Source organism: Phoenix dactylifera, chromosome 8 (assembly GCF_009389715.1).
Source record: "Phoenix dactylifera cultivar Barhee BC4 chromosome 8, palm_55x_up_171113_PBpolish2nd_filt_p, whole genome shotgun sequence".
NCBI classification, from domain to species: Eukaryota; Viridiplantae; Streptophyta; class Magnoliopsida; order Arecales; family Arecaceae; genus Phoenix; species Phoenix dactylifera.
In genome coordinates this window covers 5,600,507-5,670,949 of record NC_052399.1, presented here as the reverse complement: position 1 = coordinate 5,670,949, position 70,443 = coordinate 5,600,507, and the positions used below count along the sequence as shown (strand labels likewise).

The window sequence follows — 70,443 nt, the reverse complement described above, 5'->3', positions numbered from 1 at the left end:
GTATTTAAGTAAGCCTAGTGCTCCACCACCGATCTGGAGCTGATCTGGCTATTAGTTTTTGGATATATCAATTAGACATCCAAAGTTCAATATAAATATTAGTGCAATCTATTGACATAAAGTTTTTGCCTTCAATCTGGTTTCTGTCTTTATTCTATAATCCTGATCCTATGGCCTTTAACACTAGTGACCACCTTAGTGTCAAACCTGAAAAATTTGATAGCCATAACTTTAGGAGGTGACAGAACCAAATACGGTTCTAGCTCACCACATTAGGATTGATCTCAGCCATAGGTGAGAGTACTACTGAAGTTGATAACGAGTCCAACCCAACTACTTCATGACCTACTACTCATTAAAACCCAAACCCAAACCGGAGTTCATCCTCCTTCCAAACTGGACCTTCTGCTTCCCTCAACATACCCTGTAGGACACCTGATGAGATAGACTATCATTGCATCCATAGAATCCTAGGTGCCCTTTCTGAAAGGCTGTATGACATTTATTACATAGCTAAGAGTGCTAAAGAACTTTGGGACACCCTAAATAACAAATATGGTCTTGATGATGCTGGGGTAAAGAGGTTCAAGGCCTCCGAGTTCAATAACTTTAGAATGGTGGACTCAAAGCCTATGAATGACCAAATCCATGATTTTGAAATCCTGATCCACCAACTTAGGGCCAATGGAACCAAATTGGATGAGTCATTCTAGGTAGCCTGTCTGATAGATAAATTACCAATTTTTCAGTCTGATTTTGCTAAGACTCTAAGTCATACCCAAGGAGGTCTCACCCTAACCCAAGTCTTGAACTCCATTCGGATTGAAGAGTATCATAGGCTCAAGAGTAAAACCTCTACTGGACACAAGAATAATGCTTATAATGTAGAGGCTCCACCTAAAAAAACTCAAAACCGACCCTTCAAAAATAAGCATTACAAAAAGAAAGATCCACACACAATCAGTGCTCAAGTCAACATGGTGACTTCCGGTGCGGGCTCCTCTGATACTGCTTTCAGATTTGTTTTTTTCACTCCTAAAGTTAACATGATTTTACAAGCACTTAATTGGTGGATTGATACCGGAGCTGGTATTCACATTTGTTTGGATCGCTTCTGGTTTTCTTCTTACCAGATCTCGAGTGGAGGAGCTATGATCATTGCAAACACTTCGGAGGCGTGTGTGCTAGGAGTGGGACGTGTAGACTTAAAGCTTACCTCCAAAAATGTTCTGTCCCTGCACGGCGTCCAATATGTTCCGGTCTTTAGGAGAAATCTAATTAGTGCTTCTTTGCTTGTCCAGCAAGGCTTTCGTCTTGTTTTTTGATCCAATAAAATTGTAATTTCTCATAGTGTAATGTTTATTGTGAAAGAATTCCTAAGTGAAGGATTGTTTAAGTTGAATATAATAGTTCCTTCAATAAATGAAAATTCTTTGATCATGAATATAAAACCTCCTTCTATTTAGCATGGTAGATTAAGTTATGTAAATTATAATACAATTAAGCAACTAATGAATCTAAATTTAATACCAAAAAGTGATATTAAGAATCATGAAAAATGTGAAATCTGTGTAGAAGCCAAACTCCTTAGAAAGCTTTTTAAATCTATTAATAGGAATTCAGATCTATTAGAGTCGATCCATAGTGATGTTTGTGACTCTGGTAGAACTTCTAGAGAAGGTAACAGATACTTTGTGACCTTCATAGATGATCTATCCAAGTTCTGTTACATCTACCTAATTAAAACCAAGGATGAGGTGCTCAGCAAATTTAAGATTTTTAAGATCGAAGTTAAGAACCAACAGGAAAAGAAAATTAAAATCCTTAAATCAAATTGGGGAGGTAAAGTGAATATACATCTAATTATATAACACAATTTTGTGAAGATCATGGAATCATTTATGAAGTGATTGCTCCCTATTCTTTCCAATCAAATGGAGTAGCAGAAAAGAAAAATAGAACTTTAATGGATATGGTTAACTCCATGCTTTTAAGCTCAGGAGTACCATAGAATTTGTGGGAGGAAGCTCTAGTTTCAGCCTATTATATCCTTAATAGGATTTTCTCCAAAAATAATGATCTAACCCCATATGAAGTTTGGAAACATAGAAAATCTAATCTTAGCTATTTGAAAGTGTAGGGGTGCTTGGCAAAAATGAAAATACTTGATTTTAAGAGAAAGAAAATTGGGCCTAAAACAGTGGATGCCATATTCATAGGATATGCAGCTAATAATGTCAATAGATTTTTGGTGATTAATTCAAAAGAAAGTGATATTAGCAACAACACTATCATAGAAGCTAGAGATGCAATATATTTTGAAGACACCTTTCCACTTAGGACTAGAGTAGATAGTGGTATAGCTAGTAGCTCTAGTAGAATAAGAACAAGAGAAATAGAAGTAGAAGCAGTACCTAGGAAGAGTAAGAGATCCAGAGTAGAGAAAATATTTGGAGATGACTTCTATACCTTTCTTATAAAGGACTCTTCAACTACTTTTGAGGATATAATGAAATACCAGTGCTTCTATAAGAAGACTGTACCTCTTCAATCCAAGAAGAAAGGTCCACACACAATCAGTGCTCAAGTCAACATGGTGACTTCCGGTGCGGGCTCCTCTGATACTGCTTTCAGGTTTGTTTTTTTCACTCCTAAAGTTAACATGATTTTACAAGCACTTAATTGGTGAATTGATACCGGAGCTGGTATTCACATTTGTTTGGATCGCTTCTGGTTTTCTTCTTACCAGATCTCGAGTGGAGGAGCTATGATCATGGCAAACACTTCAGAGGCGTGTGTGCTAGGAGTGGGACGTGTAGACTTAAAGCTTACCTCCAAAAATGTTCTGTCCCTGCACGGCGTCCAATATGTTCCGATCTTTAGGAGAAATCTAATTAGTGCTTCTTTGCTTGTCCAGCAAGGCTTTCGTCTTATTTTTTGATCCAATAAAATTGTAATTTCTCATAGTGTAATGTTTATTGTGAAAGAATTCCTAAGTGAAGGATTGTTTAAGTTGAATATAATAGTTCCTTCAATAAATAAAAATTCTTTGATCATGAATATAAAACCTCCTTCTATTTAGCATGGTAGATTAAGTCATGTAAATTATAATACAATTAAGCAACTAATGAATCTAAATTTAATACCAAAAAGTGATCTTAAGAATCATGAAAAATGTGAAATCTGTGTAGAAGCCAAACTTCTTAGAAAGCTTTTTAAATCTATTAATAGGAATTCAGATCTATTAGAGTCGATCCATAGTGATGTTTGTGACTCTGGTAGAACTTCTAGAGAAGGTAACAGATACTTTGTGACCTTCATAGATGATCTATCCAAGTTCTGTTACATCTACCTAATTAAAACCAAGGATGAGGTGCTCAGCAAATTTAAGATTTTTAAGATCGAAGTTAAGAACCAACAGGAAAAGAAAATTAAAATCCTTAAATCAAATTGGGGAGGTAAAGTAAATATACATCTAATTATATAACACAATTTTGTGAAAATCATGGAATCATTCATGAAGTGACTGCTCCCTATTCTTTCCAATCAAATGGAGTAGCAGAAAAGAAAAATAGAACTTTAATGGATATGGTTAACTCCATGCTTATAAGCTCAGGAGTACCATAGAATTTGTGGGAGGAAGCTCTAGTTTCAGCCTATTATATCCTTAATAGGATTTTCTCCAAAAATAATGATCTAACCCCATATGAAGTTTGGAAACATAGAAAATCTAATCTTAGCTATTTGAAAGTGTAGGGGTGCTTGGCAAAAATGAAAATACTTGATTTTAAGAGAAAGAAAATTGGGCCTTAAACAGTGGATGCCATATTCATAGGATATGCAGCTAATAATGTCAATAGATTTTTGGTGATTAATTCAAAAGAAAGTGATACTAGCAACAACACTATCATAGAAGCGAGAGATGCAATATATTTTGAAGACACCTTTCCACTTAGGACTAGAGTAGATAGTGGTATAGCTAGTAGCTCTAGTAGAATAAGAACAAGAGAAATAGAAGTAGAAGCAGAACCTAGGAAGAGTAAGAGATCCAGAGTAGAGAAAATATTTGGAGATGACTTCTATACCTTTCTTATAAAGGACTCTCCAACTACTTTTGAGAATATAATGATATCCTTGGATTCACCTTTTTGGAGGAAATCTATAGACAATGAGATGCAGTCAATTATTGAAAACAATACTTGGGTATTGACTGATCTTCCTTCTAGCTGTAAAACTGTAGGATGTAAATGGATCTTTAAGAAGAAACTTAGGCCTAATGGCTCTATAGATAAATTTAAGGCTAAATTAGTTGCCAAGGATTTTACTCAAAGATCTGGGGTAGATTTCTTTGATGTCTATGCACCTGTAGCTAGGATTACGACTATTAGGATCCTTATAACATTAGCCTCCATCCATAGATTAGTAATTCATCAGATGGATGACAAAACAACTTTTCTAAATGGAGACTTAAATAAAGAAATCTATATGGACCAGCCAGAGGGATTCATAATCTCAGGCCAAGAAAATAAAGTTTGCAGACTAGTCAGATCTCTCTATGGTCTTAAACAAGCACCAAAGCAATGGCACTTGAAATTTGCTAAAACCATATTGACATCTAGTTTTGAAATCAATAGTATAGACGAATGTGTATACTATAAGAGAGTTGGAAATAAACTTATTATCTTGTGCCTCTATGTAGATGATATACCGATCTTTGGAACAGATCTTCAGATAGTTGTTGAAGTAAAGCAATTCTTAAATCATAAGTTTGATATGAAAAACTTGGAACAAGCAGACTTAATTTTAAATACAAAAATAATTAGAAGTGCAAATAGTATTAAGTTATCCCAAAATCATTATGCTGACAAGATTCTTAATAAATTTAATTATACCAATTGTCAGCCTGTTTCTACTCCCTTTGATCCCTCTATACACCTTAAGAAGAACTTAGAAACTCCTATCCTTCAAAGCCTATATGCTCAAATTATAGGCTGAGTGGCTCAGAGATCTACTAATAGACTTTTCTGCAAATGAGTTACCTTTACTATCTATTTTCTTACATTGTGACTGTAAATCTGCAATAGATAAGTGCAACCAAAAAAATGCCAATGTAAACATAAAAAGGCACTTTAAAATATGTCATAAATTAAGATACAAATTATAATAGATAAGTGCAATAGATAAATTAAGATACAATGTAAGAAGAACTTAGAAACTCCTATCCTTCAAAGCCTATATGCTCAAATTATAGGCTGAGTGGCTCAGAGATCTACTAATAGACTTTTCTGCAAATGAGTTACCTTTACTACCTATTTTCTTACATTGTGACTGTAAATCTGCAATAGATAAGTGCAACCAAAAAAAATGCCAATGTAAACATAAAAAGGCACTTTAAAATATGTCATAAATTAAGATACAAATTGAAAAATAACGTTATTGCTTTAAATTTTGTAAAATCAGAAAATAATTTGGCTGATCAGCTTACAAAAAGTTTGTCTAAAACAGTAGTTCTAGAGTCGTCAAGGGGGATGGGGCTTAGCCCATAAAGATAGATCACCACGGTGGGAACCTAACCTTAAAAGGTTCAATGGGTAGAAACAAACCGGAGTGTGACTAAGAGGAACACTATTTTATGTTTTCCTCATCCCTATGGCGCTAGTGCTCATAAAAGCAAGCGGTAGGATGAGTTTGTTTATATAACTTTTAATGAGTCCAAGACCCAAGAGGCAGGAGCTTCCTTGCTAGCTTCCTTATTATGACTCACTTATATATGTAGTCGTGAGGCAGCGATTATGAAAAATGGACGATTCCCTAAAAAGCACATGAAAGATACCTGCGCATGGCCATATTAGCGCAACCCGCTTAGAACCCAGATCAGGCTATATTATTTGTGTTGTTGATTTAATCAATTGTCACTAAATGAAGGTTCAAATTGAAAAGTGCCTATACCTATTACATAGTATAAGATATCCAGCATTTTGTTTTGATTTTAAAATTATTTAAAAATTAATTTTTTGGAGGGATTGTTGAAAAAATTAAATGCACACGCGGGCCAGCTTCCCCCACCTGGACCCCTGCAGGATACTCTAAAGGAGTCGAGTCATCTCCCAATGCCAAAGAGCATTTGGGCCCGCCTCTATCTAGCTTACTCCCAGGGGACCTCCCAGGGGACCCAAAACACTCACGTCACCAACCACTGGGGGCACGTCCACCTCCTTCCTCTCACGCAAGGAGGCGACCCCTCCAGTCGGCGGCCTGCCTGGGTCGATGGTCGCCCCCATCTCCAAGCAACCCCATTCATCCCCTACTCGCATGTAGTCCCTACCGTCACCCACGCCGTCCATCACTTGCTAACGAGGAGAGGTGTCGCCGGCAGCCCGGTGTCGGCCGCCACCGCCCCCAGCCTTGTCGACCCTAGGGCACATGGGCCCGCCGCCCACGAGCACCGTCGGGGAGAGGCTCCGACTTTGAAAGTGGCACCTCTCACTCCCCTAGGTCGCGGGATCCTCTCCCAGCACTGGCGGTGCGGGACACTAGCATGGCCCGCGCCCTGCAAGCTCGACCTTAGGAATCCTAGTCGAGCTCCTGGCTCGCTTCAGTGGGCCGGGATGACACCGCCGCCGCCCCATGCCTTGCCGACCCTGGGGGACGTGGGCTCTCCGCCCACGAGCACTGCCGGGGAGAGGCTCTAGCTTCAGAAGTGGCACCTCTCACTCCCCTAGGTCGCGGAACCCTCTCCCGGTACGGGCGGTGGAGGACCATGGCACGGCCCGTGACCCGCAGGCCCGGCCCTAGGAATCCAAGTTGATCTCCTAGCCCGCTTCAGTGGGTCGAACCCATGGTGAGGACCCACTACGCCTAGGCCGGTCCTGCCTCCTTGTGCCCTACCCATCTTTCTCATGTCAGCCTTGTTGCCCAACCTGCTCGCCCAACTCGGATGAGCTGGACTCGGAGCAGCACCAAGTAGGGGTGGCAAAATATGACCCGACCCGTGTTCGACCCGCCATAAACAGGTTTGGGTTTGGCCTAAACAGGTTCGGGTCGTAAACAGGTCGACCTGTTTAACCTGTTTATTAATTGGGTCGGATACGGATTTTAGATGCGGACCCGTTTAAACCGTTTAACCCATTTAACTGTTGGGCATGTTAAACAGGTCTAAACAGGTTAAACGGGTTAAACAGGTTAAACATGTCTAAACAGGTTAAACGGGTCTAAACGAATAGGTCGGGTTTGGGCAGGTTAAACAGGTTGGGTTGGACAGATTAAACAGGTCTAAACAGGTTAAACGGATCAGGTTGGGCAAACAGGTTAAACAGGTCGGGTCGGGTTGGGTATACAGGTTAAACGGGTCGGGTCGGGTTACCTGTTTAATAAACAGATCAGGTTCAGGTTTGTAATTTCTGACCCGTTTAATAAACAGGTCGGGTTCAGATTTATAGTTTTCTGACCCGACCTGTATTTGACCCGACCTGTTTATGCCTGATCTGACCCGATTGTCACCCCTAGCACCAAGTTGGGTCCAACTCGCCTCCTCCCTGTGCACCATCAGACCCCTGGCCGCTGGCCATTTCTCCACCAAGCCCCGCCGTGCCACCTTCTTGGGCTTCCACCAGCTCTCTAAGTCCGGCGGTGAGGTGGGCGAGGTCGGGCCATTCCGAGAAACACTTGGCCACTGTTGGGAAGGAATCGGATCCGGAGCCGACGTCCTTGGGCTGGCGGACATGACTCGTGGCCAGCCACGGCCCAAGGACCAGCCGATGGGGGCGCCCTTTCTCCGTCGATCCCGATGTCGCCGAAGGGGAATTCGGAGTTCCCTCCACCCGCGACGAGGCCGAGCTGCTGAACACACCACACTTCTCAAGCTCCGTCCTCAGCACACTCAACAGCACGGATATTGATGCAATCGGGTCAGAGTGCCTCCAGAGCCCCTTCTGTCTTCAGAGCGTCGTTGCATCCAGTTTCTGAAAGCAATAAAATTGCATGAATACTCTTCAAAATTACTATTTGTATTATACTCTTATAAATATTTCTTTTTGCATATTTATTTATTAATAATATTTTGTTATTTTAATTTTAAACCAATAAATAGCATGAATACATATAAAAAAAGAATATATATACAAAACAAGTATTTGATGAGGATATACATACAAATATTAATTTTAAAAAAAATATTTATACAAATTCTAATATTTAAAAGAATATATATAAAAAATGTTATTATATATATATATATATTCTTTCTCACTATCTGTCAGGGCATAGCATCCACGATCACCAATGCTCTGGAAAGTGCGCAGCAGCGCCACTTTTTTCAGAAACCTCTTCATCTGACGACTGGCGGGCCTGCGACGCCATGGGTTGACTAGCCTGATGGATTTACATCTTGAGTTGATTTCAAATCAAGAGGACAATCAGTAACTAGGCAGACGCAGCGATCAGCTTCTGCTTCTATTATTTTAATATTATTTTTTGTACAAGCTGCTCATGACTGCTTGTTGTCCAGTTTTTGGTAATAAGATATAAATCAGATTTTCTTATGCAAGATTCAATTAATGATCCTTAGCAGTGTAGCACCACTAAATAATTTTATAGAAACGAAAAAGAATTATGTAGCACAACCTCCTCAAAAAATTGATTTGATAGTTCAGATTTGAAATCAGGGGCTCTTTACAAATTGAATTAGAATTGGTGCTTACCCTCCTTACGACCCTCTTTGAAAGCCAACTGGAATAAAAGCCTAAAATAGAAGATGGCAACGGAAAGGACAACGCCATGGAAGAAGAATATCCAAATATCAAGAAACCGCTCGATCAAGCAATTCCAAAACTTAGGATAATAGCATTTTTCTTTTCCAAAAAAGTTCTTATGCAAACTGAGAGGAATGAAAGATTTCAAAGATAATTAAATAATCCTTTCCCATTGCTTAACTCCTCGAACTCCAAATTTTCTAAATGAATAAACAAAAGAATTTTTTTCATGAATACCTTTCTAAATATCGAATTTCGCATAAATACCCTTCCAAAATTAATATTTACAATATATACCCTCATAAAACTCGGTTATTGTACAAATATCCGTAATATAACGGTTGTTCTAACGATGTTAAGAAAAATCATATTTATATTAATTAAAAATAAAATAAAATTTTAAAATTACGTTATTGTTTCTATTTGCTTTTTCTGCTATCGGGATCACGATCTATTTGCATGTCTACCCATTAAAAATATTTTAGTCATTTTTAATTTGAAACCATTAAGTTTTTAATGTCGTTAGATAGCATGGGTACATATGCAAAAATAAAAACAAAAAAAAGATAAAATAACAAAACAAGTATTTTACGATGGTATACATGCAAATATCAATTTTAAAAAAATATTTATATAAAATCCAATATTTAGGAGAGTATTTGTAAAAAATCTAAACAAAATACCTTTACATCTAAGGAATGCATTTTGTTTGCGGTACATGATGAGAAACAGAGGAACCAGAGAAGCGTCGTCGAGGTGGTTTCAACTGATCCTCTTTCTTCGACATTTTAGCAAAACCTGAAAATTCATTATTAATTACCTTGATAATGGATTGATTAAAATCTTGTTTTTAAAAAGCAAAACAAAATCTTGGGCCTGCCATGATGCACCTTGGACTCCCCTTTGATCAAAGACAAAAAAAGAAAAGAAATCATGCTTTCATTCAAAAAGAGGGAGATAAAATATCCAAGTAAATTCGCAAAGACTCTTCTTATTTCATTGCAAAGCGGCAAACGACTACATTAGATACCCTTCAACAGACGTTCAGAGACAAGAAGGCGCGCTAACACATGCAAACACTTATACAACGACACATACTCGTTATTCCCTCGAAAGAAAGAGGCTGCAGCATCACCAACGAACGCCTCTAGAATGCACCGCTTCTTGTATGAATTCAACCAGAGATTTCGATGGCTTTCACCTCGGGCTTCTTCTTCTCCTCTTCTTTCGGCACGGTCACCGTCAGCACCCCGTTCTCCATGGACGCCTCCACTCGGTCCACCTTGGCATTCTCCGGCAGCCGAAACCGCCGGAGGAATTTGCCGCTGCTTCTCTCGACGCGGTGCCACTTGTCGTTCTTCTCCTCTTTCTCCTTGCTGCGCTCGCCGCTGATCTGGAGGACCCTGCCCTCCTCTACCTCCACCTTCACCTCCTCTTTCTTAACCCCGGGGAGGTCGGCTTTGAAGATGTGGGCCTCCGGGGTCTCCTTCCAGTCGATTCGGGTGTTGGCGAAGGCGGAGGTCTCGCTGACGAAGCTGGGGCGGGACTCCGCGAGGGCGCGGAAGGTGTCGAAAGGGAAGCTGTGGAAAGGATCCCAGACGTCGAGGGAGAAGGGGTCGAAGATGTTGCTCCGCCTGACAATCGACATTCTTCTAAATGAAACTCTACCGGTTGGCGACAATAAATTTGGCTAAGGATCTCTTCACTTGGAGACGTTTGAATGGCTTCAAGATGATGCGTTCGGGATCGGATACTGGAGTATTTATAAGTGAGGAGGAGGAGAGGTCTTGAAGTTTCCAGTTTCCGCTCTTCCTAATATTCTCCATGCGTGTAGGAGCGCGAAAGCAACGCCAGAATTCCGGAAGCCTCTAGTTGACAAGGAAATCCTGGGGCTGGCCCGGCTTTTTGGCCCATGGGCTCGTTTCAAGTGCCATCTGATGGCGTAGGATCGCTGGTTTTCGTACCCTGGACCTGGGTTTGTCATTCATGGATCGACCAGGTTTGCATCCTTGGCCCAGATGGGTATTTGCCATTTAGCAGCTCCCGCCGAGTAACTTCTAGCATCTAACGGTTCATGCTCTTTAGTCTTAGAGGTAGAATGGGGAAGAATTGGGCAAGAAAGGGACGCGTGATTCTACAATTGCAAAATGGAGAAAGGTACAAGTTAGTAAAACTATATATCAAGAAAAAATTAAGATCACTTAGAAATAAATCTGTTTTTTTCAAACGACAAAACTAGAAAAGGGGAAGTTATGGGACATAATGTAACTGACAGAGAAGGGAAAGAACATAAAAGAAGCAAAATAAATAGAGAGAGAACCCAAAGCCTATCAGCTCACTTGCAACCTTCCGTGTCTTTGTATCATGTGTACCATACTACTTTCTTTAAAATGTTAGGCAGCGCTGTTATTATTATTATTGTCCCAAGAAATTACCAATTTTTTGATTATAGGCATCAATAGCAATTATAAAAAAATTTAAATATTCTTAGAAGATATTTCTACCTGAATAAATGTTACCCAACTAATTCTGCGAGCATTAGCTTTATTGTTATTATGTTGACGTAAATATGATGTCAAAATGATAATGTATTTCTACTACTATGTAATTATATATTTTTGTCTCCATTTTGTAAGGGCAACATCTCAAGCTTCCCCTTTTTTATATTTTTAATTTTTTTTCTTTTGAGATAACTTCTAGTTGGATTAACAATATATTTGGCTCTCAAAAATCAAAAAGAATCGGAAGGGAATCGAAACAGACTTGGAATGGGAAAGCATGGAATTCAAGATTTTGTTTTCATTGTGTAGATGCGACGGAGAAATGCACAAAAAAAAAGAAATATAAGTCAATTTTAATATTTAGGTTGACTGGTTATTTTCGTTTATTATTGTGATTTATAAGTTTTTAATAATATATATTTTTTATTTTCTATTTTTAATCATTTTTGCATCATTCCTATCTAATAATTATTAAATTTTAAAATTTATTTATATATTTTTATTAAACTTTTTATTCTTATTTTATTCATACATTGTCATTTTTAGTAACTTCAAAATTTGTATTTCTAGTATTTTAATGAGATATTCTATTGCTCTTGATTTGTATTTCTAGTATTTTAAGATCACTTAGAAATAAATCTGTTTTTTTCAAACGACAAAACTAGAAAAGGGGAAGTTATGGGACATAATGTAACTGACAGAGAAGGGAAAGAACATAAAAGAAGCAAAATAAATAGAGAGAGAACCCAAAGCCTATCAGCTCACTTGCAACCTTCCGTGTCTTTGTATCATGTGTACCATACTACTTTCTTTAAAATGTTAGGCAGCGCTGTTATTATTATTATTGTCCCAAGAAATTACCAATTTTTTGATTATAGGCATCAATAGCAATTATAAAAAAATTTAAATATTCTTAGAAGATATTTCTACCTGAATAAATGTTACCCAACTAATTCTGCGAGCATTAGCTTTATTGTTATTATGTTGACGTAAATATGATGTCAAAATGATAATGTATTTCTACTACTATGTAATTATATATTTTTGTCTCCATTTTGTAAGGGCAACATCTCAAGCTTCCCCTTTTTTATATTTTTAATTTTTTTTCTTTTGAGATAACTTCTAGTTGGATTAACAATATATTTGGCTCTCAAAAATCAAAAAGAATCGGAAGGGAATCGAAACAGACTTGGAATGGGAAAGCATGGAATTCAAGATTTTGTTTTCATTGTGTAGATGCGACGGAGAAATGCACAAAAAAAAAAGAAATATAAGTCAATTTTAATATTTAGGTTGACTGGTTATTTTCGTTTATTATTGTGATTTATAAGTTTTTAATAATATATATTTTTTACTTTCTATTTTTAATCATTTTTGCATCATTCCTATCTAATAATTATTAAATTTTAAAATTTATTTATATATTTTTATTAAACTTTTTATTCTTATTTTATTCATACATTGTCATTTTTAGTAACTTCAAAATTTGTATTTCCAGTATTTTAATGAGATATTCTATTGCTCTTGATTTTCCTAAATTTCTATTATATATCTTCATCCCCATATATTTCTTGAATTATATTTCTTAGTATTTGTATAACATATTGTTAATTTTTTAATAATTTGAATATAAATATAAATTATTTCAGATAGCAATTCTCACAACACGAGGATTTAATTAATAATTAATATATTATTAAAATATATGCTATTTGATACTTTTAAGTTTTGACATCATGACCATTATTTTTATTGGTTAGATATTAGTTAAATTACTTATTTTATTTTATATCATAATTAAGAATAAATGACTTATATCATGTATATCACCTATTATTTTGTACATTAGAAAGGCTACTAATTAGATTATTTTTTTATTTAAGAATTCAATCTCCACTCTAAGAAAAATGTAACTTTTGAATTGATCTGGTCCGAAAGAAAAAAAAAATTCAGCTTAAATCTCTTATTACAAAAAATAAAATCTTGAAATCAAAACTTTCAGCTTATTACCTTCACTGAGAGAATCTTTTAATGATGGTTGTTCCGTGCGGGATGGGTGCTGCTATCGAGTTCTGAGCAAGGAGTCCACTCTCAAGATCTGTAAAACCATTCTCCTTGCCATCCGAGAAACTAGTAACTATATTTCTACTTATAGAAATTCCATAGAAATTTGAATCCTTTGATGCAAATAAGCATTCATGTAAAGCTTTCTCTTTCTTTTGAGTGAGTGAGTGAGTGAGTGAGTGAGTGCTTTGAGATTCGGGTATTGGGGGTGTATCTCAGGGGAATTTCGTCGAACGCCTGCCAGAGTGTGGCATGGCCGACTCTGGTGGGGGTTCGTCGGCAGCGCCGGCGGCGGGTCAGCCTGGAGAAATGAGTAAAACAAACCTGGGGAATGAGGCGCAGCGGTCGTCGTGGGCGGAGGTTGCTAAAGGGGGCCCGAGGCCTCCGGCTTGGACCCGTCACCGGATCTCTCCCCGCGATCTGGAAGCGGTGCAGAGCCGTTTCACTGATGCGGTGGTGGTGCCAGAGGAGGATCTGGAAGGTGTCCGGGCAGAGTGGAGGAACACGACAATCCTGGTGAGGAGCTTGGGGCGGAACATCCCGGTGGATTGGGTGGTTAAGGAGGTGAGGCGAGTGGGGAAAATGTCGTATGATGCTGAAGGTTTCATGTTGGCGGACGGCTGCAGTGCCATCCGTTTTGCCAATGAAGAGGATCGGGAGGCGGTGTTGAAGAATGGTCCTTGGACGGTGGCTGGACAGCTGCTCGCCGTTGACCGGTGGCGGCCCAACTTCATTCCGGGGTCCAGTGGCATTGGGAGGGTCGTTGTATGGCTCCGACTGCCCGGCTTGCCGTTGGACTACTGGAAGAAGGAGACGATTTTCCGGATAGCGGCGAGAGCTGGTAACCCACTGGAGCTAGATGGTTTTACGGCGCAGGGGAAGCGGTATGGGTTTGCCAGGGTGAAGATCGAGCTAGACATCTCAGATCCGCTCACACCCGGGACTTTTGTGCAGGGTAGATCGGAGGGGAGGGATGAGAAGTTCTGGCAGGGATTCATGTATGAAAGCTTACCTGCTCCGTGTCCCAGATGCGGTCGGATTGGACACTCGTCGGTGGTTTGCGAGTTCCCACTCCCGACGCCGATGGGGAAGAACACTGGGGTGGAGGAGCCAGACCGAGGGGGAAATGCTAAAGGGAAGGGCGCAGCAGAGGCTCCCCCGCAGGCGGAGAGGAAGGTCGATGGATCCGGTGAGGAAGGCTTCTTTGGTCCGTGGTTAGTCACCAACCGACTAGGCTTCCGAAAGGCAACCTCGGCGGCTCCCCGGAGGACGGAGAAGAAGGATAGTGCGGCGAGGAAAATCTCCTCGCCTATCCCAAGCGGCGAGCTGGGGCGAACGGGTGACAGCTCGGTCCCTTCGGGCTCCCCGATAGATCTCGAAGGCTGGCAGAAACCCACGAAGGTAGCTCGCCGGAGGACGCCGGAGAAGGACGTCTCCGTAGCTGGAGCAGGTGCCGTGCCGGGTGTCCTGAGTCAACCCGGTTTGGATTCGGGGTCGGGCGCCGAGTCCGGATCCCGGCCGGAATCAAGCCGGGCCGAATTCGACTTGGACCGGGCCGAGGCGAGGCCTAAGTCAAGCCATGGCCCGAGCCCAGGTGGGTCGGGCCCCAGTCCGATGAAGAGGGCCAGGAGCCCGCCTGGGGATCGAAAGCTTTTGGGCCCGATGGTGGGTGCTCCCTCTCAAGCGGCCGGCCGGGCGACGCCCTCGACTACGAAGGCCGGACGGCCGATGCTGACCGCCCGTCGGAGGAGCAAGAGCTCCCCCCCACCGTCTGCGGCAGCCCGTGGCCGGCCTCCTCGGGTGGTTGATTCCAGGGGAGTTGCCGGCGCTTCACTGCGGGGGGGTGTGGCCACCGGACTGCGGCTGGCCCCGGCTCTCTCGGTGGCGGTAGGTGTGCCCGGATCTGGGGAGTCGGTGGTGGCTGGGGAAGTGCCGGGGGTGACGGAACTGAGGCTCGGCGGTGCGGAGGACAGGTGCGGCGGTGGTTCGTTGAAGCCGGTCGCTTCTGTTGATGGCTCCTCATCCGACCCGTGCCAAATGGCACGAACAGTGGACGGTTCCTCTCTTAAGGCGAAGGGGAAGACTTTGAGTGGGGATTCGGGGGTGGCTGTGGAGAAGTTGGTCTCAGGGGGGAAGCAAGGTGAGCCAGCAGGATTGGGCTCCGAGAAGATGGCTTCAGCGTGCCATATGGCACAGGGGGAATAGGGGGAGCAGCACCGCCGTATGCTTGTCCAATTAATGGCTTCAACTAAGGGGCAGTCCAGTGTCGATCTAGGTGGTGCAGGGAGTACGGAGGGGGGAGCAGGTTCCAGCAACAGTTCCAGGGAGGTGGGCTGTGCGAACTCCTTGGGTGTTTTATGAAGATTATATTATGGAACTGTCGGGGGGCGGGGAAACCTTCTTTTGCCCCTGCTTTTCGGAGGTTGGTGCATGTGCACAATCCCGACATCTGTGTGTTATTTAAGACTCGGCTGTCCGGAAGGAGCTTACAGAAAGCTAGAAGGGTGTTACCGAGATCGTGGGGGTTTTATGCAGTGGAGTCCCATGGTTTGTCGGGAGGTATTATTGTCACCTGGGGATTGGGACGATGCAAGCTGGACTGTTTCAATGTCTGCAATCAGGAGGTACTGATGGTGATTTCGGAGGGAGATAGGAGGCCCTGGATCCTTTCAGGGGTGTATGCTAGTACTGAGTACAGGGACAGGAGGGTCTTGTGGGATGAAGCTTCTCAGGCTATCAGTTTGGGCTACCCAATGTTGATGGCAGGGGACCTTAATTGTATTGTTGGTTCACAGGAGAAGATGGGGGGGAAACCTTTTTCCCAACTGAGGAAGTTCAAGGAGTTCCAAGATTTTCTCACTTCTAATGGATTGGTTGATCTGGGCTATTCGGGTCCTCGTTTCACTTGGTGCAATAATCAGCAGGGGCGGGCCCGTGTCTGGGAGAGATTAGACAGGGCATGTGCTACAGCTGGGTGGGTCCAGTGCTATCCAGACTATCATGTTAGACACTTGCCCAGGATTGCTTCTGACCACAGCCCTTTGTTGGTGAGTACCGAGGCACATTTTCAGGTACGCCCCCCATTTAGATTTGAGAAGTTTTGGCTATGTTATCCTCGGTCCTGGGAGATGGTGAGGGAGGCTTGGAGTTCCCCGGTCAGGAGAGATGATATGTATCGGGTGTCCCGCAAGTTGGAGCTGACTAGGAGGCGTTTGCGGAGGTGGAACCGTGAGGAAGTGGGGAACATCTTTCAGAGGACGGAGGAGGAAGAGGGGGCCATTGCCAGGTTACAGCTTCAGGAGGCACAGAGGGGAGGGTTGGCGGAGGAGGAGTTGAGGGAGCTCAGATCGCACTTGGCAGCACATAATTCTCTTCTCAGACAGCAGGAGACCTTTTGGAGACAGAAATCCAGGGTGCAGTGGATTTTGGAAGGGGACCAGAACCCCAGGTTCTTTCATCAGGCGACAGTGATCAGGAGGCACCAGAACAGGATCAGGGGCATCCAGGGAGAGGATGGGCAGAGGTCAGAGGATCCTGATACGATTCGGAGGGTGGTGGAGGGATTCTTCAGGGCCCGGTGGATGGAGACGGCCGGGGATGGGAGCCGAGGTTTGATGCCGACTCCGGGAGTTAGGGTGTTGGAGGAGGAGACTGATGCGCTGATTAGACCGGTATCGGAGAGGGAGATCAGAGAGGCCATGTGGTCCCTCGAGGGGGACAAGGCGCCTGGACCGGATGGTTTTCCTCCTATGTTCTTTCGGAGGTACTGGATGATAGTGGGACGGGATGTGACGGCGGCCATTTTGCAGTTCTTTAGTACAGCAGTGATGGCGCCAGATTGGCAGCGGACTTTCATCACTTTGATACCGAAGCGGCAGGATGCTTATGAGCCGGGTCATTTTCGTCCGATTAGCCTGTGCACCACCTTGTACAAGGCTACGGCGAAGATACTTGCCGCTAGGTTGAGGGAGATCCTTCCGAGATTGATTAGTCCAGAGCAGGGGGCTTTTATTGGTGGGCGCAGTATTTCCGATAATGTTCTCATTGCACAGGAGTTTATGTTTGATCTTGGTAGGGCCCCGATGAGGAGGAGCTTGATGGGAGTCAAGCTTGATATGGAGAGGGCCTACGATAGGATGCGTTGGGATTTTGTGCATCAGTCTTTGCTGGGGTTCGGGTTTCATGAGATATGGATTCAGTGGATTATGGGCTGTGTTAGGGCTCCGTCATTTGCCATCCTGGTAAATGGCACGCCATCTAATTTCTTCGAGCCATCGGGAGGGCTGCGACAGGGATGTCCCCTATCCCCCCTGCAATTTATTATCTGTGCGGATGCTCTGTCTAGAGCATTGCGTCAGGCGGTGATCGCCCAGGAGTTGGAGGTGTACAGGCCAGCGGTTGGTGCCCCCCCGATTTTCCATTTACTGTTTGCCGATGATTGTTTGCTGCTAGTCCGGTCGTCGCGGCAGGACGCCCGGGTTATTGCCAGGATTCTCCGAGATTATTGTGATGCATCTGGTCAGCGGGTTAATTTTTTGAAGTCAGCAGTTTGTTTCAGTCCGAAGACCAAACGGACGGTGAGGCTTTCCATTATGGAGATATTAGGGGTGGGTGAGCAGGAGGGCACTATGAGATACCTGGGAGTCCCGATCTCAGGCCGACGGCTGCGAGGGAGGGACTGCTGTTCACTTGAGCTCAGCATCAGGCAGAGGTTGGAGGGCTGGCAGATGCACTCTCTGTCTATGATGGGCAAGATCACTTTGGTAAGGTCAGTTCTCTCTTCGATCCCTATATATTTACTTTCCAATTGTTTCATTCCAGTGTCGGTTTTGAGGCCCATTGAGCAGCTTCTTAGAAACTTCATATGGGGGAGGTATGGTGGCAGAGGTGGCATCCATTTGTTAGCATGAGAGGTGGTGTGTCAGCCCACCAGGTTTGGGGGCCTGGGTGTGCAGTCCTTGTTGGATAGGCGAGAGGTGTTGGCAGCCCGACATGCCGCGAGATTTGTTCTGAAGCCTAGCAGTATGTGGTCCTCGTTGATGAGGGTGAAGTATGGGGTGTTGGTGCCTGGAGTGAGAGCCACTCGCTATCATTCTCCGGTTTGGAGGGAGATGTGCGCCAGGGCTATGTTAGTCCTTCAGGAGATCAGATGGGCTATTGGTGACGGTCGCTCTATTGATGTGTTGGAGGATTGCTGGGTGACTGCACAGCCGCTCAGTCGTCTGCCGACCTTGGTGGACTCGGGGCGATTGGCGGGCCACACAGTTAGTGACCTGATGATCTCAGAGGAGGGCCGATGGAGGGAGGAGATGATTAGGGAGGTCTTTGGGGCACACTTGGCGGAGATGGTTCTAGCCCTCCCGGTGCCGATGCGAGGGGAGACTGACAGGTTGGTGTGGGCGCCGATGGGGCGAATGCAGGTGCGCGCTAGGGATCTACAGGCCTTGTTCAGGAGGGAGCCAGCTCGGCAGATAGAGGGAGGGTGGATTTGGAGGATGCGGACCCATCCACGGGTGGCGCTCTTTTTTTGGAAGGTGGCCTGGGGCTGCCTTCCAACTAGGAGCGTGCTAGTCCGGCGGGGCATGCGGATCTTGCAGTGCTGTGAGGTGTGCACGGTCAGTGAGGAGACTATTGGGCACGTTCTTCTGCAGTGTCCCAGGGCTAGGGAGATTTGGAGGAGGTCACCAGTTCCTCTTCCCCTGTCGGTTGTGTCGGTACAGGATCTGCTGCAGTTGGTGAGAGACTCTTTCCGGCAGCCTAGTTCTGTTGAGGTAGGGGTTCTCAGAGCATATCTGGCCTACCACATTTGGTTGGATAGGAATGCGGTTTTGTTTGAGGGCAGGAGATCCTCGCCGAGGTTGGTGGTGGTTAGAGCAGTGCTTCAGGCTAGAGAGGTGATCTCATGCGCTGCTACGGGTTCTCTTGGGACGGCCGGGGACATCTGGGGCACTCGCTTCGCTATTACAGCGCCCAGGTTTGCTTTTGTTTCTTGGGTGCCCCCACCCCCTGGTTTTCTCAAGATGAACTTTGATGGCAGCGTGGCGGCAGATGGGAGGTCTGGAGGGGTTGGTTTTGTGATCAGAGACCATCGTGGCAGCTTGGTTGCAGCAGGGGGCCGTCATGTACCAGGTCTTACTGTTGTTGGGGCAGAGCTTCGAGCTGCCTGGGAGGAGATTACCTATACGAGACGGGTGCTCGGTGCTGAGCGGGTGCACATTGAGGGAGATTCATCGACGGTGATCGAGTGGATTCAGAGTGCTGACCGGTATGGGGATGGCCACCCACTCATTTGCGATATTCGCAAGCTGGTTGCTGAGCTAGGCGAGCATCAGGTTGCACATGCTTTTCGGGAGGCGAACAGGGCTGCAGACTGGGTCGCCTCCTATGTTGCACGACATTCCGGGGAGTTCTTGTGGACATCCATAGCAGAGCTCCCGCCCCCTTTGTACTCTTTACTTTCTTTTGACTTGGCAGGATGTATTCAGGTTAGAGCTATATGAATTGCCGTTTTCACCAAAAAAAAAAAAAGAGAAAGTAAAATGCCCATCGGCAAGTAGGGGTGGCAATCGGGTCGGGTCAGGCATAAACAGGTCGGGTCAAATACAGGTCGGGTCAGAAAACTATAAATCTGAACCCGACCTGTTTATTAAACGGGTCAGGAATTGCAAACCTGAACCTGACCTGTTTATTAAACAGGTAACCCGACCCGACCCGTTTAACCTGTTTAATAAACAAGTAACCTGTTTACCCAACCCGACCCGACCTGTTTAACCTGTTTGCCCAACCTGACCCGTTTAACCTGTTTAGACCTGTTTAATCTGTCCAACCCAACCTGTTTAACCTGCCCAACCCGACCTGTTTAGACCTGTTTAGACCCGTTTAACCTGTTTAGACCTGTTTAGACCCGTTTAACCTGTTTAGACCTGTTTAACCTGTTTAACCCGTTTAATCTGTTTAACCCGTTTAACCTGTTTAACCTGCCCAACAGTTAAACGGGTTAAACGGTTTAAACGGGTCAGACATTTAAAACCCGTATCCGACCCAATTAATAAACAGGTTAAACGGGTCGACCTGTTTACGACCCGAATCTGTTTAGGCCAAATCCAAACCTGTTTATGGCGGGTCGAACACGGATCGGGTTGGCGGGTCGGGTCATATTTTGCCACCCCTATCGGCAAGCCACCTTATCCGTTGTGGGTCAAGCTTTTCTTTATCGTGCCGGGAAAATATGATAGCGACACACAACGCCTTTCGGTCCACCCGTGTATCTTTTCCTGTTTTGGGGACACATGTCGCACCTTCAACTACTTTACAGATTTAAAATAAATATGCAAGGAAAGAACCGCTTAAATAATCCGCTATACTTGCCGCTGGTACACGAGTCTGAAAAAAGCTGTTACAGATCACATTTGGACTCATTGTAACCATCCAGATCAAAATTAATGCCTATGATTATTTTGAAAAAAATATGATAAAGAATCTTTATAGAATCATAACAAAATTCAAGAGACAGTCAACCATTTCATGCATATGGTACTAATTAATTTCTGCAAGTCACACTAATTCACTTATAATCCTGGCAAGAGAAAACCCCTTCGTTGTCTCCTGACATTATCCAATAAGTTATTTGCTTTCGGTCCAATTTATAATTTATTTTATAACCGGAATTTTTCAATGATTTTTTACAGATTTTAACTAGATTTTTAATATGTTTTTGCAATTTTTGCTGAATCTTCGAAAAGATGAAGCTTTCTCTCTCCTGTCATTTAATAGATATGGCGGTTTGGGAGTACTTTTTTCAGAATTTTTGTACTATTCGTACTTTCACGTAAAAAGTAAATTACCTACAGTCTTCTTATTGTGGGCCGATCCCGGATGAGCATACGATAGATGGAGCTCATAGAAAAAAAATAAGAGGATTCAAAAAAAGGAGGATGGAGTACAGTTACAACGGTCCCCTTCTTTTACGCTTGCCAAAAAAATCTCTAAAGTTTAAATTAGAAGAAAACAGTGCACTGCCCAGTGGATTACCAATTGAAACCCCCTTTGGTTCTTCACTCTCTTGCGGAAACTAAAAAAGAAAGAAGAAAAAACAAAGAAAAAGGACAAATCTACGTCCTACCTATATCTTCTTAAATCCCATCAAGAGAATTCCAATATCAAAGATAATTTAAGCCCTGAGTCCCTACCTTAACCCTCTCGCAAGACTAGTTAAACATAAAGAAAAAGTTATAAGAGTAAACTATGAAACGAATCCGAATAGAGTACCAGCTCGTCTTCTCAGGCAAAAACAAAAAAAAAGGGAAAACAAAGCAAAACAAAGAAAAAGCTTATTTATTCCTCTAATTAGTAATTGCCAGTTCTCAGACGCATCCCACACTAACTACTGGTCTCGCAAGCTATAAAGACGTCTCAAATGAGGTAAGAAATTTGATAGACTAATTAAGCCCTCATCTCCATGCAAAGAACGTCTAAGAATGAACAATATTTCACATCACTTAGAGGATGACGACGGCAACGGAGATCCACTGCCGTCAGATGCCTTCCTTCCCCCGCCGTTGCCCATCATCTTCTTGAACTCCTCAAAGTTCACGCTACCATCGCCGTCCGAATCGACGGACCGGATCATCCGGGAGCAGTCCTGAACGGAGAACTTCTTGCCCAATCTCCTCAGCACCAGATGAAGCTCCTTCGCGGAGATCAGCCCGTTCTTGTCCAGATCGTACATCGTGAAGGCGTCCCTCAGCTCCCCTTCCACTCCGCCGCCTCCGGCGGCGCCGCCCAGCCCGCTGTGGAACGCGGCAAACTCATTCAGATCCACGAAGCCGTCTCCGTCGGAGTCGAGCTCCGCCATCATGGCTTTGAGTTCTTCGTCGGATACCTCAGATCCGAGGGCGCGCATCACGTTGGCTAGCTCCGACGCCGAGATCTTGCCGTCGCCGTTGGCATCGTAGCGCGTGAAGACCCGCTCGACGTCGTTCATGGAGGCCGGCTCCGGAGGCTTCTCCGATTCCTGGGGTTTCGCCATCGCGAGCTTCGTGTTCTATTTGTAGTGGAGTGGACTAGCGGCCAAGAAGTGCTTTTTGCTCGACATGTTCGCGTACGGGCCTTATATCAAAATCCTTACGGCGCTTTCCTTTCTGAAAATTAACGGCCGGTACATTTTTGGACGTGCCTTAATATCTTTATAACATCCGGTCCATATACATTTAACTCAAGAATCCTTGGAGGACGAAAATACCCTCCATGTCCGATCTAATTATAAAAGCCAAGTCCGTTCTCCGATTACGATATAGTTTTAAAACTTTTTTTTCTTTTTTCCTCCATGTCCGATCTAATTATAAAAGCCAAGTCCGTTCTCCGATTACGATATAGTTTTAAAACTTTTTTTTCTTTTTTTCTTTTTTTCGCTTAAGAAAAGAAAATTGGGGGGGGGGGGGGGGGGGGGGGGGCCTTATTTTTCTGCTAACTTTGCTATTCCATATTTTACTTTTTATCAATATCTCTTAGTTTTTCTCTCTTGATGGAGCTTGCTATAGTCATCTAAAGAAATCAGCCATGATGCACATGGCGATTATGTGGAATTGTCTACCATCGGTTACTGAGTAACTTTTTTTTTTTTTGGTTTTTTGCATTGAGTGAAAAAAATGAATTATTTGGATAGGATGCTCAGCAAGAAAAAAAAATGAATTGCTTGGATCCATATATTACTTTGGATTTTTTTGCATGAATACCTTCTAAATATTAGATTTTGCATGAATATCCTTCTAAAATTAATATTTGCATGTATACTCTCGTAAAACACTTGTTTTGCTATTCTACCTTTTTTTTATTTTTTTTTGCATATGCACCCATACTATCTAATGACGTTAAAAAATTATCGGTTTCAAATTAAAATATATCACGATCCCGATAGCAGAAAAAAAGATTGGGACAATAGTGTAATTTCATTTTATTTTATTTTTAATTAATATAAATTTGATTTTTCTTAATACTGTTAGAATAATCGTTATATTAAGGATATGTGTACAACAACAGAGTTTTACGAGAATATACATGTAAATATCAATTTTAGAAGGGTATTCATGTAAAATCCAATATTTAGAAAAATATCCATGCAAAAAATTTTATTACTTTTAATCAACATTTGATGTATCCTCTTAATTCTACTTTTATTTTCTACTCTTTTGATGGAGTTTGCTATACAATTGTCTAAAGAAATCAACCATAATGCACGCACGTGTTGATTACATGGAATTATCCACCACCATGTACCAAATAATTTTTTTTTGCTTTTGTGCATTGAGTGAAAAAAATAAACTATTTGGATGAGACGGTTGACGGAAAATAAAAATATCCCCTACGCCGCTACGCGGTCTTAGGACCCTAAGTTATAAATAAAATATTCTATAGACATCGAAAGATACCTTTCGGTCAACAGGCAGTTTTCGTTACGCGGCAGTCAACGGGGGACCGCGACGTAAATAACCTTAATTTATTTCACGCGGTCTCGACGCGTGGGGATGGGGATTGGGCGGCCCGCCGCTTGGATGTCGGCAGCAATAATTACGGGCAGGCATCGGTTATGAGGACATGTGGCACATTCCGGATGGTATTAGTCTTTTACACGGAGATCTTGGTGTATCGCGGCAGAAATGGGAATTAGGGGGAAAAAGCATCTAGATATTGACGGGATCTCATCCGGTAAATAAAACAAATTAATTAACATATAGAGGTACAATAGTAATTTATCAATTAAAAATTATTGGTTAATGCTTTAATATGATAACAGTTATAAGGGTAAAAAATAAATATAAATTTGAAGAAAATATTTATATAAATTTTAATTTTTAGAAAAATCTAAATATTTATTATATTCAATACACGGTGCCAAACCGATATTTCAGCCAAGATATTTGATTGAGATGAAAACTTATTGCTACAAGAGATTACAATAGGCTATTTCTCGGGCACATGCGTTGCACATTAAATAGGGCATTATCAGTTGTGGTCCCGCGCTGGTAGATGAGCTTCTGGATTTAGCTAGTGGATGCTTATCTCTTTTTGAAGGAGATAACTACCTGCGGTTTTGTTTTCTGACAATTTTGTATGTAAAATACTTTAGAATAGGAAATCCAGCATATTTGTCCTTTTCAAACCCAATCCAGGTAAGTTCTTTTTTCTTGTGAAAAGACATTTAGAACCTAATTGTTTAAAAATGGGACAAACTAGTGCACCTTATCCACTTAATGACTAATTTCGTTGATCTGTTTAAGTTAAAAATGATGATTACAATCCTAATACTTTTTTTTTTCATAGTCTTGTATAAGGAGATTGAAGTTGTCAATCATTGAAGGAATTTGTGTTGTAATAATATAAAATCAAGATTATATCTTTCATTGATTGTATAATATAGACTATTTAATCCCATATTCAAAAGACTTGAGGTCCTAGCTTTTTTCTATAAAAAGGGAGCTGTTTTGGAATTGCTGTAAAAAAAGGGACAAATCTTTCAGAATCCCTTAGAATAAATAGGTGAATTAACAGATTTTCAATAGGTTGCAAATATAATTCAAAATAGATCGAAATCAATAGGAGAATCTAACATCTTTTCCTTTATCCTTATTTTATATATGAAAAAATAGCAATTAAATATAAAATAGCCATCAAAAATCAAAGACTATGTATGAACTTTCAATCAACAAGAAATAGATTTTAAAATGTCAGTGAATGTCTCAACTACCCTGAACCAATAGTTTGATCCAATTTGTCAATTTCACATGATCCAAATTAGCCGTAACCAGCATAATGGGTTAGTCATAGGAGATCTGGACTATTTACTAATAACTATAGAATTTGAAAAATATGATGAAATTGTCACATATTAATAGTGTTACATAGATAGACCAAGGGCATAAAGTGTCAGACATATTGGCCTCCAAATATGTAGGTATAGAGATATAGTATATACCTACATACACATACACATATATGTACGTGCATACATACAAGTTTATACATATTAGGCTCGTTTGGTTCGCTAAAAAAAGGGGGGGAAAGTGTGGTCAACGGGAAAGTAATGAGATGTCTCTTGTTTCGTTGGAGTTTTCAAAGAAAAGAGATGGGAAAGTTGTATTTCTATAAGAATATGTTTCTAATGAGAAACATTGAAAAGTTACTTTTCCATTAGGCGGAAATCATTCCATCTTTATTTTTTTTTTAAAAAGGCCCTTCAGCATTAAAGACCTAATTTTTATTAAGGATATAATAAGAATTACACATAACTTTCTCAGAAAAGTGGATGGTCAACCAAACATAAGCACTCTGAAAATCTATCACTTTTCCATGTTTAACCAAACATGCCAAAAATACATTTCCAGACATTTTCTTCCTAAAAATCTTCTTCCCAGAAATCATATTCCTAGGAGGAAAAAGGTTTCCCGCGAACCAAATGGGCCCATTATTTCTATACGTGCAGTGTGCTTGTTTAATTTAGTATTTATTCAAAGGAAAGATAAACTTAAATGCAGAATCTAAACTCCACTCAACATATTAATATGCTAATGCTTATTATAGAAATCATCACTTAATTGAAGGGAGGAAGCTGGTAGAGTTATTTGATTGATACTGGTTGTAGTGCAAATGTGAATCCAAAAAATAATAATCAATAAAATAAATATATAACCCACACAATTGTAGTAAAATTAAATTCAAAAATTTAATGAAAAATATTTTTTTATGAAGTGTCCGAGATATTATAGGGATATTTTCAGAATAAAAAAGTTTCATATTACATATTAGTATTATAACAATATTTTCGAAAGGTTTTTTTTTTCAAAACAGAAAAGTTTTAAAGCAGTATATTGGGACACTTATATAATTCTAAGATTTAAATTTATATTAAAAAGAGGAGAAATAGAAATGAAAATGGGAAAGGGACACACCACCAAAGATCTATATCTGATTGCTAAGCTTATCATGGGGTTCGCATGACCATGCAAGGGTATTTATTATGCTGATTGATATAAAACTAGATAATAAGGAAAGTTATTTTTGTTAACCACTGCTCCGACGGTACGATGAATGCGGTATCCATCATCGCTCAATTTCAATTGAAAATTGGTACTGTTGCAGAAAATTGGACCCGGGGGCAATCTTCGGTCGAGGAGAGGGAGCAGCGGGAGGTCACCACGGCGGGGCGGCGACCAGTCGGCGGGCGGCGTCCTCCGTCTGGGGTGGTCGGAGAGAGGGAGCAGCAGGTCCTCACGGCGGGGCGGCGATCCGTCGGCGGGCGGCGTCCTCCGTCTGGGGTGCCTGCAGACAAGCCGGTGGCCGGGTTTTCCGGCGCCGGCCCTCCGACGCTCAAGTCAGGGAGGGGGCAAATAGTGTAGAGAGGAGAACAATAGTGTTTGTAGGGTGCGTAATTTTTCCCCCACCCCCCCACCTGAGGGGCCAAGGTTCCCTTTTATGGGCGGGGGTCGGTTTACCTGTGATGTAACGGGGCGAGGCCGTAGTACGGCTCGGCATGTTGTTCAGGTCGGCGCACGATCAGGTGAATCATTGCGTTGATGTCGGCGGTGAGGTCGTCGTACGACCTGGGCTTGCACGCTACCAGACGAATTATTGCATTGGTGTCGGAGGTATGGCCGAGATCAGAGACTTATCATAGTCGACTAGACTCTGCAGGGCTGGCTTGCCGTGGAGAGCTGAGGATCCGTAGATGACAGGAGCCATGCGCATTAATTGTGGAGTAAGCCGGAGATCCGCATTAATTGTGGAGTAAGCCGGAGATCCGCATTAATTGTGGAGTAAGCCGGAGATCCGCATTAATTGTTGAGTGAACCGGAGGTTTACAGTGGTCATGCGCAATAAATGCCGGAAGGGCGTCAGGGTATGGTCCTCGGCCGGACCTCAGAGGGGTATGGCCGTAGTAGGTGGCTGATAAGGGTAGACTTTGAACATCAGGGTTTTCCTAGGTCGGAGGTCTCGAGGTCGGATGTCTTGAGGTCGGGCGTTCCGAGGTCGGACGCCGACTTCGGCTGTCCAGGGTCGGCGATTGTGCGGCTTCTCGGGGGCATTCGTGTCATTGGGGGGGGGGGGGGAAATCTTATTCCCCCAACACTACCCCCCGACTTCCGAGTTCGAGCGGCTTGCGGGCTCGGACGTGGGAAGTAAAGTCTATCATTAAAGTTGGAGGGCGAATCTCGTCCGCACCCTTGTGTTTCTCGGAGTTTTTATGGCGAAACCTGCGCCTTTTGGTGCCTCGAGGTTGCTTTATTCAGCGAACTTATGATGAGGCTTGTATCCTTATGTTTTTCGAGACGGCTGTAATGGGGGTGGCGTCTCTTGGATCACCGAGGTCGCTTCGTGCGGCGGACCCATGATGAGGGTCCTCGAGCTCGACGAGACGACGCCTTGATCCTGTGGTCGAGGCTCCCCGTTCATCAATGAGTGTGCCGTTTTGCATTTCAAAATGGACACGCGGCATGATCTGAGGTCGGACGTTCCCGGTCTCGTGTTACCGGATCATGGATCTGGCGAGTTGGAGGCTACATCGGGGCTCCACGTGCCCCAGGGCCTTATTAAATGAGGGGAGCGGGGGTGCCGTCCGCTCGTTCTTCAAGGAGATTCGATTCTGCGGGCCCATGATGAGGCCCCGAGATCCGATGGGACAACATTTCGATTTCGTACCCGATTTATTGATCCGGAGTGAATACGGTGCCTCGGCCTCCGAGGTCGACACGTGGCGCAATCCGGCCGGGGGATGGGAACCAACCCTGCCAATCTGGGCCGTCAAGGGGGTCTATATAAACCCCTCGAGTCTGCCCTAAGAGTTCCATTTGGTTGCTTTGCATTTTCTATTTTCGCCGTCTCCCTCCTTGTTCTATCCCCTGTCCAACTCCCGTCGTCGGTGCCCGGAGCGATTTCCGGCGATGTCCAGTAGGTCCCTACCCTGTGATTGCTAGGGTTCCTCTTCTTTTTTCCTCCTCTGCTTTCAATCTCGTTTTGTTTCTCTGTGAAAATGGGTCTCGGTCCTGAGGAGGTAGGGTCAAGTTTGTCGGGGGAGGAGCTGGAGTTAATACGCTCCCGGTTTTTCTTCCAGCCCGGGTTTCGCCTTGAAACTGCGGGGCCGGAAGATAGGGTGACGCGGCCGCCCCCAGGTCAGATCGCGGTTCACCGCGAGACCCTCTGGGCTGGCCTGCGGTTCCCCGTCCACAGGTTCGTGAACGACTTGCTGGTCGAGTACCAACTCGTCCCAGCACAGCTCGCTCCGAACTCGTGGAGAACCATCATCGGGTTCCTCTCCCTGTGTCTCGGGCATGGGATCCCGATTACCGTGAGCGTCTTCCGTCGGTGTTTCTTATTAAAGAAGAACCCGGCAGACGCGGAGTGGCTATACTTCGCCTTCCGAGGCGGTATGTCGCTTTTTCATGGGGCCCCTTCCTCTATTCATGAGTGGAAGGGGAAGTTTTTCTTTTTGGCGTCCGAGGCGCCGTGGGGGTTCAATCCGAGGTGGGGACACCCTCGGTTGAAGACCCTCAACAAGCTCTCCGAGCCCTCGGGGAGAGAGCTGAGGGTTTTGGACTCTCTGCGGGCCCTCGGAAAGGGGTACGACCTGACCGAGCTCCTACGGGAGGACGCCCTGGCGAGCGTGGGTCTGAGCTCGGCGCGCCCCGAGGGTACGAGCAGTTGCATTACCTTCTTGTTTGCCTTTCCTTTTCGCTTTTATTGGTCTAACACTTGGAAAATTTTTGGTTTCAGATATCCCCCACATGCCTACCAGCAACGTGTCCCTCTTCTCCCGCCTGAAGAGGCGTGAGGCCGAGGCCGGGGGAGCTATGCCCCAGCCTCGGAAGAAGGCGAGGTCGGCCGGCGCTTCCACGTCGGCCGGGACGAGTGGCCCCGAGGCAGGGGCCTCCACAGCCGACCCGAGGCAGGCGCGGGCCGTCGGCGACGCGGGCCCAGCGGCCCCTCCTTGTCCTGCCCCCATTGCCCAGCGGGAGGGGCCATCCACGATCCGGCCGCCGCGCCCGGGGCCCGAGCCTACCCGAGGCCCCGAAGCGAGCGGCTCCGGGACCTCGGGCTCGGGTGTGCCGGGCTTTTCCTGGGCTTTCCGGGAAGAATCGGTCGAGCCGGGCTCCCCTATTCTTGAGGGGAGCTCGGCCATCCACGACGCCGAGGTCGCACGCGCTGTATTTCGGCGTGCGATGCTTCCAGCGGACCGGGCCGAGTTCCGGAACATTCCGTTGGAGGAGGTCGTTGACGGTACTTACCGCAACACCGCCCGGGTAAGTTCTCTTCTTAGTTTCCTTAGAGTTATTAGCGAAATTGTGCGCTTTTCAACTTACGATATCTTTGTTTCCTTCTTTGCAGCATATTCACGAACTCGACACCCTGGTGTTCATCGCCCAGGGGTGTCAGGAGGAGGCCCGACGGCTCGGCCGGCAGTTGGAGCCGGCCAAGAAGAGAATCGCCGAGCTAGAGGCGGCGTTGGCTGAGTCCGAGGCTCGGAAGGAGGCCACCGAGGCCGGGCGCCTCGCTATGGCGGAGGCGCTGGAGGAGGAGAGAGCCGCCCATGCCTTGACCAGGTCGGCTCTGCGCGCCTCAGAGGCGCGCTTGGGGGAGGTCCAATCAGAAGTCGCGGGCCTCAAATATGAGGGCGGGGTTTCCCGCCTCCGAATCGAGCAGCTTGAGGCCCGAGAGAGGAGGGCGCTCGAGCGAGCTGAACATGCCGTGGAACTCTTCAAGGAATCGGAAGAGTTCCGCGACATGTTAGAGGAGGAGACGGTCGACGGGTTTCTCCGGGGTTTTGACAACTTCCGGAAGCAGATGGCTCGGATCTGCCCCCAATTCGATCTTTCCACAGTTCGTCCGAGGATGAACCTGGGCTACGGGTCGGATACGGACGACATCCCCGCCATTTTGACGTCCGAGGCGGGGTTGTATGAACTTGATCCCGCCGAGCCTTCGACGAGGGTGGCTGAGACGGACGGCGTCCCGGAGGCGGCACCCGAGGCCCCTGCCACCGACCCCGAGCCTGTGCCGGCTGAAGGTCCCGAGGTCATCCCAGAGTTGTACTCCATGTGGCGGAGTGGGTTGTTTCCCTTCCTCGTCAGCTTTCGGAGTCGTTTTTGACTTGTTAGGGGACTCGGGCTTCTCACGGACCCGACGACACCCGCCGAAGTTGAGAGAATCTGGGAAGGCTTTATTGATTCGTAGCTCTTTCCGAGGTCGAGGGAGCTTGAGACCCTACGGTCGGACCTCGGGGCGCCCCAACCTTGGTCGAGGAGTCTTGTGTCAGGTCGGCGGGTTTGAGGACGCTTTGCTGACCTGCGGTGCATCCCGAGGTCGAGGGAGTTTGGGACTCTACGGTCGACCCTCGGGGCATTCCGACCTTAGTCGAGGGATCGTTCGTTAGGTCGATGGGTCCGGGCACGCCCTATCGACCTGCGACGCTTACCGAGGTCGAGGGAGTTTGGGACTCTATGGTCGACCCTCGGGGCATCCCGACCTTAGTCGAGGGCGTTCGTCAGGTCGATGGGTCTGGGCACGCGCTATCGACCTGCGACGCTTCCCGAGGTCGAGGGAGTTTGGGACTCTACGGTCGACCCTCGGAGCATCCCGACCTTAGTCGAGGGATCGTTCGTCAGGTCGATGGGTCTGGGCACGCGCTATCGACCTGCGACGCTTCCCGAGGTTGAGGAAGTTTGGAACTCTACGGTCGACCCTCGGGGCATCCCGACCTTAGTCGAGGGATCGTTCGTCAGGTCGATGGGTCTGGGCACGCGCTATCGACCTGCGACGCTTCCCGAGGTCGAGGGAGTTTGGGACTCTACGGTCGTCCCTCGGGGCATCCCGACCTTAGTCGAGGGATCGTTCGTCAGGTCGATGGGTCTGGGCACGCGCTATCGACCTGCGACGCTTCCCGAGGTCGAGGGAGTTTGGGACTCTACGGTCGACCCTCGGGGCATCCCGACCTTAGTCGAGGGATCGTTCGTCAGGTCGATGGGTCTGGGCACGCGCTATCGACCTGCGACGCTTCCCGAGGTCGAGGGAGTTTGGGGCTCTACGGTCGACCCTCGGGGCATCCCGACCTTAGTCGAGGGAATCTTGCGCCAAGTCGATGTTTCATCGTCCTGCGATACTTCCCGAGGTCGAGGGAGTTTGGGACTCTACGGTCGAACCTCGAGGCATCCCGATTTCGGTCGGGGGATCTGGGGATCACAGACGACCCAACATTAGAAGAGAATTATGATTATCAAGATGGGAGAATTATTTGCAGAAAAGAGGCTGAGTCTATTGCCCTGATTGTCTTGAACCCCTCGGGGTTTTACTGGTAGTACATTCGTAGATTCTCGGAGTTCCAGCTTCGCGGGATCAGGGTCCCCTCTAGGGACTTCAATTTGTATGCTCCGGATCGTTGTACTCGGGCGATTTGATATGGCCCTTCCCAATTCGGGGCGAGCTTTCCTTGCTCGGTCGGCTGAGAAGCCTCGGCTCTCCTGAGGACGAGGTCCCCTACTTTGAAGAGCTTGGGCTTAACTTTGGAGTTGTAGTATTGGGCCGTTCTCTGTTGGTATCTTGCCATACGGACCCGGGCAACCTCTCGTGTCTCTTCGACGAGGTCCAAATTGCTCCTGAGCTGGGAGGAATTAGTGTCGGGGTCATAATGCTCCACCCTTGGAGAAGGCAGGCCGATCTCTAACGGGATGACGGCCTCAGTGCCGTATGCTAGGTTGAAGGGGGTCTCTCCCGTGGGCAGTCGGAACGTAGTCCGATACGCCCAAAGGACATTGTACAAGTCCTCGACCCACTGTCCTTTGGACCGATCAAGCCTAGCCTTGAGTCCCTGCAAAATAGTACGGTTAGTTACCTCAGTCTCCCCGTTTGTCTGGGGATGGGCAACCGAGGTGAAGCGGTGGTCAATGCCGAGCTCAGAGCAAAATTCTCTGAAATGGACATTGTCAAACTGCCGACCATTGTCGGATATAAGGATACGAGGTAGCCCGAATCTGCAAATTATGGACTTCCACACGAAGTCCCGCATCTTTTGTTCGGTGATCCGGGCTACAGGTTCGGCTTCAACCCATTTGGTGAAGTAGTCGATGGAGACGCCCAGGAACTTTCTCTGTCCGATGGCCAGGGGAAAGAGCCCCAGGATGTCGATCCCCCATTGGGCAAACGGCCAGGGGGCGATGATGGAGGTCAGCAGGGCCGAAGGTCGGCGCTGGATATTAACGTTCCGTTGACATCGGTCGCACTTGCGGACGAAATCTGTTGCATCCCTCTGGAGTGTGGGCCAGTAATATCCTTGCCGCAGGATCTATGGGCTAATGCCCGACCCCCCAGGTGATTTCTGCAGATTCCTTCATGGACCTCTCGGAGGGCGTAGTCCGCCTCGGAGGGGCGGAGGCATCTGAGCAGGGGAGAAGTAAATGATCGACGATAAAGTCTATTCTCGTACAAGACATACCGGGGGGCTTGGCGCTTGATTCGGCGAGCTTCCGTCTCGTCATGAGGTAGGTTCCCGTCTTTGAGGTAGCAGACGAACCCGTCGATCCAGCTTGGTTCAAAGTCGATGCACATGGTAGGTTCTGGCTCCTCCGTGCTGGGGGTCTGAAGATACTCGAGCGTTGTTCCCTTGGGAAGCTCGCTCATGCGGGAGGTCGCCAATTTGGACAACTGGTCTGCCCTGAGATTTTCCGCTCTGGGAATATACTGAATACTGAAAGAGTTCAGGGCAGACGTGAGTTCCCGCACCTTTTGGAGATACTTTTGCATGGATGGCTCTTTAGCTTCAAAGTCTCCTTGAATCTGGTTCACCACCAGCTGGGAGTCGCTGAAGGCCGTTAGGTCCTCCACTTTCAATTCCTTTGCTAATTTGAGCCCGGCGATGAGAGCCTCGTACTCAGCCTCGTTGTTCGAGGCCGGAAACTCGAGGCGCAGGGCTTGCTCGGCCACCACTCCGTCTGGACTGGTGAGGATGAGTCCGGCTCCGCTACCCCCCGAAGTTGAGGACCCGTCCGAATGCAGGACCCATGGCGGCCTTGGTGCTTCCTCCATGGATTCGGATGGCAGCTTGGGGTCGTCCGGCAGGGTGCACTCCACAATGAAATCGGCGAGTATTTGAGCTTTGATAGCCGGCCTGGGCCGATATTCGAGGTCAAATTTCCCGAGCTCGACCGCCCATTTGGCGATCCTCCCCGCACGATCCGACCTTTGCAATATTTGCTTCATGGGCTGGTCGGTCAGTATAGCTATCGTGTGGGCTTGGAAGTACGGCCTGAGTCTCCGAGCCGAGATGATGAGAGCGAAGATGGTCTTCTCGAGCTTGGAGTATCGGGTCTCAGCATCCCTGAGGACCCGGCTGGTGTAATAGACTGGCTTTTGGAGCTTGTCCTCTTCCCGGACGAGGACTGAGCTCACTGCAACTGGGGAGACGGCCAGGTATAAATAAAGGACTTCGCCCTTCTGAGGCTTGGTAAGTAGCGGGGGAGAGGCCAGAAGGTTCCGGAGCTCGTCAAAGGCTCGCTGGCATTCTTCTGACCACCGGAAGTCTTTCGACCGTTTGAGGCTCTTGAAGAAAGGGAGGCAGCGCTCAGCTGACCGGAAGACGAACCTTCCCAAGGCGGCGACTCGCCCTGCGAGCCGCTGTACCTCCTTAACTGTCTTCGGAGGCGCCATTTCTTGCAGCGCCCGGATTTTCTCAGGGTTGGCTTCAATTCCACGTTGGGTGACTATGAAACCCAGGAATTTGCCCGAGGTGACTCCGAACGCGCACTTCGCCGGGTTGAGCTTCATTCGGTATCTCCTGAGCTTGGAGAACGTCTCGTTGAGGTCGGCTACATGGTGCTCCGCCGCTCGGCTTTTTACCAGCATGTCGTCCACGTAGACTTCCATATTTCGGCCGATCTGATCTTTGAAAATTTGGCTGACCAATCTCTGATAGGTGGCCCCAGCGTTTTTCAGGCCGAAGGGCATCACCTTGTAGCAGTAGGTGCCCTTGTCGGTGATGAAGGCCGTCTTCTCCTCGTCTTCCGGCGCCATCCGGATTTGATTGTACCCTGAAAAGGCGTCCATAAAAGTTAGCAGTTGATGCCCTGAGGTGGAGTCGACGAGCTGGTCGATGCTTGGGAGGGGGAAGCTGTCTTTCGGGCAGGCCTTGTTCAGGTCGGTGTAGTCCACGCACATGCGCCATTTCCCATTGGCCTTCTTTACGAGGACTACGTTGGCGAGCCAGTCCGGGTAGGAGACCTCCCGGATGAAGCCGGCTCCGAGGAGTTTGTCCACCTCCTCGGCCGCAGCTCATTGTCGTTCCGGGGCGGAGCCCCTTTTCTTCTGCTTTACTGGTCTGCTGGTCGGCTTCACCTGGAGTCGATGGACCACGACCTCAGGGTCGATTCCCGGCACGTCCGCGGGCGACCAGGCGAAGACGTCAGCATTATCCCGTAGGAAGCTGACGAGGTGATCCCTCTCACGGGCGCCAAGGCCGGAGCCGACCTGCACAGTTAGCTCGGAAAAATTTTCTTGTAGCGGAATTTGGACAAGAAGCTCACCGGGCTCTACTTGCTTCTTCCAGAGGGTATCCCTCGCATCGAGGGTTTCTATGGGTAGTGAGGGGCCCGTTGGCTGAATCGTCGCCTCGGTTGGTGGCTTTACTCCGTGGGCCGCCATGTAGCATTGCTTGGCGACCAGCTGGTCTCCGCGGGCCTCGCCTACTCCTTGGGCGGTGGGGAATCGCATGAGCAGATGGCGGGTTGAAACCACGACTCGAAGGGCGTTTAGCCCTGGCCGTCCAAGGATGGCGTTGTAGACTGAGGGCAGACGGACCACAAGGAAGTCCGTCCTTACCGTGCTCTCCCGGGGAGCGAGGCCAACTGTGACAAGGAAGCTGGCCTCCCCTTCAACTGGGACCGAATCTCCGGTGAACCCAACCAGTGGGGCATTAATTCTCCGGAGATGTCCTTCTGGCCACCCCATTTTTTGGTAGGCATGATAATACAAAATGTTGGCTGAACTTCCATTGTCAACTAGGACACGCTTTACATCAAACCTATTTACAATCATGGAGATCACCACAGCGTCATCATGAGGGGTCTCAACCCCTTCTAAGTCCTCGTCCGAGAACGAGATGACTTCATCAGCGCGGGGGCGCTTCGGGGGTGCTCCCTGGGCGGCCGTTCCTGCCGAGGCCCTTCCAATCATGTTGATGGTGCCGGCAATGGGCCTGTTGTCGTCTGGATTTTCGGTCGGTACGGCATTCTCCGTCGGCCTCCTTTCCTCACGTCGGTTCCTCACGAACCGGTTGAGTACTCCCCGACGGATGAGCGCTTCTATCTCGTCCTGGAGCTGGAAGCAGTCCTCCGTGTCGTGCCCACGGTCCCGATGGAAGCGACAGTACTTCCTGGGATTACGGGGAACTCCCGTGTCTCGCATAGGAGGCGGAGGTCGGAAGAAGTCCCGACCCTCAATTTCCATCAGGATCTCGGCCCGGGGAGCATTGACAGGCGTGTAGTTCTCGTACCTCCCCGTGTACGTCCGAGGCCGTGGTGGAGACCTCGGTCGAGGAGGGGTCCTCTGCTGAGGTCGTCCCTGCTGCCGGGGCGGGCTCCTCAGCCGGGGGAGATTCTTCTCTCGACGGGGAGATCGACTCCTTTGTCGGCCGCGTTCCTCGCGGCGTTTCTTCTGCTTCTTTGAGGCGGGCTCAATTGCTCCCCGCCTGGAGGCGACCGCCTCCTCGGCCTTGGCGTACTTCCGGGTTCGGGCCAGCATCTCGGTGAAGTCGGCCGGGAAGCTCTTCTCGATGGAGAAGAGGAATCGGTAGGAGCGAACCCCAGTCTTCAAAGCCGACATGGCTATTGACTGGTCTAGCTCGCGAACTTCCCAGGTGGCGGCGGTAAAGCGGTCCAGGTACTCCTTAAGGGATTCCCCCTCCTTCTGTTTGATGTCCAAGAGGGAATCTGACGTCTGTCGTTGGCGTCGGCTGGCAGCAAAATTAGTGGCGAACTGCCTGCCGAGTTGCTCAAAAGAGGATACCGTGTTCGGCTTCAGTCCAGAGAACCAAAGCCGAGCGGTCCCTCGGAGGGTTGCTGGGAAGGCCTTGCAAAGTATGGCCTCCGAGGACCCTTGTAGGGCCATGAGGGCCCGATAACTCTCCAAATGGTCGAAGGGGTCGGTGATTCCGCTGTAGGGCTCCACCTGAGGCATTTTGAACCTTGCGGGAACCGGCTCATCCTCGATCTGGCAGGAGAAGGGCGACTTGGTAGTGAACTCAAAGTCTCCCTCCTGCCTCGCCTTCTTACTGTGGAGCGCTGCAATTTGGCGCTCCAAATGCTCAACCTTTCTGTCGAGCTCCCCCACCCGCGGGATTGTCGCAGTGGTTTGCGCCGGCTCACGGCGGTCCGGGGCTGACTCAGCCTCAGAAGGCCGGGGTCTTCTGTTGAAATCTTTCCCCGGTAGCTCTCTCTGGGGGTAAGTCCGCTCTTCGTTGTTGGCTCTGGAGGAGCCATGCAAATTCTGGCCTGGGAGAACCGGGCCATTGGGAGGAAATTCCGGCAGGACCTGGGCCTGCGGGGGAAGCGTTGGTAAAGCCTCCTCGCGCCGTAAGCCTTAGACGGCGGCGGCCAGGGCCTGGACTTGCTGTACCAGGGCATTGAACTGTTCCGGCTGGACTTGAGGAACTGGGTCAGCCGGAGTTGGAGAATTCTGGACGGAGCGTCCAGGACTTTGCGGGGGACGCCGGGAGATGTTGGAGGCTCCCTTGCTTCTCAACTTCATGATCGCTACTCGGGCCCTTCCTCTAGCGCCAACTGTTGCTGGAAATTGGACCCGGGGGCAATCTTCGGTCGAGGAGAGGGAGCAGCGGGAGGTCACCACGGCGGGGCGGCGACCAGTCGGCGGGCGGCGTCCTCCGTCTGGGGTGGTCGGAGAGAGGGAGCAGCAGGTCCTCACGGCGGGGCGGCGATCCGTCGGCGGGCGGCGTCCTCCGTCTGGGGTGCCTGCAGACAAGCCGGTGGCTGGGTTTTCCGGCGCCGGCCCTCCGACGCTCAAGTCAGGGAGGGGGCAAATAGTGTAGAGAGGAGAACAATAGTGTTTGTAGGGTGCGTAATTTTTCCCCCACCCCCCACCTGAGGGGCCAAGGTTCCTTTTTATAGGCGGGGGTCGGTTTACCTGTGATATAACGGGGCGAGGCCGTAGTACGGCTCGGCATGTTGTTCAGGTCGGCGCACGATCAGGTGAATCATTGCGTTGATGTCGGCGGTGAGGTCGTCGTACGACCTGGGCTTGCACGCTACCAGACGAATTATTGCATTGGTGTCGGAGGTATGGCCGAGATTAGAGACTTATCATAGTCGACTAGACTCTGCAGGGCTGGCTTGCCGTGGAGAGCTGAGGATCCGTAGATGACAGGAGCCATGCGCATTAATTGTGGAGTAAGCCGGAGATCCGCATTAATTGTGGAGTAAGCCGGAGATCCGCATTAATTGTGGAGTAAGCCGAAGATCCGCATTAATTATTGAGTGAACCGGAGGTTTACAGTGGCCATGCGCAATAAATGCCGGAGGGGCGTCAGGGTATGGTCCTCGGCCGGACCTCAGAGGGGTATGGCCGTAGTAGGTGGCTTATAAGGGTAGACTTTGAACATCAGGGTTTTCCTAGGTCGGAGGTCTCGAGGTCGGATGTCTTGAGGTCGGGCGTTCCGAGGTCGGATGCCGACTTCGGCTGTCCTGGGTCGGCGATTGTGCGGCTTCTCGGGGGCATTCGTGTCATTGGGGGGGGGAAATCTTATTCCCCCAACAGGTACAATTGATAGGAGAAAACATTTATGGTGATATTCCCGTCGTATCAGCAAATGGCATGGAACGGGGGTCTTTGGCTCTTCACGTTTTACTCGTTCATGTACCAACAAAGGCTGTGTATATATATACACACCGGCAATTCACACTAACCTTGTATGAGCATTGGCTACGAAATTAAAAGTCAAAATGCTCCATAATGGCAGAGAAATAGGTACACTTGAGGTCCAGAAAATTTATCCAGAGTGATGAGCAGCAAAGGAGGCGACACAGCCAGCAGCACTGTTCGCCTTCCGAAATATATGCATAGCCTGAAAGACGTCATACTCCAACAATAAGCACCGAACGTCCTCTAAAATTGGATGGTTGATAACCTCTAACTTTTTCTGTAGAATCTTCTCAACCATTTTTACTAGGTCTCACGCTAAAATGATGCACCAGATCTTCAGGACTCATCTTGAGTATGAGACACCCTTCCAACAAAGGCTTCATTGACACGGTCCAACAGCCGGTTCCGTTTCGTCCACCCAGCCACGAGCCCACCACTAGACGGAGGTTCTGGACAAGACCAGAACCGCACCAGGCCTCTCTGGAAACGCCTAGAAGTCCACAAGCTCCAAGTTATCCACGCTTCTCCCGTGACAGCAATCCAAAACACCACCCACCTGTTCATCCATATATACCGATAATATCCGAAAGCCTTTCCAGCTACGAATTCTCGTTCCGTCTTCAGCATCCAAATCAGCAGCGCTTAGCGACGACATGTCTCTAGCTTCTCGTGTCTTTGGCCGGCCGAGCAACATCTTCGACCCCTACTCTCTCGATCTCTGGGATCCCTTCCATGGCTTTCCCTTGGATAGACTCGCGGATTCTAGCCCAAACTCGACGTTTGCGGAGACGCTAATCGACTGGAAAGAGACTCGAGATGCCCATGTCTTCGAGGTCGACCTCCCGGGGCTCAAGAAGGAGGACGTGAAGGTGGAGGTGGAGGATGGGAGAGTTCTCCGGATCAGCGGCGAGCGAGTCAGGGAGCCGGAAGACAGGAATGACACCTGGCACTGCATGGAGAGGAGCACCGGCAAATTCCTCCGGCGGTTCCGGCTGCCGGAGGATGCGAAGGTAGAAGGGATGAAGGCGGCGATGGAGAATGGGGTGCTCACCGTGACTTTGCCCAAAGGGAAGGTGAAGAAGCCCGAGAAGAGGTCCGTTGAGATCACCGGTGGGGCTGACAAGAAGGGAGGGAAAGGCAAGAAGGAAATGGTTTGTTGCAGGTTTTGGCCGTGATGGAAGGAGGCTTTTCTTTTTTTTTCGTTTGGTTTTTTCGGTTGTTGTGTGTCTTTGTATAACGATCTGGTGCTTTTCGTTAAGGGGATGTTTATTGGTATTTCCAGGGTGGGTGCGTTCTGAGATGAATATGAGTGGATATGTTTGGGCTTTTTCTGATGATCTTGTACAGTTAATATAATTGTCAAGTGAAATTAGCTCTATAAATTGTACATAGTTTCTCGTGCTAGTTTTTTTTTTTTTTTTGAAGCAAAGGGAAGCCGAGATCGAAAAGATTTTAAAAAAATGATCTGAAAAATATTTTTTCATATATATCTTTCTAAATATATAAAATTATACAAATATTTTTATAAAATTATTATTTATATTTTTTTTGGTATATGTATATGTATTATTTAATATCGGACTTAAAATTATAATAATTGAAATATTTTTATGTGTAGATATAAAAAAATATAAGAGTATATATATAAATAACAATTTTTATAAAAATATTTATATAATTTTTTATATTTAAAAAAATATATATAAAAATTTTATTAAAAAATTAAAATTTCTTTGAAATTTGTTAAGTTTTTTATAATTCAGTTGAATTGATAAGTAATATAGGTTGGGCTATTGCCAATGTTTTTTTAAAAAAATTATGGCTCGATTTCTCGATCAAACTGAAAATAATATATTTTAATTTAATTTGATATAATGTTGTTTGCAGAAATAGTGGATTACTAAGTCAAAATTGCCGAATAGTTGCAAAGGTAACCAGAAAGCTTTGACGTTCGATGAGATAGCAAGGAGACGTAACTGGTAAAAAGTTACGAGAACTAATAAAAGAGGTGCAAAGATTTATATGGACATGTATTTTAGTGCCATATCGATTATTTATTGAGAAGATTTTGAATATTTATACAGAATTAAAGAACATAAAAAAATATTTTTCAATTACTATTTTTTAGGTGAAGTTCTAGATTATTATAAATAGTATTAAAGCAAATTCGGTTCATAGCTTATACGGACTAAGAGACACTGCAGCATGAGTTCAGAGTGACTGATTATGGGCCGATCGTAATGCCTATGATTAAATTTAAATAAATTTGAATCCTTAGCCTGGCGAGGACGTCAGGACTTGAATGTGAAAGTATGTGAGGACTGTGCAAATGTGTGTTTAGTTCCACATTGGTTTTTCACAGAAAATTTTTTGGGTGGACTAAGAAACTACATTTTAGAATTTTGGTATTTCCCAACATACTTGTTCTCATGAAGAAAGATGGTACATTGGCAGTAATTGACATGTTAAAACTTGCAGACATCGTCTCTTTGCCAAAAGACGTAATTGTTAGTGGTGTACAGGTAAGCAAGCGCCCTCGGAGATTATATTGAGTGCAATCATTTTAAGATGGTCATGAATTCATTTGCAATATAACTATTGAATGTTTCTGTGGAGGAGAATAAACTGTTCAAAGAAATTAGCAAACCATGACCTAGAGTTGGGCACTGGGCCGGGCCGCCCACGGCCCGGCACGGCCCGGCACGAAGCGGGTGCTACAGTGCCGGGCCGTGCCTGGCACGGCCCATTTGAGAGGGCCGTGCTGGGCCACAGGGTACTGGCCCGCGGGCCGAGCCCGGCACGGCCCGCTTCGGGCCTGGGCCGGCACGGCCCGCTCTAGGCCCGCGGGCCAAGCACGGCACTCGGCACGGCCCATAAGGGCCTGGGCCGGGCTGGCCCGCGGGCCTGGCACGGTCCGGGCCTGGGCCCGGCCCGGCCCGATAAAAATTAATGCTTCACAAATTTTCTAAAAAAATTAATAAATATTGAAAACTAAGGATTTATGAATATAAAGCCACCTTAATGGTGGGGGGTTTGGCATAGACCCCTACCAGTTTATTAATTTAAATCAAAATGGTACATGAAGGGAGGTTTGGACCTTGGTCTGACCTCTAGAATACAATAAGAAACTAAGAAAGGGCCGAGGTTTGGACCTTGGTCTGACCTCCAGAATACAATAAAAATGTACAATTATAAAAAATTAAGAAATCTTACTAATCATCAGTGATTCAGTGAATCAGTATTCACTCTTCAGTCTTCAGTCTTCAGTCTTCAGTTTTCAGTAGTGTTTGTATCATCATCATCAGAGGATGTTGTATTATGTCCACTTTTATCTTGAAGTCTTGCCTCAGCATCCAACCAATCCTTGAAGCAGAAAAGCATCTCCACCGTTTCGCCCGTCATCCTACTTCTCTTTTCGTCAAGAACACGCCGACCTGCACTAAAAGCGGATTTAGATGCTACCGTGGACATCGGCACAGCTAAAATATCGCGTGCAATTGCAGACATAACAGGATATTGATTTCTAACACTCTTCCACCAAGATAATACATCTAGATTCTCTATTTGATTTTCATCATATGCAGACTGAAGATCATTTCGTAAATAAAATTCTAGTTCACTACTTAAAGATGAAGAAGATGAAGAGGAACTTGAAGCATGTGTGTGTCTTCTCTGTGCAATGAATGAAAAAATAGATGACGAACGAGAACTACTAGAAGAAGAAATAGAGGTTTGTATTTGTGTTCTAGATCCACAAATTTTTTCATCATATATAGCATAAATATCATAAAGAAGTTGTTTTACCTCATCTTTAGCAGATTCAGAATCTTGATTCATATTTTCAGAATATGCATCAAGTAAAATTAGCACGCCATTTAATTTAACTCTAGGATCAAATACAGCAGCTAAGTTATGCATAGGACATATCTTGTCCCAATACTCATTCCATTTAGATTCCATTAGGTCAATAATAGGCATTAAAACATCATCATATCTATGTTCTGCAAATTTTTGACTAATTATATATGCTTGTTGTAAAAATGAACATGAAGTAGGGTAATAAATACCAGAAAGAACATTGGTAGCATTATAAAAACTAAGCAAAAAATCTTCCAAAATTTTTCCTTTATTCCAATCAGTTTCAGACAATGTAAAGCCTAATCCACGATCATTAATATATGCACTTAATAAGTTTTTATATGGGTATGCATCATGTATCATGCTATATGTGGAGTTCCAACGAGTAATTACATCAAGTTTAAATTTTTTAAAACGTTTACCATGATTTATGCATAATTCCTTAAATTCTTGAAGTCTTGATCTTGAAGCATGAATAAAAGAAACTGCATTTCTAATTTTTGAAATCACATCTTGAATCATGCCCATGCCAGCTTGAACAGAAAGATTTAAGATATGACATGCACATCTAATATGCAGTAAATTTCCATCTAATATGGGATGCAATGAGTCTTTTAATAATGCAACAGCAGAATTATTATTAGATGCATTATCAAAAGTAATAGACATAATTTTATCATTAATATTATATGAACATGCAGTTTGATAAATAATATTTGAAATTTGTTGCCCAGAATGTGGAAAATCAAAAGCACGAAAAGCAAGAATACGTTTATTTAATTGCCAATCATTATCAATATAATGAGCAGTAATGGCAATAAAACAATTACTACCTACAGATGCTGACCAAATATCAGAAGTTAATGAAATTTTTACATTTAAAGTAGAAAGTGTTTCAATTAAATTTTGTTTCATTGCTAAAAAGTTGGTCATAGCTACTCTTCTAAATATACGCCTACTAGTTCTTTTGTAAGCAGGTTGTAGGTTTAATTGAACATATTCTTCAAAATTAAAAGATTCACATAAACTAAAAGGTAATTCATCCTTAACTATCCATTTTACAAGTGCTTTTCTTTGATTTTCATGATTATATGCAAAATTACCTACAAGTAATCCCCCTTGTATATTAAGGGTACTTTGAGTTTGAGCATGAGAATCATGCATCCTATGGCTCTCTTGATGTCTTTTTAAATGCCCTGTTCCCCCACTACTACTACAACTATAAAGTTTGGCACATTTTTTACATCTAACTTTCCAGACTCCATCAACCATAACTCTATCAAATTCATTCCATACAGCACTAGTCCTCTTACGAGAAGAGGTTTGATCTTCACTCGGTTCACCAGTTCTAGAGGAACTAGGAACATGGGGTTGGGGATTAGTTTCTTCTCCCTCAGAAACAGGAATGCCAAACTGACTTTCCTCAAAAGATGACATATCTATGATTAATTCAAAAAATAAAAACTAACCGCAAGGAGGAATTGAGTAGAGGGTCGGAGGGCAGAGGCAGAGCCGAGATTCCGAGCTTCCTCTTGTGCTCTCAACAGAAGCGACCTTCTCTTCTCAACAGGAACCTCCTCTTGTGTAGCACTTGAACAAACTAAAAATTAAATTGCTAGAAGAGCACTTTAGAAGAGAGAAATAATAGCAGTAGAGAAGGAGAGAATGAGAGGTTTGGTGTGGTGAGAATGAGGGAGGAATGGGCTATTTATAGAAGCCCAAAATTTTTTTTCCCAAAATACCCCTCAATTCAGCCGTTATTGGACTGTTGGGAGGGGTAAAATGGACTTTTTCCCGAAAATAGCCGTTGGAAACGGCTATTTTCCTCCCCCTCTCCAGACGGGCCGTGCCGGCACGACCCGTCTGGAGCCGCCTGGCACGGCCCGTTTGAAGCCGTTGCGGGCCGTGCCTGGCACGGCCCGTTTGCGCCCGTTACGGGCCGTGCCTGGCACGGCCCGGCCCGCCAATAGACGGGCCTGGGGCCGGGCCGGGCTGGCGTTCCGTGCTGGACGGGCCGTGCCTGGCACGGCCCGCTTCATAAGCGGGCCGGGCCAGGCACGGCCCGTTTAGTCCTTTGGCCCGGTGGGCCTGGGCCGGGCCGGCCCGGCACGGCCCGTTGCCCAACACTACCATGACCTATTTGTCTGGTTTCTACACGATGCGTTAAAAGAAGCATTTACAAGACACGCAAGATTTTTGACTACATATTTGTGGGGTGCTCTAATATTTGCATTATTGCATCAGTAGGACTGGATTGTCTAAGAAGACTAGCTGATGTATATGCTTTCAATGATTTGATCATTCGAGGACTAGTAGTGCGTTTGCTAAATTCTCAGGATCAGTTTGGCTACAGAGAGACTATTACCACTATTCTTATTAATGCCACTAATATTGTTACTATAATTCTAATTTTACTATGATTATTGCTGCTACTGCTACTATTGTTATAATTATTTTTCTTGCTAGTGTAAAAGGGTTCCTTTACGGAGAGCATTTTTTTTGCACCCTAGTTAATGGAGTCCTTTTGAAACCTAGACCAATATATCTTTCTCCAGATATGTGAACTTTTATTTCAGAACAATCCTGAGTTAACATATTGCGAAATAACTGAGGTAATTTCGACAACGTTCTTACTATTTTTGTTAGCCACAAGTCTGTAAAAAATTATTTCTTATCATTTTATTGAAATGTGTTGGATTTGGGATTAAGCAAATATTGTGAAGAAAGGCATAAAAATATTGAGAAGGGGAGGAGGAGTAGCTATTTTTATCCTCTTTAGATTCGCTTGCTGCTCATATCCATCTAATTAGTTGGCCTTGTCTTTTTTTTTGGGTCATGGGAAGTACGTGTCGGTTGCAATTTACCCTAATTCAAAGCATACGTGAAGCTGTTTAAAGTAGCTAAGGATTGTACAGTATCACACTTAGGAGTATGACAATTCAGATACATTGTATTTGGCTAGAATAAGATGGAAAAGAAAATTGTAGTCAGGATGTTGCTCTTGCATTTTAATTTTTTCTGATCTCTGCAAATCCATCCTATTTGATACTTCCCTGTTTCTCATTGGAAGATGTGGTATTATGATAGCTTTGATCGCAAAATATACTACTATGAGACATTGTCAGTGTATTTAAATTCTATAACCTTCTGTGGAATGGTTAAATTTCAAGGGTGGCACGAAAGAAAGTTATGCACACGTTTCCTTGTACTTCATTATGGTGGGTAAAGGCAGGCTGATTCTGTGGCAGCCGGCCCGGGATCGGCCTGGGTTTTAATGCTTAAACTGAAGTCTGGCCCGTTTGACAGACGGGCTTATATTATAGACCAGGCCCGGCCTTCCTGGTTTAAAATTTTGGACCGTGCGATCTGTATCTTTCATGTTGTGCGGTATTTTTTTTTTTTTTTTTTGTTAAAGCAGGTGGATCATTCATGACAAGTACGAATACATCCAATAAAATCAAAAAATAGAATACCTCAGAGTGACAGGGGCAACTCCTCATCACCAGCTCACAAAGTGCTACCTGAGTAGCTAGCTACATAAGTAGCCACCCAATCTGCAGCCCCACTAGCCTCACATAACATATGCATGTTGTGCAGTATTTAGGGTTGAGAGAGTGAGAATTTATTACCATGGAGCTAGTTTGATTGGAGCTGAAAATTGGAACAGATTATTGGTGATGGGAGGAAGCTTGGATCTCTGAAGGATTTGTATAGCAAGAGATGGGTAGGTACTGAAGTTTCTAGGCCGATGCTGATATTTTTTGGTGGGAGTGGTAAGGATGACTCTCGAACACACCCATGGCCAAAGGACGAACTTTTGGTGGGATTGGTTAGGATGGCTCTCGAACCCTCTCAAGACCAGGAGGGAACATTGCTTTTAAATGCTTTTTAAAATGCTTTATCCAAGAACGAAATAATGCAAAAAAGTTGGGACTGAATTGCTACTCCTAGTTGCTGGGTACAAATGCCGCTGCTCCTTTGAATATTTATCTTAGAAAATATTAATTGCCAAAAGAATCTGCAATGTATTCAATTCTCTTAACAGGAATTCTTTCAAAATTGGAGACCCATGGATTTTTAAGATTTTTAATACTCATGTTTTCCGAAGCGACGCTTTAATAACGGAACTGCCATGGTTTACTGTGATGTAGAAATGACCGGGTTTGTATTGGATTCTATTTCGTGACAGTGAGATTCGCACCTCTCATTCTCGTCTTGCCATGTTGGCATATCTTAATTCACACAGCAAGCCTGTGAACAATGCATTGAAGGACCCAAGATTGAGGGTTAAATTAATTTCTATCACCTCTTTTATGTAAAACCACAATTGATTGGAAGATTAACTACAAAGAATAAAGTTTACGCATTCAGATTTGTTTGGCGATCCACATGCCATCTCAATCATTATAAATGTTAATCGCACGATCATAAAATATCTGAAATCAAGACGTATCAATGATCAAATCGTTCAAGGTACCAATAGCTGCTAGCATCAAGCATTTAGTGCATGATGTATACAAAATATCTTTTTCCGGACAATGTCAATTCATAATAATCCCAACAATTCATCAACACAATATTGATTCTATCAGCAAAGTTTTTCTCAAAAGAATTCCACCACAAAATTTATATGCCCCTTTTTTGAATCTGTAGCATGGGATCTTTATTTAATGTTTCAATTGCGTTGCGAGAAACGAAGAACTTGGACTATCTTAGTATCAATGCTCCACCAAACGAACTTGGATACCAGAGTTCTAGAATTAGAATCAGTTTGGTGAGCCATCAGCGATGCATATGGGTCGCATTTTTTCGGCCTTATTCGGGTAACCCAACGCAGGCCCATGAAGGCGGTTGTAGAGTCTTCTGGAAAGCTGTGGTTCGTGGTCGAGCGTTCCAGAGCCATCGACGTGTCCCCGGAGGCGGGTCCGCACTTTGGAGTCTGGAGACTTCGAGACCTATCCATCCTGTATCTACAAATTACCAAGACTGGGTGAGGGCCGTCACATTGAGTGGAAGCCGTTCCATCATAAGAAAGCATTCAAAATCTGAAGCTAATTTCCGACTGCCGACGAGCACAATCCAAGCAAAATGTCGATCATTAGGCGGAGCAACGTCTTCGACCCCTTCTCCCTCGACATCTGGGATCCTTTCCAGGGCTGCCCTTTCCTCGCCGAGTCCCGCCCTGGCTTCGTGAGCGAGACCTCCGCCTTCGCCAACACCCGCATGGACTGGAAGGAGACCCCGGAGGCCCACATCTTCAAAGCCGACCTCCCCGGGGTTAAGAAAGAGGAGGTGAAGGTGGAGGTAGAGGAGGGCAGGGTCCTCCAGATCAGCGGCGAGCGCAGCAAGGAGAAAGAGGAGAAGAACGACAAGTGGCACCGCGTCGAGAGGAGCAGCGGAAAATTCCTCCGACGGTTCCGGCTGCCGGAGAACGCCAAGGTGGACCAGGTGAAAGCATCGATGGAAAACGGGGTTTTAACGGTGACCGTGCCCAAAGAGGCGGTGAAGAAGCCCGAGATGAAGTCCATTGAGATATCTGGCTGAAGTGGGAAATTCTGGGTCGGAAAGTATAAAGATGTATTCTCCTTCAATAAGGTCATGGAGATCGTCGGGTGACGGTTGCCAAATGTGTGCGCTTCCTGTTTTTGTTTGCTTTCTAAGGGTTGGTCATCGGTGTGTAATTAGTGTGTTTTTTTTTGCTATAGGTGTGTAATTAGTGTGTTCACCGAGTAAGATTGGTTTGGTTTTGTCTTGGTACCGTACAGTTGCCTTTTCAAGGAAAATAATCTGTGCTTTACGAATATCATCCTTAATTTGAAGGCTTTTTCCGATGATTTAATGGGAGAACGCCACTGCATGGATGTGGTATACGCTTCCCATAAATAAGCGATAAAATTGAAAAGAAATTAATTTTTATTTAATTTTATTTGTTGGTCTTATAATAAATTTATTGAGATTGATGAGGACCGGATTGTTTTGATTGAGTGGTTACAAGGATTAACAAATTCTCAAGGATTATCAAATTTAATGTGAAGGGATAGAAACATATCTAGCATTTGCATTTTTATATTTTTAATTTTTATGGATATTTAGAAGAATTATTAGATTAGATTGTTGTGGAATATTTTGGCCAAAAGTTAAGTTGTCATCCCAAATTTTTAGAGATTATTTTTTGGTCATTGAAATAATTTTTTTTTTAAATTAGCTTTTTTTAGATCTATAATTTTGGATCGATATTATAAAGTTTAAATTGAATTAAAATTTTATTATTTAGGCTCTGAAATAAATTTGTAAAATTTTTTTTACGACAGAAAGCGTATAGAGATAAAAAATCTATCTTTTCAAAAAAATTATTTTTTAAAAAATATTTTTATTAATTATATTTGTTACGGAGGAACTAAGCCGCCATGCCCCACGTGACCGGCACGCGCGCCCAGGAAGACTACGGCGGCCCTTTGATCCAGCAATCCGACCCCGAGTCGGACATCCTCGGCTCCGCAGCCCGACCCCGAGTCGGCTGCCCTTTGATCCAGCAATCCGATCCCGAGTCGGATATCCTCGGCACCGCAGCCCGACCCCGAGTCGGCCGCCCCTTGATCCAGCACTCCGACCCCGAGTCGGAGATCTCCTGATAACGACAGGCTACTCCCCAGAGGCACGCCGCGGCCTCCTGCTCCACTACTCCCCGCAACGGCTGTATCCGATGCTGCTCCACGATCTCCTGTATCAGCCGTACAAAGCGGAACTCCACTACGCCCTGTCATGGCCGTACCCAGCGCTGCTCCACGACGCCCTGTAACGGCCATGTCAGTGGCCACTCCATCGTGCCCCACGATGACAAACCCCCCTGAGAGACCCCCCAGCCAGGTATATATGCGGCTGGGGGGAGAAGGGGGGGTAAGCAATATCTCCCAGAGCATTCTCTTACTTGCGATTATCATCTCTCCTCCTCCTCCAATCTCCTCTGACTTGATCGTCGGAGGGCCCCCACTACCCCAGTGGTGGTGCGAGGCTTGTTTGCAGGTCTCCCGGTGGAAGGTGGAGCGCAACCAACACCAACCAAGACAACTCAGACGGAACCCCGTTCACACCGTCGTGTCAATCGTTCTCGGTTTGGACCACCAGCAACAGTTGGCGCTAGAAGGAGGGCACCGAATCTCAGAACGATCGTAATGGCACGGCGAGGTGGTCGTGGAGCTTCCAATGCTTCCGGTCGCGGGGTCTCTCGCGCCTCCGGCCGGGAGGCAGCCGCATCTCCAACACACTCTCAGCAACATTCCACCGCCCCACCTCCCATTCAGATGGTCGAAGCCGCTCAGTTGGACCAGTTAGCCCAGCAGGTTCGCACCCTCGCGGAGGCAGTGCAGAATCTGCAGGGCGTGATGTCTCGAGCGCCGCAGCGGGCCCAGGAGCCGCCGCTCCCTGAGCGCTCACCTGTCCTCATCAACCCGCGCTCCTTCCTCTCCCATGGGGAGGAGCGCCGGCGCGAGGAAGATTCTCGAGCACGGTCCGTTTTGCCGGGACCTTCTCATCGGAGCTGCGCGGGGTACGAGAGGCGGACCCGGGCGCGTTCCCAGACCCCCCCAGTCCTCGAGGAGCCCGCACTCCAGTCGGTCCCCCTCGCGCCGCTCCTTGTCTCCCACCCACCGGTCGCGCTCCCTGGACCGGCGGGTGGACGATCTCCACAGACAACTCCAGGTCCTAAAGGGCCACTCCAAAGATCCCTTCGCCGACTTGGAGATCTCCTCCCAGCCGGCGCTTGCCTCGAGGATCTTGCGGACCCCAAATCCGCCGGGATTCAAAATGCCGGCGATCGAGCCCTATGACGGGGCGGCGGACCCGCGGGATCACGTGGAGAGTTTCAGGACTCTTATGCTCCTCCATGGAGCATCGGATCCTCTCCTCTGCAAGGCCTTCCCGGCGACCCTCCGAGGCCCGGCAAGGGCGTGGTTCGCCGGCCTAGAAGCTAACTCCATCCAGTCCTTCGACCAGTTCACTCGCCTCTTCATCAGCCATTTCGCCGTCAGTAGCCGGCGACGACTGGTCTCCGACTCCCTCTTTGATGTCCGGCAAAACGAGGGAGAAAGCCTGCGGGATTATCTCACCCGCTTCAACAAGGCTACACTGGAGGTTCGGAACCTGAGCCAGGAGGTGGCTCTCTCAGCCCTGAAGCGTGGCTTCCGGAAGGGCAGACTCACCTTCTCCGTGGACAAGCGCCTGCCGCGGAGCTTCCCGGAGCTGTTGTCTCGGGCGAACCAGTATGCGGACGCCGAGGAGGCGGCCGCCCATCGAAGCAAAGAGGCCGCCGAGACCCCTCTAAAGCTCGGGAAGAAAAGGCGAAAAGAGGCACCCCAGAGGAGGAGCCCGACGCCTCAACGTCAGCGCAGAAGCCCGTCACCGGCGAGGAACCACGGCGCCCCACGCCCTCGTTCTCCGCCCCGATGCTTCAACCGGTACACCCCACTCCTGACTCCCCGGGCCCAGATCCTTATGGAGATCAAAGGGCGGGAGGACCTCCCGGTCCCGAGACAGATGAAGAAGATCCCTGGGAGGAGGCCCTCTCGGGCGTACTGTGAGTACCACCGAGACCACGGCCACGACACCGAAGACTGCTTCCAGCTTCGGGACGAGATCGAGGCTCTTATTCGCCGAGGGCGTCTCGGTCGATATGTAAACGACCGACGTCCCCCCGCAGACCCGCGTCCGGCCGACCCGGCCCCTCAGGAGCCTCGGGAGCAGAATCGACCCGTCGCGGGCGTGATCCACACCATCACTGGGGGCTGCTCTCGGCCCGTGAGGAACGCAAGGGGCTCGGCGGAAGCATCAGGGGTGGCCGACGCGAAGAGGCAGAGGGTCGAAAATGTAATCATTTTTTGTGATGAAGATGTAAAGGGGGTTCAGACCCCCTATGATGATGCCATGGTGATCTCCCTCACTATGGCGAACTATGATGTAAGGCGTGTTCTTGTGGATAGTGGAAGCTCAGCTGACATTTTGTTTTACGAGGCCTTCCAAAAGATGAGCTTGTCCCGACAATTGTTGCACAAAACATCCACCCCCCCTCATAGGATTCACTGGAGATGCTATCTCGGCCGAAGGTGTCGTTGAGCTGCCTGTGACTGCGGGCGTTGCACCCGCAGAAGCCACGGTGCGGCTCGGGTTCTTGGTCGTCCGTGTTCCCTCGGCCTACAACGCTATCCTCGGACGACCCGGACTGAACGCCCTCCGCGCGGTAGTCTCTACATACCATTTGCTCATGCGGTTCCCCACGGCGGCCGGGATTGGAGAGGTCCGAGGTGACCAACCGACCGCACGGCAGTGTTTCCTAGCAACTCTCAAAGGAAAGAAGCCCGTGGAGGCCCTAAGCGTCGAGTCCCTTGACGCCAGAGACGAGGTGGCTTTGCGGCACGGGGAGCCGGCAGAAGGTGTGATCGAAGTTCCCCTCGAAGAAGGTCGCCCGGACCGGACGATCCGGGTCGGTGCCAATCTCGACTCGGAAGCTCGGGCCTGGTTAGTGGAATTCCTCCGAGCCAATGCCGATGTATTTGCCTGGTCGGCGGCCGATGTACCTGGGATCGACCCGGAGGTCATTTCTCACGCCCTCAACGTCGACCCGACCCACCGACCCGTAAAGCAGAAGAAGAGACACTGTGCCCCGGATCGGATCCGGGTGGTCGACCAGGAGGTAGACAAACTCTTGGAGGCAGGCTTCATAAGGGAAGTGAGCTACCCCGAGTGGCTGGCAAACGTCGTACTTGTCCGGAAGGCGAGCGGGAAGTGGAGGATGTGCGTCGACTACACCGACCTGAACAAGGCGTGTCCCAAGGATAGCTTTCCGCTTCCACGAATAGACCAACTGGTCGACGCGACTTCCGGATATCAGCTGCTGTCTTTCATGGACGCCTTCTCCGGCTACAACCAAATAATGATGACTCCACAGGACGAGGAGAAAACTGCTTTTATAACAGACCGGGGGCTGTACTGCTACAAGGTAATGCCCTTCGGTCTGAAGAATGCTGGCGCCACTTACCAGCGCCTCGTCAATAAAATCTTCAAGGAGCAGATCGGCCGGAACATGGAGGTGTACGTGGACGATATGCTGGTGAAGAGCCGCCATGCAGACCAGCACATTGTGGATCTGGAGGAGACTTTCGCCACCTTGCGGAAGTTTCGCATGAAGCTGAACCCAGCGAAGTGCGCCTTTGGTGCTTCGGCCGGGAGGTTCCTCGGTTTCATTGTCAACCAGCGGGGGATCGAAGCCAACCCGGACAAAATCAAGGCCATCCAAGATATGTCCCCTCCGACCAAAGTGAAGGAGGTTCAGGAGCTCGCTGGAAGGGTTGCCGCGCTCGGACGATTTGTGGCGAAATCGGCCGAACGCTGCCAACCGTTCTTCAAGGTGCTGAAACGCCCGAAAGACTTCCTCTGGACGGCCGAATGTCAAGCAGCATTCGACCAGCTCAAGGAATATTTGGCGTCTCCTCCCCTGCTGTCCAAGCCGCAAGAAGGGGAGATGCTCTATCTTTATCTGGCGGTCTCCTCAACCGCTGTCAGTGCGGTACTGGTTCGGGAAGAGGCAAAACTTCAGAAGCCTGTGTACTACATCAGCCGAGTCCTGCGGGATGCCGAGACGCGGTATACGAAGGCTGAAAAGATCGCCTTCGCGCTGCTGACCGCGACTAGGAGGCTTCGCCCCTATTTCCAGGCTCATTCTGTCACCCTCTTGACCGATCAACCACTGCGGCAGATCCTCAGCAATCCTGAGAATGCGGGACGGCTGGTGAAGTGGGCAGTAGAACTTGGTGAGTTCGACATCCGCTACCAGCCCCGACCTGCCATCAAGGCCCAGGTGCTCGCGGACTTCCTCGCTGAGTGCACGGTGCAAGAGGCGGAACCTAGGCCGCCGGAAACACCCAGCCTCGACCTCCCGATCTGGACGCTTCACATCGACGGGTCGTCGAACCCCGAAGGTGGAGGGGCCGGGCTGGTCCTTACCAGTCCCGAGGGAGTGATAGCCGAGTATGCCTTGAGGTTCGGATTTCCAGTGACCAACAACGAGGCGGAGTACGAGGCCCTAGTCACGGGACTCAAACTCACCAAGGAGCTCGGCATCCGGCGCCTGAAGGTCTTCACCGACTCCCAGCTGGTGGTCGGGCAGGTCCGTGGGGAGTTCGAGGCCCGGAGCCCGACCATGCAGAATTACGTCTGGAAGGTGCAAGCACTTATTTCCGACCTCGGCAGTGTCGACATTCAGCAGGTCCCAAGAAGTGAAAATGCCAGGGCCGACAGGTTGTCCCGCTTGGTGGGCGCAGACGCGCACAACTTGTCGAGGGCGATCTACCTGGAAACCCTGGATGCCCCGAGCATCGGCGAGGCCGGAGCGGTGATGGCGATTGATCCGGAGCCATCTTGGATGGACCCGCTCGTCGCCTACCTCGCCGAAGGGATCCTCCCGGAGGACGAAGATCAAGCTCGGCGACTTGTCATGAAGTCCGCCCACTACGTACTCTATGAAGGGAGGCTGTATCGGACCTCGTTTACCGCCCCCCTCTTAAGGTGCCTCCGCCCCTCAGAAGCGGCCTACGCCCTCAGCGAAGTCCACGAAGGCATCTGCGGATCGCACTTGGGGGCTAGGTCCTTGGCGCATAAGATCATGAGGCAAGGCTACTATTGGCCGACCTTGTTGGAGGACTCAAAGGATCACGTACGGAAATGCGATGCCTGCCAGCGCCACGCCAACGTCCAGAGAGTCCCCTCTGTCCCCTTGGCACCAATCACCGCACCCTGGCCCTTCGCACAGTGGGGAATGGATATCCTCGGACCATTCCCCGTCGCTTCGGCCCAGCGGAAATTTTTGATTGTCGCCATCGACTACTTCACCAAGTGGGTGGAGGCAGAGCCACTGGCCACTATCACGGAGGCACAAGTCCGGAAGTTCGTGAAGAAGAACATCATTGTCCGATTTGGGGTACCTCGGGTCCTCATCTCGGATAATGGTCGACAGTTCGACAACAAGCATTTCCGTGACTTCTGCGAGGAGTTCGGGATCGAGCATCGGTTCACATCCGTGTCGCATCCCCAAACCAACGGCGAGGCCGAGGTCACAAATCGGACAATCTTCCAAGGTATCAAAGCGCGAATCGGTCGGACGGGGCAAGCTTGGGTCGAAGAACTCGAGAATGTCCTTTGGGCGTATCGGACCACGCATCGGACCCCTACCGGGGAGACGCCTTTCAGCCTAACCTATGGCACGGAAGCCGTTGTTCCCGTGGAGCTCGGACTCCCCTCACCTCGGGTGGCCGCGCACCGACCCGAGGCCAATTCGGAGCAACTCCGAGGGAACCTGGATCTCTTGGAAGAAGTGAGGGAAACGGCGCAGGTTCGGATGGCGATGTATCAGCGGAGGGTGGCCCGATATTACAACTCCAAGGTCCGACCGAAGCTTTTCAGAATTGGAGATCTGGTGCTAAGGCGAGCCAAAGCATCTCAACCTGCGGAAGGCGGGAAGCTAGCGCCAAATTGGGAAGGCCCGTATAGGGTTCGCTGGGTAAACCGACCTGGCTCCTACCAGTTGGAAGCCCTAGATGGTCGAGAAATCCCAAGGAGTTGGAACTCCGCTAACCTGCGGATGTATTACCAATAGAACGACAAACCAGGAAGACAGTTCGAAAAATGTACAACACTTTTCATTTCAATAATTTCTGGTTACAATGGCGTGCTCGTGTGATTACAAGGAATTCCCAGAGGGGAATTAGGGAGTAAAGAAAGTAAAGAAGAGGTGGAGACTCCGAGGAACTGAAGATCTGGGATCCCGAAACCTCCATCCGAAGCAGCTGCAATCCCGCCGGAAGTGGGTGCTTCCAACCGGAGGCGCCATCGACGTCTCACGAAAAAGACGAAGAGCCGGCACGGATGAAGAAGAAGTGGACGAAGGAGAAGTCCACACTGCTTCTAACCAGAGGCGCCGTCCACGCCTCACGAAAAAGACGAGGAGCCGCCGCAGAAGAAGCTCCCGCTGCCCCCAGGGAAACGCCACCTCCAAGGGATATTCCGGTCCTCCCCAGTGTTAGGGGAAAGAAGGAATACAAGGGAGAAGAGCATATGGAGGCGCGGTCCCGGATCAAGCGTCTGGCGCAGAGCTCAGTCGGGAGGCTGAACTTCAAGGAGGGGAGATGTGATCCCGGATGAAACGCCTAGAGCGGAGTTCCGCCGGGGAGAACCTCCTTGTTGATCCCAGATGAAACGGCTAGTTGGCTGAAGTCGCGAGGGGCGCGCCTCCCGTTCCTCCAGTAGGGGCCTCTCTGCCATGCGCCGGAAAGGAGGTCCACGATCCATGGCAACCTGAACAGCTCCGGCTTGGCAGGCTCCATCGCACCTGCACCTATATTTATAGCCGAACTGCGGCCCCCCGATTGTTCCGATGCGGGTGGCTCCAATAAATACGGGCGCATTGAATCCGGAGCCGATCCGGCTCTCGAGGCGTATCTTCCCGCGATTTCCTAAGCGTCATTCTCCTTAATTGCATTCTTTGTGCAGGACACTCCGGGTGGCAGGTACCCCTAGGTCCACGTATCTCCGCTCGCGCCCAGGCCGCATCCGCCTCGAAGAACGCGCGTATCGCGGCCGCTTAACTGACACTCCTCGCAAGCAGCAACTGGTAACCCGATTTTCCAGGTAACGCATTAATTAGCGTTTAATGCCCTTCTGGTGTTCCCCAGGCGACGCTCGGAGAAGAGGAGAAACGCGATCGCAGCTGGCTATGGGGAAACCCCGTCGGACGGCAAGCGACAGGCGCGCGACCAGCGAGCGGAATTTCCCGAGGCTCGGCCCTCGGATGCCAGGCTAACCCGATGATCATCCCGGGAGCAGACTAGCCTGAAGCCCCGACCGGTCACCTCGGCTTGCGCCAGCCTTGGTCGACCAACGAGCGGAATTTCCCGAGGCTCGATCCTCGGATGCCAGGCTAACCCGATGATCATCCCGGGAGCAGACTAGCCTGAAGCCCCGACCGGTCGCCTCGGCTTGCGCCAGCCTTGGCCGACCAACGAGCGGAATTTTCCGAGGCTCGGCCCTCGGATGCCAGGCTAACCCGATGATCATCCCGGGAGCCGACTAGCCTGAAGCCCCGACCGGTCACCTCGGCTTGCGCCAGCCTTGGCCGACCAACGAGCGGAATTTTCTGAGGCTTGACAACCCTCAGATGCCAGGCTAACCCGATGATCATCCCGGGAGCAGACTAGCCTGAAGCCCCGACCGGTCGCCTCGGCTTGCGCCAGCCTTGGCCGACCAACGAGCGGAATTTTCTGAGGCTTGACAACCCTCAGATGCCAGGCTAACCCGATGATCATCCCGGGAGCAGACTAGCCTGAAGCCCCGACCGGTCGCCTCGGCTTGCGCCAGCCTTGGCCGACCAACGAGCGGAATTTCCCGAGGCTCGGCCCTCGGATGCCAGGCTAACCCGATGATCATCCCGGGAGCAGACTAGCCTGAAGCCCCGACCGGTCGCCTCGGCTTGCGCCAGCCTTGGCCGACTAACGAGCGGAATTTCCCGAGGCTCGGCCCTCGGATGCCAGGCTAACCCGATGATCATCCCGGGAGCAGACTAGCCTGAAGCCCCGACCGGTCGCCTCGGCTTGTGCCAGCCTTGGCCGACCAACGAGCAGAAAAGTCTCCTGAGGCATAGCCCTCGGATGCCTGGCCTAGCGCCGGAAGAATTTCCTGAGGCCTAACCCTCGGATGCCTGGCCTAGCGCCGGAAGAATTTCCTGAGGCCTAACCCTCGGATGCCTGGCTTAGCGCCGGAAGAATTTCCTGAGGCCTAACCCTCGGATGCCTGGCCTAGCGCCGGAAGAATTTTCTGAGGCCTAACCCTCGGATGCCTGGCCTAGCGCCGGAAGAATTTCCTGAGGCCTAACCCTCGGATGCCTGGCCTAGCGCCGGAAGAATTTCCTGAGGCCTAACCCTCGGATGCCTGGCTTAGCGCCGGAAGAATTTCCTGAGGCCTAATCCTCGGATGCCTGGCTTAGCGCCGGAAGAATTTTCTGAGGCCTAACCCTCGGATGCCTGGCCTAGCGCCGGAAGAACTTCAAGAGTTAGGAGTTGGCGAGACGCTACCAAGAGTTAAAAAGAAAAACGACAAAAGCGAGATGAAGAAACATTCAACCTGCATTAACTTTCATTGTTTCAGGGCCGAGACCCATACAACTTGGCAAAACGCCGACATACAAAGAAAAGGACAACAAAAAGTACAGAAGGTCAGCTTGGAGGAATCCCCGGGTCGGGAACGTCGGGCTCGTCCGCAGGGGGTAGGGTGGCGGTTGGAGAATCAGTAGGTAATGGCGCCGGAGAGGAGTCGAGAAGGGAGATCCCACTCAGGTCAACTTCGGGGTACATAGCCGACACCCTTGCCAGGCCTTCCTCGAAGCCTAAGATGAAGGAGTCGGACCCCGCGTCCGACGCGTCACGGACGAACTCGTCAGACTGACGATAGGCCCGTACCGCCTCCGACATGTCACGGGTGAACTCGGCGGACTGACGATAAGCCTGCACCGCCTGACGCCCGATCTCCGCACTCTTCTCGGCCAGCGCCGCCTCTGCTCGCTCCGTAATCTGAGCTTTAGCCTCCAAGACCTTCGCCACAATCCGGTCGTCAGCCTCGGAGGAGACCCTCAGCAGATTAGCCTGAGCCTCCTTGTGCTTCGCCTCGGCAGCAGTGCGAGCGGCCTCAGCTTCCTCCAGGCGCGAACGAAGCTCTTGGTCGTTCGCGCGGGATTTCTCCAAGGCCGACTCCAATTCGCCCAGTTTGGCTTCAAGAGACCGGGTTCGGTCGCGGGCGTTGTCGGCAGACCGCTGGGCCTTCTCCCACCTCTCTCGATAGTCCGCGACCTTCCGGGACTGCTTTTCAACTCGTTCCTCCGCCTTCTTAATCCTGCTTTCGAGGCCCGAGGCAACTTTGAGTTGCCCCTGAGCCTCCAACAGTTGCTTCTCGAGGGCGGCGAAGCCGAGTGCCCGCTCTTCGGCCTCCCGGAGCCTCGCCTCGAGGTCCCCGGTCGTCCTACCTGCCACAGCCGGGCCTCCCTCTTCCACTGCTTTCAGTCGGTCCTCGGCCTTCGCCAGAAGCCCCGCCTGTTCCTTGTAGCACTCCTCCAGACGGATCATGTACTGGGCGAGCTAAGAGATAGGAAAAATGAGGGCGTCAGGCGGAGAACAACAGAGCCAATAAATGGTGAAAAGCGGCCAGAAGAACACTCACCGACATGAGACAAACGCAGCTGGCAGCCCCGATGTCAGGGACCCCCAACTCCCGGACCCGCCGACGGTCCTTCTCCAGCAGTACTGTTTCGATGAGGTTTCGGGCACCATCGGTAGTGAAGGCCGACCCCGATTTCTCCCCGGAGCCGGACGGTGGTTCTGCAGCCTTACCCTTATCCATCGCCTGGGAAAGAGTCCTGCTGATTGTGCTCGGGGCGGGAGTCACCCCAGGAATTGATAGGGTCCCGCTCGGCCGGGGCCTCGGCGCGTCCCTCCTCGAGTCATCAGGAGCCGACTGAGTCGAAGGCCGGACCGGGGACCGATCACGTCCGACGTCCGTCTCGAGCAGGCTCGGATGATATCTCCGGAATAGCGGCAATCTCACCACCGGAGGGCTGATACAGCGTCAGCTGCCGGTCCGTGCCCACGGCGTCTCCCTGATCGGTGGGCCTGGACTCGTCGGTCGGCGTCGGAGGCACCTCCTTGCGGGACTTCTTCGCCGGTGGGGCCCCGCTCGGAAGAGCTCGTTTCCTCCTCCGGACCGCTTCCAGTAGGAAAGACCTACCAACAGCCGGTCCCTTGTCCGACCGCATGACGTCGTCAATCTCTGCAACAAGAACAAGATGGTCGGAGGCGGAGAAACCAAAGGAAAGAACGAGACGAAAGAAGGGAAAAAAGTCAAAAAAGAAACGGTGGCGGGCTCACGGTCGGTGGGGACCGAGCTCAGACCGACATTCACCAAGGTATCCTCGGAAATAAGGCGGGCCACCGGGGGGAGCTGGCCCTCGGCAACCAACCCCTTCAAGGCGGCCAAGCCATCGGATTCCTCCCTCGACAGTCTCGATAGGCCGATCGGAGACTTCATTGGCGTCTCCCAGGTCGCCCTGATTTCCCAAGAGGGATCTACATCGATGAAGAAGAAACGCTCCTTCCAGCCGTGAATGGAGGAAGGAGCCTCTTTGACGAGGCCGCACCCTCGCCGCGCCGCAAAGCACCACCACCCTTTGTCCTGGGGGTGACCGCTCAGGCTGTAGAACTCCCAAAAAACATTCAAAGTGGCGGAAATCTCGTGCATGCGGCAGAGAACCTGGAAGACCGTCAGGGCCCGCCACGAGTTCGGCACCAGTTGCGTAGGCGCCACTCTTAAACCCCGGAGCACCTGCACGACCAAGTCCGAAGGGGGAAAGCGGAACCCGGCCTGGAGAATGCCCTGATTGATGTTGATCTTCCCTGGAGGAGGATGGGACATCCTCTCCTCAGGCCCCGGGAGCGTGACGTTGCAGGCCTCGGGAAGGTGGTACCGAGCCACGAGTTTGTCTAAGTCTTCGGCGACCAGCTCCGACTTAATGTGGTCTGCTCTCACTTCGCCCATTCCTAATGGCCAATAAACCTACGGTCTGGACGGGGACAAGAAGGGGGGCAAAACCGGAACGACTGGAGTACACTAGTATAAAAGGAGAAAGTATGGAGAGCCCTAAGTAGAAGAATGGGGAAACTCACCGGAAAAGAAGGAAGAACGGCTCCGAGAGCGTCAAAGGAGAAGCAAGCGAACAGTCCGACGGCAACAACAGCAGCGCAAAGGAGAAACTCGAAAATGTCTGTAAAGAGGAAGACGGACGGGGGAGGGCCCCCGGTTAAATAGGCGGAAAGGCGGGTGACGCCTCGATGACGCCAGAGGACGCCTGGCGGCCGAAGGGTCGCTCGCGCCCCAAAGGCGAATCGACACCATTAAGGAAGGATGTCCGCCGAAATCCTCAGACTGCCAGGTCAGCAACAACCGCCATACGCCATAAAGAAGGCGGGGAGCTCGAAGCGCGCGCGCCTCTCCGAGGAATGGCGGCAATCTCGAAACATCACTCCCTTCACCTGTTCCCCTTCTGGTTCTAGGCTCGGAAGTGGGGGGCTACTGTTACGGGGGAACTAAGCCGCCATGCCCCACGTGACCGGCACGCGCGCCCAGGAAGACTACGGCGGCCCTTTGATCCAGCAATCCGACCCCGAGTCGGACATCCTCGGCTCCGCAGCCCGACCCCGAGTCGGCTGCCCTTTGATCCTGCAATCCGACCCCGAGTCGGATATCCTCGGCACCGCAGCCCGACCCCGAGTCGGCCGCCCCTTGATCCAGCACTCCGACCCCGAGTCGGAGATCTCCTGATAACGACAGGCTACTCCCCAGAGGCACGCCGCGGCCTCCTGCTCCACTACTCCCCGCAACGGCTGTATCCGATGCTGCTCCACGATCTCCTGTATCAGCCGTACAAAGCGGAACTCCACTACGCCCTGTCATGGCCGTACCCAGCGCTGCTCCACGACGCCCTGTAACGGCCATGTCAGTGGCCACTCCATCGTGCCCCACGATGACAAACCCCCCTGAGAGACCCCCCAGCCAGGTATATATGCGGCTGGGGGGAGAAGGGGGGGTAAGCAATATCTCCCAGAGCATTCTCTTACTTGCGATTATCATCTCTCCTCCTCCTCCAATCTCCTCTGACTTGATCGTCGGAGGGCCCCCACTACCCCAGTGGTGGTGCGAGGCTTGTTTGCAGGTCTCCCGGTGGAAGGTGGAGCGCAACCAACACCAACCAAGACAACTCAGACGGAACCCCGTTCACACCGTTGTGTCAATCGTTCTCGGTTTGGACCACCAGCAACAATATTTATTTTAAAATATCTTATTTTTTTAAAAAAATTAATTTAAATTGTTAGAACCATATTTAATTTAAAATATAAAAAATAAAATTTTTGTTTTGAATTATTTTTTATTTTTTTTAGGAGATTCGAGCTGAGCAAATTGAAAATCCTTTTTTTTCATCTTTTCTGACCAAACTAATTCAAAAGTTATATTTTTCTTGAAATAGGGATTGAAGTCTTAAATTAAAAAAAAACGATCTAATTAGTAACCTCTATAATATACAAAATAATAGGTGATATATGTGATATAAATCATTTATTCTTAATTATGATTTAAAATAAAATGAGTAATTTAGTTAATATCTAAACAATAATAATGATGACGATGTCAAAACTTAAAAGTATTAAATAGTATATATTTTAATAATATATTAATTATTAATTAAATTTTCATGTGTTGTGAGAATTGCTATATGAAATAATTTATATTTATATTCAAATTATTAATTAAAATAACAATATATTATACAAATATTTAGAAATTTAATTCAAGAAATATATGAAGATGAAGATATAGAATAGAAATTTATGAAATTGAGCAATAGCGTATCTCATTAAAATGCTAGAAATATAAAATTTGAAGTAACCAAAAATTATAATGTAGGAATAAAATACGAATAAAAAATAAAAATATATAAATAAAATTTAAATTTTAAAAATTATTAGATAAGAATGGTGCAGAAATGATTAAAAATAGAAAGTAAAAATATATTTATTTTATAAGAAACTTAGTAATTTGTAAATATTGAGTTGTTTTTTTTTTAGGCGAGAGTTTCGAAAAAGTAACATGATTCCTTCTACAAGAGTTTATATTAATATAATATCATATGATATAATAATATTTATTTTTTTCATCTTTTTTAATTATGAATAACTGAATTAGTTTTACTAATTTCGATCATTTTTATTATTTTTTAAGTATATACCCTCCTAAATATGTGTAATTGCATTAATACCCTCATAAAGTTGCTATTTGTATGTGTATTATTATAAAGTTTTTTTTTTGTGTGTCTATCTATAAGAATATTTCAGTCATTTCAAATTTAAATCATTTATTTTTTAATGGTGTTAGATAGTATAGTTACATATATAAAAAGAAAGAAAAAGAAGGGTATAAATACAAAATAAATATTTTATAAGAGTATATATATATATAGTATTTTTATAAAAATATTTATATAATTTTATATATTTTGGCAGGTATATATGAAAAAAATTCTTTTTATAATTGCTATTGTTGCCTGTAATCAAACAATTGGTAATTTTTTGGGACAATGATAATAATATCAGGACCTGGTCGATCCATGAATGAACAGCGTACGTCCCCAGCAATCCCTACGCCGTCAGATCGAACTTTGAACCCCAGGATTTCTTTGTCAGCTAGAGCCTAGAGGCTTCCGGAACTCTGGCGTTCCCTCGCGCTCCTACACACACGGAGAATATTAGGAAGATCGGAAACTGGAAACTTCAAGACCTCTCCACCTCCTCCCTTATAAATACTCCAGTATCCGATCCCGAACACATCATCGAGAAGCCATTCAAACGTCTCCAAGTGAAGAGATCCTTAGCCAAATTTCTTGTCGCCAACCGGTAGAGTTTCATTAGGAAGAATGTCGATTGTCAGGCGAAGCGACATCTTCGACCCCTTCTCCCTCGACGTCTGGGATCCTCTCCACAGCTTCCCTTTCGACACCTTCCGCGCCCTCGCGGAGTCCCGCCCCAGCTTCGTCAGCGAGACCTCCGCCTTCGCCAACACCCGCATCGACTGGAAGGAGACCCCGGAGGCACACATCTTCAAAGCCGACCTCCCCGGGGTTAAGAAAGAGGAGGTGAAGGTGGAGGTAGAGGAGGGCAGGGTCCTCCAGATCAGCGGCGAGCGCAGCAAGGAGAAAGAGGAGAAGAACGACAAGTGGCATCGCGTCGAGAGAAGCAGCGGCAAATTCCTCCGGCGGTTTCGGCTGCCGGAGAATGCCAAGGTGGACCGGGTGGAGGCGTCCATGGAGAACGGGGTGCTGACGGTGACCGTGCCGAAAGAAGAGGAGAAGAAGAAGCCCGAGGTGAAAGCCATCGAAATCTCTGGCTGAATTCATACAAGAAGCGCTGCATTCTAGAGGCGTTCGTTGGTGATGCTGCAGTCTCTTTCTTTCGAGGGAATAACGAGTATGTGTCGTTGTATAAGTGTTTGCATGTGTTAGCGCGCCTTCTTGTCTCTGAACGTCTGTTGAAGAGTATCTACTGTAGTCGTTTGCCGCTTTGCAATGAAATAAGAAGAGTCTTTGCGAATTTACTTGGATATTTTATCTCCCTCTTTCTGAATGAAAGCATGATTTCTTTTCTTTTTTTGTCTTTGATCAAAGAGGAGTCCAAGGTTCATCATGGCAGGCTGGCAGCCCCAAGATTTTGTTTTGTCTTTTAAAACAAGATTTTAATCAATCCATTATCAAGGTAATTAATAATGAATTTTCAGGTTTGCGGCTGGATGCTATTAGTCGACTAGAGAGCTAAAATGTCGAAGAAAGAGGATCAGTTGAAACCACCTCGACGACGCTTCTCTGGTTCCTCTCTGTTTCCTCTGTTTCTCATCATGTACCGCAAGTGTTGCTCGAAACAAATTGCATTCCTCAGACGCAAGGATAAAGGTATTTTGTTTATTCAGTTAAAAGATTTGGAGTTTGAGGAGTTAAGCAATGGGAAAGGATTATTTAATTATATTTGGAATCTTTCATTCCTATCAGTCTGCATAAGAACTTTTTTGGAAAAAGATATGGTATTATCCTAACTTCTGGAATTGCTTGATCGAGCGGTTTCTTGATATTTGGATATTCTTCTTCTCCAGCGCTGTCCTTTACGTTGGCATCTTCTATTTTAGGCTTTTATTCCACTCGGGTTTCAAAGAGGGTCGAAAGGAGGGTAAGCACCAATTCTAATCTCAGTTTGCATAGAGTGGCTGATTTCTAATTTGAACCATCAACTCAATTTTTCGAGGAGGTTGTGCTACATAATTCTTTTTCGAATCTGGTATGAGAAAATCTGATTTATATCTTATTACCAAAAACTGGACAATAATAAGCCATGAGCAGCTAGTACAAAAAATAATATTAAAATAACAAAAGCAGAAGCCGATCGCTGCGTCTGCCTAGTTCCTGATTAACCTCTTGATCCATCACGTCGGTCCACCCATGGCGTCCGCTGCCTGCCAATCGTCACATGAAGAGGCTTCAGGAAAAAGTGGCGCTGCAGCGCATTTTCCAGAGCATTGGTGATCGCGGATGCTAACCCCAATGGATAGTGACAAAAAATATATATAATAAAATATATTTTTATTCTTATAAATATTAAAATTTATTTAAATATTTTTTTTTTAATTTATATTTATATGTATACCCTCTTCAAACACTTATTTTGTTTATACACACACGTACCCGTGTAACACCGTTAAAAAGTTAGTGATTTAAAATTGAAATGATAAAAATATCAAATTTAGAAGAATATTTGTACAAATTTTAATTTTTAGAAGGATATATACGCAAAAAACTCCATATAATAATAAAAAAGCGAGATAGGTTTGGAGGCTTCAAGAACCGTCTTTCCTCAAGGTTGTAGTAATAAATAGTTCATTCCTTACCCGGATCTTCCCAACAAGCAATATTTCCAAACGCCAAGGAAGCAATACCAAGCGTTCCGTTAAACTCTTGGTATATTTGTGTGTTAATATTGACTATTAATATTGACTGCATAAACACTATTAATATAGACTATTTCAAATATTAAAATATATTTATCTGACTTAATAGATATTTTTAAATTAATTATCCATATATTAGAAAACATATTTCTTATTATAAATAAATTTTAGTATGTTTTGGTATATAAATAAATATATTGATTAATAATAAATCCTATGTTAGATTTATTAATAATTAATTATTATTATTATATTAAATATATTATTATTTATATATAATTGTACAATATATTAATATATTTATAATATATCAATATAATAACAATATAATTAATATTAATCGTATAATATAATTAATACAATATTAATATAATATAGGTGAGGGAATTTTCATAAAAAATGATATTTTTATATTATCTTCACTTGGTAATCCCATGTAGAAAAGTAAATACCACATTTTGATGGTATTTGTTTTATCTTCTTTCTTAAAAAAAATAGACATGAGATCCATCATTTATTTTACTATTTTTTTCATCCACTTTTCATACCAAACATATTAATATAATATGGGATTTATTTTTCCATACCAGATTCAACCAACCAAACATGCATTAATAGTATATCAAGAGGTAAGAAATGCACATATGGCTAAATAATCAATCTTCTAATTATACATCTAAGAAAGTTCTAATCACCTTCCTCTTTTAAATCAAAAAGAATATAAGCATACCCAATGTGATTTGAAACTAATTTTAATTTCACTTCGAAAAATCAGGCCCAAAGCACAAATAAAAATTACTTGAGTTCAGAGCTTCCCTTTTGGATTAACTAAAGAAATCTAATTATCCATGCATGGCCCTTCATTTATTACACGCTATCTCATTTCATTATGACCACCACTACCATAATTAATAGATTAGGCACTAGATCTGGCTAGTTTAATCCTGAACTAGAGCACGAAGATCACTCAACAACTATCAGCAAAGTGCCAAATGGAGAGGAGAAATAAACACGTAAAGGAAAAATTCCTTGTTTTTTAATTTTTTCTGAGTGGAATTTCAAGAGACACTTTAAAGTAGTCAAATTTCAACGCATCTACTTGCATGTATGTTCTAATTGAAAACTTGCTCAAAATTATGTTTCCAAAATTACGGGACTTAAGATTTATATATGGTTTGCCCTCGACCCTTATGGCTACAAACATGCTTAAATGGCATTAACAATCTTCACAAAAAACTGTAAATCATCATAACACTTGCGAGGACAATAAAACAACAATCCACCTTTGGCAAGAAACAGTTTACTTTTCTGTACAAGTATATATACAAACTAACACCACTTTAACATGAGAGTGAATATAGAACATTGCCTTGCGGTCGTGCAGTAGGTGCGATGCCAAATCCAATCAGGTGTGGGAATTTATACAGGTGGTGATGTAAAACGCTTTGAAGGATCTAGAGATATCTATCGAGAAAAAAAAAGGGAGATAGAAAATGGAATATATAAAAATTCCAAACTTTGGTCGTACCAGGCCTAGCATGACCAGGCCAATTTTCTCATGTCAAACTAAAGATTGGTGGCAGTATATTACATTTCAATTTTTTTTTCTTACAAAGAGCTAAAACAGATGCCTGAGCTTGTAAACAAGGCTCTATCTATTTTACTAATATAAAGCACACTCAAGTGTCTATATTGTATGATGTCACCGTCTCCATATTTCCCATGGACGCGACATTTCTTCAACCTCATCACTCTATGTTTAAAATAAAATCCTCTTCCGCCACCCATGCTTGTAAGTCTAGAATCCATACTTAATAAGAACATCAAGAATCCTTTTATTCTATAGGATTTTCTCAACATTCACCAATGTGTTTGAGTGTATATGCGTCTCTATTGCATTCAACTCTCTATGATTTTGAGGCCATGTGCACTGCACATATCGTGCTCTACTCATGGTCGTTGCAGTCTTCCTTACACGGGAAGGAGGCTTCATGTCAAACCTTGAGATGTTTTCACAAGTATTTGCCACGGGTGATTATTCCACCAATTATATGAAGTGATTGGTATTAGTATTTGTCCCTAGAAAAATAAGATAGTTGGGTCATTGAGATTGTCCCGTCGACCAAGTTTGTTTTTGGGTCTTGTATAGGCTCAAATCAAGTCTAACAAATTTTCAAACCTAGCTTGGAGAAACCTTTCGTGCAAACTTGGAAACTAGTGTAGATATTAATTCAAGCAATTCATCATTCAGAAATGCTACACCCGGCAGTATCTCTAGTTTCTCCAAGACTAACATTACCAGAAATTCTTAGCGAAGTTTGTGGCTAGGTCAAGCTTTTTAATTTGGCAATTGCAATGGCACTCCTCCATATTCTTTTGTAAAAAGTTAGGAAATATCTTGACTGTCCAATAAGATATTTTCTTGTCAATGCCCTTTTCTGCATCCTTTCTTGCGACGACCTCATCCTCCTCTATGTTGCCTCCCCCACATTCCTTGACTGCATCTCTGCCTAGTAGCGCTACATTGCTGCCACCAGCCTCGACCGCTATAATATTGTCGCTCATGCTGCCTTCGACTCCCGCCTGTCTATTTGAGGAGTGTTAACGTAGAGGAAGACGAGAGAGAGACGTAGAGGGAGAGGAACAGGAGTTGTAAGAAAAGAAGAATATGATTTTTATTCCATACTTCAAATTGTGCCATAGCCCACCTTTTATTGTTGAAGGTGACTATGTACAGCTCATATTACAACTAATCAATACAGCTCATATACAGCTAATAATACAACTCATATATGGCTAACATCCTCTCTCAAACTTAAGATGGTATCGAAGATGCCAACTTAAGTTTGCTAACCAAATCACGATGATGCCCTGGTGGATGGGCCATCATAAAAATATCAGCAAGCTGATCCACAAAAGCAACATGTATCAATTGAAGAGTGCCTTGCTTGATATGATGCCAAATGAAGCGACAATCTATCTTCATTTGCTTTGTTCGCTCATGAAACACATCATTATGAGCAATCTGCATGGCACTCATATTATCACAATGAAGAGAGAAGCGGCTAGTCAAAGGAACATGTTTGGGCATTGATTTTCAGTTTGACTCAATTGCAAACAATCTAGTATCAATGAAGAATTGAGAACAAAAATAGCTAAAAAAAAAGAGAGAAAGAAAGGTCATGCAGAAAGAAAAGCTTGGCATCCAAATCTATTGAGATACAATAAATCCTATCAACTATTTCTTTGTAAGACGGGATGCTCAAAGAAAAATATGAATCTAGCAATAACAGCAGGTTGACAACCCTTAAACGTAACTGGTTCGTAGATATCTGGAAGTCATACAAGCAGCAGATAAAGCAATTGCCCACTGATTGAACTTTTCCAGCATTTGAAGAAGTTTGGCATTCAAACATTGAAAGGTATGCTTCTCAAGTATTCAGCACGGGGTAATTTTCCACCATTTGCATGAAATGCTTGGCGGCATAGGTTAGGCATAGCAAGATTGCAGAATGGGACACAACACCAGGTAAGAACAGTCTTTATAGGCCATCAAGATCAAAGCAACAAGCAACTATGTTGCATGTTTATAAGCCAGTAAGTCAGAGCTTCTCGTGCTTCCACATGCCAATTAATGTTTGGTGGACCCTCAAATTTCGTTGACAGAGAATATATTAATTTCCTAGGAATTCACCATATACCTAATCTTCTGCAGCGAATCCACCAAGAATTCTCAGAGTAGGCTCATCCTGCCTTCCATTAGAATCCATTGTGCGCCCACAGAAGACAAGGTGGTGCAATCCTGGGAGGCCAGCGGACTGGTGGACAGTTTGGAGTTCAAATTGCTCCTTGGTCAACTTCCACTCCCAACAATAGAAATAAAATAATTCAAGTTAGAAAATTCCAAAGTCGGCCGTTATTTGGAGCTTGAGAATCTTAAGCACAAAGATAATGCGATGCCATCAAAGTTTAGCAAATATTTTTTTGCGTCCACTACATAGAGATTGGCCGGCCTGCCGTCCTCCCAGCTACTTATATAACTCTTTTATATATTTAATTTTTGCCACTTCTTGGCTTTTTTTTTTTTTTTTTGGAGTGTCTCTATTCTTCCAGTGCCTGTTTCACACGTAATTCCTGTATGATTGTCTCCAAAACAAACTTGGTTTCATCTGGCAATTGATATCTCCCCGCAAACCTTTGCAGACCCTCCACGGCAGTCTTTTCATCACCACCTAATATTCTGTAAAGCAATATTAAAAAAATAAAAGAAATGTAAGCACGATGTGCTTTAGGGTTGGAGAATTTATCTTATTCTAAAAATTTCAAAACTTTGAATCTTGAATGAAATTAATAGAGCATATGCTTTGTAATTCAACTATGACATCTATTCCGCCATGTTGTTGTTCCTCATCTGTGAAACTTATCTTCCAGAGACTAAAGCTCTCCCTCCAATTAAGCTTGTGTAAGATTATTCCTTTAGACTTCACCAAAGTCCGATACTGAAAGGACACTATGCCCTGTATAGGACTATTTATCACCCATTATTGTTTTTTCACCAACTTGTCCATGCTAATCATAGAGAGATGAAGGGTCATAGAAAGTGCATCATCCCAGACATGTTCCAAGTATTAAACGTTAAAAAAAAGACTTATTCAAGCTCCTACTGTCTATTTCTCGGGAAATTATGCATTGAACTGATCTTCGACTAAATCCACAAATTACTATCTTTATACCAATCCGTATTTGTGAACACTAGAATTGACTACTAAGAAAAAGGAGTTCATCGAGCATTTGACCTGCAGGCACGAACCGAACTTTCGACATATCTTCTTTGTGCTGTCTTATATATTCTATCTTAATCCAAGAAAACAAATCAAGATTCAACTTTAGATTAAAATGATCGAGATCATATTGTACTGCTGGACTGTAAGATGGGCCGCATGCTTTCACTGCATGGATTAGAAAGAATAATTGAGATAGCTGAACATACCCGTTTAGCTTGCAAGCGAGGTGGGAGTCAGCGAGCTGCTCGGCACTGCGGAGGCTGAGGCACTCACAGAGGCGGATGTGGGACCTCTGCAAGTAGTACTTCTGGTGGTGACTCTCCGCCAGATAGAAGCCAGAGATGTTGATGGAGTGGCAAGGCAATATTTTGGTTACTATCCTCCTGTTCAGTTTCATCTGCTGTTTGACCTTTGATTGTTGTGCTTGCTTCTTCTCCTCCTCATCCTCGTAAAAGATCGCTGATCGGTAGTGTGTGTGAACTCCAAACTTCTGTCAAATAAAACAAAGCTATTTTTCATGCACCATCCTAAATGAACACTGTATAAAGTATTTTATGGAAACAAAGTAAGATGGTTATCAGATTTTTCTGGAGTAAAAATGGTTACCAGATATTCCTTCTTCGTTGGATCATGGCTTGCCCAGAAGACCTTGCACAGAGTTTTGTAAGAAGTATTCCTCGTGTCATATATCACCTTTACAGCCTCGGTGTGTCCTGTTGATCCTTCTGATGATACCTGTAAAATTTCTCCACATTATAAGATCATAAATCATGACCATCTTTCGTTCCAGTAACTAGGCTTCTAATTAAGAAGTCAAAAGGAAACAACAATGACCTCTTTGTAACTAGGCTTTACAAGGTTTCCTCCATAGTAGCCCACAGCTGTTCTTACAACACCATCAACGCGCCCGAATGCAGTCTCCAGTTCCCAGAAGCTACCTATGATCCTCACATA

The 70,443-nt window shown here is 46.7% G+C and overlaps 7 protein-coding genes across 7 annotated transcripts in view; 4 read left to right on the top strand and 3 right to left on the bottom strand.

Moving 5' to 3' along the window:
• Positions 1 to 9,672: 9,672 nt before the first annotated feature.
• Positions 9,673 to 10,485, bottom strand: LOC120111537 (16.9 kDa class I heat shock protein 2-like). The gene has a single exon (XM_039128779.1). It carries the CDS (start codon positions 10,396 to 10,398, stop codon positions 9,925 to 9,927), a length of 474 nt encoding a protein of 157 aa, XP_038984707.1. The 5' UTR covers positions 10,399 to 10,485; the 3' UTR covers positions 9,673 to 9,924.
• A 3,082-nt stretch (positions 10,486 to 13,567) lies between these two features.
• LOC120111471 (collagen alpha-2(I) chain-like) lies at positions 13,568 to 15,520 on the top strand. The gene has a single exon (XM_039128525.1). It carries the CDS (start codon positions 13,568 to 13,570, stop codon positions 15,518 to 15,520), a length of 1,953 nt encoding a protein of 650 aa, XP_038984453.1.
• A 6,107-nt stretch (positions 15,521 to 21,627) lies between these two features.
• On the bottom strand, positions 21,628 to 22,467 carry LOC103720954 (probable calcium-binding protein CML18). Its single transcript, XM_008810935.4, has one exon. The coding sequence runs from the start codon at positions 22,341 to 22,343 to the stop codon at positions 21,810 to 21,812; it is 534 nt and encodes a 177-aa protein (XP_008809157.2). The 5' UTR covers positions 22,344 to 22,467; the 3' UTR covers positions 21,628 to 21,809.
• Positions 22,468 to 38,737: 16,270 nt separating this feature from the next.
• Positions 38,738 to 39,612, top strand: LOC120111536 (18.1 kDa class I heat shock protein-like). Its single transcript, XM_039128778.1, has one exon. It carries the CDS (start codon positions 38,875 to 38,877, stop codon positions 39,394 to 39,396), a length of 522 nt encoding a protein of 173 aa, XP_038984706.1. The 5' UTR covers positions 38,738 to 38,874; the 3' UTR covers positions 39,397 to 39,612.
• A 7,453-nt stretch (positions 39,613 to 47,065) lies between these two features.
• Positions 47,066 to 47,880, top strand: LOC103720951 (17.8 kDa class I heat shock protein-like). The gene has a single exon (XM_008810931.3). It carries the CDS (start codon positions 47,168 to 47,170, stop codon positions 47,621 to 47,623), a length of 456 nt encoding a protein of 151 aa, XP_008809153.1. The 5' UTR covers positions 47,066 to 47,167; the 3' UTR covers positions 47,624 to 47,880.
• Positions 47,881 to 62,534: 14,654 nt separating this feature from the next.
• Positions 62,535 to 63,356, top strand: LOC103723279 (16.9 kDa class I heat shock protein 2-like). Its single transcript, XM_039128777.1, has one exon. It carries the CDS (start codon positions 62,631 to 62,633, stop codon positions 63,102 to 63,104), a length of 474 nt encoding a protein of 157 aa, XP_038984705.1. The 5' UTR covers positions 62,535 to 62,630; the 3' UTR covers positions 63,105 to 63,356.
• A 5,406-nt stretch (positions 63,357 to 68,762) lies between these two features.
• Positions 68,763 to 70,443, bottom strand: part of LOC103723278 (peptide methionine sulfoxide reductase-like) — a 1,984-nt gene continuing 303 nt past the window's right edge. The window contains exons 2-5 of the mRNA XM_008814156.4: positions 70,324 to 70,427; positions 70,096 to 70,224; positions 69,696 to 69,979; positions 68,763 to 68,945 (exon numbers count right to left, since the gene is read on the bottom strand). Coding sequence (XP_008812378.1) covers positions 68,807 to 68,945; positions 69,696 to 69,979; positions 70,096 to 70,224; positions 70,324 to 70,427 — 656 coding nt within the window. The 3' untranslated portion in view covers positions 68,763 to 68,806. The remainder of the gene's footprint in view (positions 68,946 to 69,695; positions 69,980 to 70,095; positions 70,225 to 70,323; positions 70,428 to 70,443) is intronic.

Coding starts and splice junctions, on each gene's coding strand:
- LOC103720954 (XM_008810935.4), bottom strand. CDS start 22,343: ATGGCGAAACCCCAGGAATCGGAGAAGCCTCCGGAGCCGGCCTCCATG.
- LOC120111536 (XM_039128778.1), top strand. CDS start 38,875: ATGTCTCTAGCTTCTCGTGTCTTTGGCCGGCCGAGCAACATCTTCGAC.
- LOC120111537 (XM_039128779.1), bottom strand. CDS start 10,398: ATGTCGATTGTCAGGCGGAGCAACATCTTCGACCCCTTCTCCCTCGAC.
- LOC103720951 (XM_008810931.3), top strand. CDS start 47,168: ATGTCGATCATTAGGCGGAGCAACGTCTTCGACCCCTTCTCCCTCGAC.
- LOC103723279 (XM_039128777.1), top strand. CDS start 62,631: ATGTCGATTGTCAGGCGAAGCGACATCTTCGACCCCTTCTCCCTCGAC.
- LOC120111471 (XM_039128525.1), top strand. CDS start 13,568: ATGGCCGACTCTGGTGGGGGTTCGTCGGCAGCGCCGGCGGCGGGTCAG.